Genomic DNA, 72089 nt, shown 5'->3' with positions numbered 1-72089 from the left:
CCTTGATCCTAGGGGAGCACAACTCATTATTTGTTTAAGTAATGTGCTCATTATTCATCTAGCTTTATTATCAGATGATATTGTGTTGCCTAGATTTGGTATTGAATAATATTATGTCAGGAAAACATTTACTATTAAAATTTGAACGAGAAGATTTGATACTCTAATTAGATGTAATATAGGTTTTAAGTAAAACTTTATATAGTACATTGATTGGGCACATATCATAAGGTATCCATGGCTACAAAATGGATCTCATCTTATTAGATGCTTTATCATATTGAGATGTCAAGCTCAACACATTCAAATATTGATAATGGACCGCTTGGTTAGATGGGTCTGCATGTCTATAGTAGCACATCAGTGGCCATTATGATCCTCACATGGCCACTGACTAACTATCATCCCTCTCACATGCCACCCATCCCAAACTTAATGGAATGCCTATTATTTCAAGTGTTTTGAGTAATGCAACTATGGCTACCTCTCACATAATCCCTCTCACATAATCATTGCAAATTTTTTAGGAATCCTCCTATTGCATTATCCTAGACTAACCTTCTCTCACCATTCACACACCATTCACATTTTTTCAATTATTTATTGACTTGCTTGGTTGAGATCTTTGAGTTTAAATCTCACATTAAAATTTGCTTGGTTGAGATCTTTGAGTTTAAATCTCACTTTGAGTTCCAAGTAATTCTTTGGTTCAAAAATTGCATGTACTCAGTCGTTGCTTTGTTTTTTCTTCTCTTGTTCTATATTTTTTTGAACTTTTGTTGCATTCTTTTCCATACTCCATATTTGCACCTTTCTAAAGGGGTTAAAATTACCCCCACCTAGAGTTGTACCTCTTTCATGGCACTATGTAGTCTAGTGGGATTTATGTGTATCTGGTGTTGGTTGGAGGTGTTGAGAGTAACCATTTGTATCATTGTGCTTTAGCCCATGTTAGGCTTTGAGATTTGACTTACTATCGAGGTAAGGGAGATAGAGATTAGGATGATGTCAGGCATTGATGTTGTAGGTGTAGTCAAGCTACTCTTCAAGCTAAGTTCTCACATAGAAGAATGTGCATAGTTCCTAAGGGGATGTCTATCATAGCATGCTATAACCATTGTGCATGTGCAAATGCACTTGGGAGATGGGTCAAACCTAAGTAAGCCTGGAGTGTTGTCCTACACCTTAGAACCTAGTTGGTACTACGGGAGGTGCACTGTAAAGCTTAGGGTGATCGGTTTATCAAATATTTCTTGCCCTTGAGGTGCCTTGAGTTTGTGAAATGGGGAAAGGGCTAGGGGCTAAGGCTCCTTAGGTGCTATGATTGTTCATGGACTCTCTTCCTTTTTCTTTTTCATTATTTCTTTTTTTTCTCTCTTAAAATAGTTACAAATAAATGATGAGGACTTCATTGTGGTTCTCTCAAATTTCTTGGTGGTGGTTGATTGACTAGCTGCAATGATCTTTCTAAGCATGCTCTGCTCATCATGTAGATTTTCAGCATGGACCTTATTGCTAAGGGTATTGATGGAAGGAAGGGATGGATACAATGGGTAAATGGATTGATATTTTTGTCCTCTAGTAGTTCAAAGTAGTACACCTATAGCAAAGATTAACCCTACCATGGAATATCTATCTATTCCCACATTCACATCGAGGAATAATGGGTGTAGACCTTCCACTTCTGTCACCTTTTGAACAAGGGAATCTCACCTACATGCCTTTCCTAGAAGGCACGGAGTTGACTATGACTTCGCAAAGCATGGCATGTATGATTTTCCTTTAATATTCAATATCAATGTAGAAAAGCTAGATGATAGCCTTAGGTCCCAAGAGAAGGACTTGATTTTTTCTTTCAAATGGTTTGTGCAGGGTTTCTCAGCTTGCTGTCCGAATCCCACTTTCATTACCAAAAGTAATTATTTAAGGTTGCTTCTCAAACTACTTGACCAAATGGACCCAAGACTGGCTTTGAGGCTCTAATCGGGTGGGCTCCTATACACCTCAAACAATCCCCATGGCCTCATGGTATTGAGTTGTAGAAGGCTATCCATGCTTCCATGTTGTCATCTAAAGACGTTCCTTCTTTAGGATGGCTAAGATTCATAACCCTTTACAACTGTCGGTATCTAAAATACTTTATCTCACCAATAATTTGTAGATTTTCTCTACCACAATCTAGGGTTTTGAATCTTTTGATCCAATAATTTCTTCTCTGGTCTTAACAACATCTAAATCACTTTTTGCATACTGTTAATGGTAATGCCTTTTTGAGCCCATGGGGCAAGTTAGATGCAAATTGCATAGGAGAATCTTGAGCTTCCCATTGTTCCCAAGCGGTGATCTCTCTATCCCAATTGATTGACATGTACTTGTGTCTCTGTGGGAAGGCTACATTAAATACTAATTGAGACATGGCAATGAGTTTTCTTCTACTATTTTCCACCCAGTACCTTTTTCTTTGCATGAATTCCATGATATTTTCTAGAGGGGTGGATGTTCTTTCCATTTCTTTGGTGGTTTCTAGTTGTGGGCTAGTGGCTAGGCATCTTCTTCTCATTCCTAAAATTTCTTAGGTGTAAGGGGTTATTATGTTGATTCTTCTGTGGTTTGGGTAGGTTGTTTAGTGATGACCATCTAAGTAATCCTTAGTTCCTTTGTTGAGAGTCCTATTTCTCTAAGCCTTTTCCCTTGTTTTCCCCTTGTCATGTTGTACTCCCACTAGGAAACTATAAGCTCTAGACTATGCTTGAGTGCTTGCATGGTGAATTGTAGCTATTTCTTGAGATTGTCTATTGTGTCACCCTCACATGTCTTTCATACCTCAAGAAGTGTGCTAATAAAGCTTTGTTTTGCTAAGCTTGCATTACTACCTCTATTGCTTTAGCTATTTCCATTGCCAAACATTTTTTACACTTAGCTTGTGCTAAGCGCATGACTATATTTTGTAATGTGTCCATATTATTCTCCTTCCATTGATTCACCCTCTCCTTTGCTAGCTCACCAAGTTTAGGCTAATATGTTTCTTTGTTGCTCTCACCAAGTTTAGGCTAATATGTTTCACCACTTAGGAAGAACTTCAGTGTGGTTTGTTGTTCTCACCAAGTTTAGGCTAATATGTTTGTTGCACTTCATAATCTAGTTGCTTTTGGAGTTGAGTGTAGTTATGATGGATTTTTCAATCTCATTTTTAAACTCCATGAGATATGTAGTCTTCTTCCTAGCCTCCTCTATTAGTTACTTTGCTTCTTCCATCTCCCTTACTCATTGTCGATGGAGCTATGTCATCTCCTCTAGTTCTCCTTCTATCTTTGCTTTATTCTTTCATGGATTGGGTATATTGGCCTTTGATTGCACATGATTTTCCCTTTCCACTTCACACTATTTCCACAACTCTTCGTATCCCTTCTCTTTATCATTAATTTTCCTTGGTAAAACCAATTCTATCTTTAGACTAAAAATTTCTCTTGTTTTCTATTGTTGGTACACTACATAAACTTTATTTTCCTTCTCTAAGGCTACTGAGGTTGACTTCATCTCCTCATCAAGCTGGTCCCTTTGGTCTTCTAGCTCTTTTAATAGCTCTTCAAAGCCACATGTTGGGCTTCGGAACAGTCATAGGTAGAGAAGCTGATGACCCTTCTACCCTTACTCTCTTAGGTATTTTTTGACTAGACTTCGCATTTGCAATTGCTAATCATTTAGTACCAGTGGATATGGCTTCTTCTGATCTCACCTATGAGAGCACACCAACTTGTGTAGTGGGCTTGTAAACCATACTTTCTAGCATGCTTCTCACCAAGACTTTTGCTATGGGGGCTAGGATGGGTGATGCAATGGTTAGTAGTGAAGGGAGAGGTGTTTCTATTGGGGCCTTACTCTTTTCCATGAGTAGTGGCCTTGCCATAGGTCTTGCTACATTAGTGCCTTCTTGTGAAGAACCTCCTAGGTTAGGGCTCATTAATGTTAGCTCTTCTACTCTTGAGGATTGCGCTGCTGATCTTTTAATGGCTAGGGTTATGTCTTCCTTCTTTTGTTTCCTACTACACCTCCTCCTCCAGTTTCTTTAGCTTTCATTCCTCCTTTTCCTTCTTGGATGCTTCTTTGGATTTTTCTAGTTCTTTCTTCTCTTCAACTTTCCCTTCCCTTGTTTATTTGATACTTTGATGATAAGTTTCTCACCTTCTTCTCTTTTGAACGATACTAATTGTGGTTTTTTTTTTGCTATTGCTGGGTATGGATTGAGCCTAAATATAAGCTATTATGGGCTCTGATTGAGTTGCTTCCTATTCTCCAATTGAGCTTGTCACAAGGACTTCAATTGCAACTCTGCTACTAGGTGCTTGCTTGATTTAGAGCTATTGTGGTGGCTCCAAGCCTTCTAGAGATCTCCTCCACCTCCATTTATAATTTTTTAATTTCTTATTTTTCTTATTTTCAACCATGCTCTAGTGTTTTAGTGCACATAGATGAAAACTCTTTTATTTCAATGCCTAGGGGCTCTCATCCTATTTATTTTGCTCCTATCTAGCAATTTGTTGGTGACTTCTTGTATAAGGGTTGTTAGTAATCCCCCAAACCCTATTAAAATTTCTTTGGTCATTGCATTTTTCCTTTCTGCCTCTTTGTTATTACTGCTAACATATGTCCTAATTTCTTGGATTATTGTGCTATGAACCCAAGTGCCTTTACTGGATCGTGGATGGTTTTTATGATGAAGGAATTGAGATTCTTGCTATCCATCTCCCAAGCAATCACATTCTCCAACATTGCTACCTGGATTCTCCTCCTCATAGAGTTGTACCCATTTCTAGATGATAGAGCATGTATTAGTTTAGCTTGAACAAGATCTCCTCTAGCCTAATGCCATCAGATGAATACCTTTTCTATATCCATCCCTAGGATTGAATATCTCTCTCTCTTTGGTCGCTTCTTCCTCTTATTTGACAGGTCCAAGGCTTTGTGCACCACTTTTGGATTAAGAATGACTTTCACTATTTTTAACCATTGTTGTTCTTTACTATGACTGACTCATTATGCATGTTGCAATTATAGGTCTTGAGAAATTCCAAGAAGTTCTCATGATTTATTTCTCCCTCAAAATTTTCCACATATTCATTCAATCTGCACTAGTCCATTAGCTCCATGGGATCTAAATTTTTGGTTGCCTCTTTTCTTAGGTTGTGGATTTGTTTGTATTGCAAGTGGCCATATCCTTTGGCTTCCATGTGCAACTTGTAGTCTGCCTATTCTTTCTTGAAAAATGGTGTATAAGACTTGGTTTCCTTTTCTTGTGTAGATTTTTCTCCTAGTCCTTTCATATTCAAATCTAACTATATCTTGTGGTGAGATTTTGAGAAGAATTTATTAAGATATGTATATGAATGAAAAACATATGTACACCTTGCTAAGAAAACTTAACCTGATATACTCAAAAATTTATACCTAAAAAAGAAAAATTTGCATTGAGAAAACAATTAATTTGCAAAGTTTTTGTTGCAAGCTATAATTCTCTCCGAATGGATTGCAATACTTTTAAGATTTCACAAAGGAGTTATGGAAAAGATGGAGTAAATGTGTTTTCAAGTTGATCGTGAGGTGCATGCATACTTATTTATATGCAAGGAGATGCCCAACTACTTTTATAACCACCAATAATCGAAGTGTAAATTATAAATGCCGACATGGGTGATATATATCATAACATCGGTGAGAAGGTCACATGAACCTACTCATCTAGCAATGTGAAGCTCTTGCTAAGGATTTGATCCATTTACACATGTAGCATCGTGTGATCATATAATGGGCATTACGAGTTAAGATAAGTACCTGAAATGAAGTGGGAGAAACATGAGTAGGATAATATTCAAATGTCTTAATGACATGATGTTGCTAAATGTTGTTCATGATTTGACATCCACTCATCCCCACTGGGCTTGTGATGTAAATGAATGCTATAAAAACAAGCATTTAGATTGTGCGAGATAATCAAGCTTTAGAATGTTCATTGGGCGTAGTCTCAATAGAGCTAGGTTTGAGGGAGGTGTTCAATTGTCCTTTCAAGGCTTGCTCTTGTGAAACTTGATTTGTGATGAGCTTGCCAACGATTGAGGTAGCCTTACTAAATATGAATTCAAATTCCTCCCATGAGCATGGTAGAGAATTCACATCATTCACGATATTTTCATTGAGGAGGCCTAGGACATGTTGTTTGTAGCTGCATGAGAATAGAGTGATGGTATTATCCAACCATCAAATACATGTGACTATGCCATCATTAGTATCTGTAGCCATGCTAATAGCTAGTTCCAAGAGGGATTGCCTCTTGTAAGAAGGTTGTAAGTGTAGAGGTGGATTTGGCTTTAGGTGGCAAGTTTGATTAAGAGATATGGGTGTGTGATCCTAGCCTGTTGTAGATACCAAGATGAGGGCATCGTTAGATTTAGATGGGTGTCTTGTACCTACTGGGTGGGACTTGGGTTGTTGGAGGATGAGAATAGGGCACACTTTTAGTGGTTTCTAGCCTCTTTTCACAAATAGGAGTGGCTAGCATATGGACACTTAATAGTTATATGAGTTGCTGCTCTTTGCAAGTTGTTTGATGTCATTTGAAGCCTAGGATTTTTGTAAGATTGACTAGTAGTAGTGACTATGGTTTTCTTTTTGTAGGCCTATTGAGGCATAACACTTGGTGGTAGTGGTCATGGCGCTTGTCTTTAGGGTTGCAAAGATTAGTTGCTCATGAGTTTAATTGATGGGGATATTGCGACCACATTATATGCAAGTTTTGGCAACAAAATCCAATTGTTTCTAGCATCATAACCTTGAAGTCTAACCAAAGACTTGGGAACCTATCCAATTAGGTTGGGGTTGAACAGTTGGCATCACCATTGTGCTTGGGTAGGGTTTGATATTCATTGCAGGTGAACACATGAGTGGACATGTTCATTTTTACTTGATGACCTCAGAGTCCACTTTTGAGGGGGCATATTATCTTGAACTGCATGATTGACTAGTTTGCTATGGTTTGCCTAAGATTTAAGTAAACTATCAAGGAGAATAACACTATTCTCTTTAATATGTAAAGTGGGAGATTTTGAAGACATCAATGGCATTGGCTTTTTCATTTAAAGCACAATTTCCCTTGCTGAAAGTTGTGATAATATTGACATTGGGAAACTCCAACTAGATGCGTTGTAGTTAAAGGTCAACTACACACTTGGTTAATCATTTAAATGGGTATCCCAATAGTACTTCATTACCAACTCCTTTGGTGTTAGGAAACATGTAGAAGCTAGCAAGTAGACTTTTAGTCTTGAGGGTCAACATAATTTGACATTTTCCCAATAATGCATAAGGAATTCCCCATATGGATTCACCTTTGTAGTCATTGGAGTGAGTGGTGGTTGCCTAATGCTTATACAATCATTATATGTCATAATGTTACAATTAGCACCTTCATCGATTAGGGCAATGACTTTGTGCGATTTCCTTGCTATTAGCATGACACTTAGGTAAGCTATGGATATGGGATTTTCATCTTCGGAGTTGAGCTCAGTCATTCTAACCACCCATATGGCAACAAGCAATAGTGCCATTGGGGCTTGCACACACATAACGGATATACCAATGGATAATATTTTTTGATTCAAAGTACATTGAAGGAGCCTATACTTTTAGCATCCAATTTTTCAAGCTTTACGTTATTGGTTCTTCTAATTGTACACACTTAGAAAGAGCTAAGGACTCAAAATTGCATTTTTTGCTTATATCTTTGATGGAGTAGAGCAACATAAGGTCTCTCTTCTCAAAACCTTGTTGCTTGATATGTTTGTCAAACCAAGCCTTTTGTCGTGCTTTTTCATAGATAAGAGCATGTGTCACCAATAATTAGGTTTTAAAGAATCATTCTAATTTTGTTAAGTAGTTTGTCCAAGGTTCTTGGCCTTTCCACCATTCTTATACAGCCACTCTCAAGTTGGGGACAAAGAATACAACTAGCATAATCACATTAGTATCATAGGCTAATTTAAAGGGGGTTTGGCAAGTTGAAGTCTTGTAGATTATGTTGATAAGCCCATAATGCTACCATCAATTTGTTGTCCCAGTTGCTTTGAGAAGTGGAGATGGTTTTGGTTAGGATGTTTATTACAGTTTTGTTTGTTGCTTTATATTCATTGTTTGCTTATGGGTAGTATGGAGAGGATCTTTGGTATATAATTATGGATGTGGATAGCAAGTGTGCAATCACCTCATTAATGAAGTGTATGTCTTGGTCAATCACAATATCAATGGGACATCGAAACCATGCGATCACCTACTCCCATAGTAGATTTATTATTGTTCATGCATTTTTCTTTCTCATGGCCCTAGCATCAGCCCATTTGGTTAGGTAATCAGTAGGAGCAAGGATAATATACCTATCCTAAGAATATTGAGTTGCCGAACTTATAGGCCCTTAAAATCTATCACCCACTTTTCAAATATTTGCCATAAAATTATTGGTGTGAGATCCATCTTGTGTTTTTTGACTGACACATTTGCATTGGCATTCAATCGCATTGTGTGATGAACCTTGTAACATCAAGAATAGGATTGGCCACCACAATTGAGATTGCAAGAAATTTTGAGCCATGGGGTCTCCATCAAAGTGACCCCTCTACAATTCTTTGTGTGTGATTTAGCCAAAATTTTATGCATTTTATGTTCACAAATGTAATGTCTTAGGAGACCACCTTAGCCTAATTGATATAACTATCTAGCGATCAGCTAATAGGATTTATGAATCGGAAAAGTCAAGTATTTTCTATTGGTCAATCAAGTATTCCATCTTCAAAAGACCTCAATAATATCATCAGCCCAATAGGGTGTGAGGTCAGCTTTAAAGAGATCCTCTACTCTAGATATTATGAACAAATGTGCATGTGGCATGTTATTTGCAATGCCCTCTTCTACCGGCTCTCCATTGGGTATTTGAGAGAAATGATTAACCATATAATGTTGCTTTCCTTTTCATACTATGACTGAAAAGTCAAATTTGAAAAGAAGTACAACTGTTGGGCTATGCAATTAGTAGTACATGGTTTATTAACAAGATACATCAGAGCTTGGTAGTTCACAAAGAAAGTGAAAGACATTACTAGTAAATAATGTCAAAAATTCTTCATGAAAAATACATCATCAATCCTTCCCTTTCAATGGTAGAATAGTTCATCTTGGTCTATGTGAGCTAGCAACTAGCGAAGCTATTTGGATAGTCTAGTTATGCTCTCTAAGTTGGCACAACACGAATCCCATGGTAAACTTTGAGACATCAATATGCACGTGGAAGGTTATGTTCTAATCTAGGGCTTGAAAAATTAGTGTTGTGGTTAGAGCCCTTTTCAATGACTCATAGGCATTTGGCATTCTTTGGTCCATTAAAAAATGATCAACAACTTATATAGAGGTTGAGCGATTAGCGTGTAGTTTAGTACAAATCATCATTAATATCTAGTGTGGCCGAGGAAGCATTGAACTCCCTTATAGTTCATTGATGGTGGAAATTTGACAATGATTCTAGTTTTCAAAGAAGTCTATTGCAATGCCAATCTTCGATACTATGTACCCTAGAATGCATCCATGTTTTACCTAGAATTGACACTTTACGGGGTTCAAAAAGAGATTGTATTGCCTATACTATTCAAAGATTTCTTGGAGCTTCTTGAGATGGTTTTCCTAGTTGGTATGCATGCAAAGGTAATCTATAAACACTTCCAACAATTTGCAAATCATGTCCTTGAAAGTCATGCACATGAGTAATTGAAAAGTGGCAAGTGTATTGGTTAGGCCAAAGGACATTACAATATATGCAAATATGCTCCATTTAGTGGTAAAAGCTATTTTGTGCCTATCATTTGGATGAACTTGAAATTGGTTATATCTTGAGAATCTATCAAGGAATTTGTAGGATTTTTTCCTTGTGACTCTTTTCAACATGTGCTTGGTATAAGATAACAAATAATTGTCTCTTTTTGTAATTTATGCATACTTTAGTTTTTTCTATTTTTCTTTAACACGAAAATAATGGGGGAAATCTAGTCCATGTGCTCGATCTTGTAGATAAGTCCAACATTTAGAAGCTTGTTGTTTTCCTCTTTGACCATGTTAATGTATTTTAGATTCATTGTGTAAGGCCATTGTTTGACTAGAAGTGCATCTGGCATCATGGAAATACAATGGGTGATGATGATGCGATCTATTCCCTTAAGTTCTTCAAGTGATTAGGCAAACACATCCTTAAAATCTTGTAAGAGATGCACAATATTAGTTTCCTTTCCTCAATAAGGTCATCATCAATGAAAATGAGTCTAGGATTGTCCCCCATAGTAACTAAATTGATTTCCTTGATCTTGTTGGACTATTATCCAATCAACTTTTTTGAATTTGATAAAGCATTTAGGGCTATCTTAAGGTGTCTTCTATTTCTTAGCATCAATACATTTTGCAATCTTTTTCCACTCCTCCTTTAACCTTTTGTACCATAGGTGGACTGGAATATCTCCCTTAGTGAGTTAAGTCTTAGACAATGAAAGGCTTTATGAGTGACTATTTGAGCTCACTTTTGACTCGGAGTTAAAGTCGTAGCCTTTGCTAGATATGGGTGCTTCCCTAATGGTCGTAGCTCAAAGATGGTCATGATTTCGTATATAATCAATGGATTTTATCGGCAGTGTCCTAGTTACTTATAACTTAGGACTTTCAAGTACTCTAGCCAAGCTCTATTGCAATTTTTCCTAACCACTCAATCGACAAACAACACATGCTTTTTCTTAAGTGTGGAGTTGACAATGATTTATTCAATAGTATATGCATAAGTATCATAGAAGATTGTTTTGAGTTTTGTGGTTGAGAATTTGTCTCCTAATTCACAACCAATAAATGCACTTTTTATGTCTTCTATGTCAGAAGATTCATCATCCATCATCACTTCTTCTACTAGCTCTACATTCTTATCAAGAAGTGCCTAGTTGTAGGGGAGGTTTAAATCTCATGCACTTCAGTCAACTTCCATCTTTGAGATTCTAAGATCTCTTCAAGTGGTTTTAGGTTCGTATTATGATTTTTATGTAGTCTCTATTTCAAAAAGTTGAGGATCTTAATCAACTCTAGCTTGTTTATAAATACTTGATAGTTCATGCTAAGAGCTATTTTGGCACTTTTTGCCATCATGCATATCAAAATTGATGGCAAATGTTGGTGTTATGGAATTATATTTATTGATTTTTATTATTGTAGATTCTCTCTATTTACTGCATAATCCATGGCTTATCATGCAAACATGTGTGTATGGTATTGGTTGCATTATGCCTAGTAGATAGATGGAAGGATACTACTATGTTTCGTGTTATGGTGAGTAGATAATTAGATGGAGTTAAGTAGAATTATTATTTTGGAGTGCGAATTTTAATACATGGAATTTATGTGTTACACGTAGAAAAATATTTTAAAAATATATTTTTGTATATGTGTATTTGTCCAAAGACTTTGCATGTGCACATATGCAATAGATTTATTTTGATGTATTTATTAGAGGAGACAATATATTATTTTTGTAAAGCTATTACAATAGAGTCTGTTTTGATTTATTTGCACAAAAGCAAGTTGTGCAAGGTGAGAAAAATCAAGAACTCAAAAAAGGATGCTTTTAATGTATTTTGAGCACACAAAAGCTTAATTTAATATTAAAAATGCATGCATGGGGAATGGACTCACCCATGCATGGGGGGAGATTACATCCAATCTTGTATTGTGCAAATTTTGGAGCTTACTCCTCTTGTGCTATTTGTTATCTTCATATTTTCTCTTAATTATTGTCTATTGAATGGTAAAGGCAACTGAAATTAAATATGAAAACAAGGTAATTGGTGTACACATCAACATCAAGATCCATTTTGAAGACTTCAACGTCATCCATATCAAGCATCACCCAAATAACCAATAGTTGAATGCTCTATACAAAGGTTCTTTTCTAAAGTTTGGAAGTGTGTTTTCTAAGGTACAAAGGCTGAAAAAGGCCTATCAAATGTTTCGTAAAAGGTTTATTTCTCTTCTATCCCTTTTATCAAAACCCACATTTGTGAGAACCCCACTCCCTTGGTGGTTTTGAAGGGTAAGAGTGGTTTTGATCAAGACAAAGAGAAAGCTTGATTTGAACATGTCGATAGTTTTATTCCACCTCTTGGGCTTCAAAACTATCCTCTCCTCCCACCAAATCCACTATGCTATCTCCATATGTCATCTTTAAGCTACCATCTCATGCCATATTCAAGCTATCAATAAAAAATGCTACAAGTTGTTTAGTCTGATTTATTTCATAAGTTTTATTATAAAGCTTAAAATCTTTATAACTAAACCTTAAATAAAAATTTTGTTAATTCAATAGTGGGGTAGCAATTTATTTCAAGAGTGGGGAGAGCCATCACTTAAAGGCCTTTCCCATTACCATTGGTCCTTTTGCTCCATTAGTCTTGTTCTTGCACGGAGAAATTTTAACCATCTCCTACCATTATTGCAAGACTCTATTCCTATGCATGAGAGCTCCTATATATTTGTTGTTTACATATGAGAGTAGTATCCCCATTATCTAGAAGCAAATTCCCATTCACACACAATGAATTTTATTTTGCAAGTTTTCTAGAAAATTATTTTCATGCATAGGATTCATTAAAGGTTCTCTCTTGACAAATATTTGTTGAGATATTTGCAATCACACCTACTTCAGTCCCTTTGTGACAAGCAGTGAGGGCTCAAGACCAGAATCCCATACACACAGTAGGAGAAAGTACCACCACTCATTTCCCATAAAGCATTGTACTTGCACTCTTTTTCTAATGAAATGATAGTACTCTTTTCTTTCTAGTAAAGTGTCAATGTCGTTGTCCACACACAAGATTGTGTTTATGATTCCAAGTCTCAATCTTGGAACCTAATTCACTTGTGTGACAATTTGTCTTTGTCAAGGTCATTGTATTCATGAGTTTCTTCTTTCTCTTTTAACCTCCATAGCTTCCACATCGGCCATGCTCTAGATCCAACATATTTTACATGGTATCAGAGCCCAGTTGGGCATGGCCTAGCCCATCTCAGCCTCCTTCTCTGCTCTTCCAGCTTTTATTCATCATTGCTCAGCTCAAGTCCCAACTGAAGGTCTCATTTTTCACCTCTATCTCCACTTGATCTTCTTGGCAACCATAGCCAGCCTATACCTACCTTGCTTGGAGCCTTCATATCTCTCAAACCAAGGCATATCTCACTGAGATTCCTTCTAGAGCTATCTTCCTCTGCTCAAGGCGCTTCTTCCTGGCACTTCAAACCAAGACATTGATGATCATCTAGCTTAGCATTGCGTGAATATCAGCTCACTGTCCTATTTGCACCTATTTCTAATCGTACAGTTCGTTCAGCCCATACACGCAACAATGTTGGTCATTATCATAGGGATTTTGAAGCTATACATCTAAACTCTCTCCCCCTTAGAGGGTTTCTCAAATAGCTACCTCTGTGAGCAGCAATAAGCAAAAGACCAGTCACATGTTCCTGAAAACCCTAATTTGCCATAGCTCACTTTCACTGAAGCTCTTTTTTACTTCATCCACTCACTGATTCCAACACACTGAAGGTCTTGTCACTCAAATTTGAAGGTCCCAACATCAAATCAATAAGGGGAAGATTTGGATTTGAAAGATCTTGAAGGATTTTGCAGATTTGGAAGATTTAAGGAAGAAACATAGTGTCTATTGACACTCATTTTAGTGCTCTAAGCACTTGTGTTTTTTGACACATCCCACCAACTCTTCTACTACTTAAATTTGATAACTCTGAAGCTACTTTGCTGCTATTCCCACTAGTTTAACATGGGCAAATATTTTCCAACTGCTCGTTTCAAAGGAGTCGAGTTTCATACCTGGCAGACCCACATCAAAATCATCTTGATGAAGAAGGGCCTCTGGGCCATTACCATTGGAAAAGAAAAGAAGCCTCGTGATGCGGATCTTGCTATCACTTGGCAAAAGAACGATGATAAGGCTCATACCATTATCAAACTGGAGCTAGACAGCTATATCCACCATGTGGATAACTGTGAGACCTCACAAGATACATGGAAGAGACTTGACACTTTGTTCAGTGCACAGTCTAAATCATCAAAGTATGGTCTCCTGGTAGAGTTTTTCAGGCTTGAAATGAAGTTCAGCACATCACTTGCCACACATCTAAATTACATGGAAGGACTTCTAACCCAACTTGCAGGAATCAACATTAAAATGGAAGAAGATGTTTGCATCAGTGTTCTACTTAAGAGTTTGCCTCCTGAATATAATAATGTATCAACAACTTTAATCAACATGCCAAACCCTGAACTTGTTGATATCCAGGTGTCACTGTTAGAGAAGGAAAAGAAGCTAAAAACTAAGGAAGAACCAAGTACCTCTAGAGATGAACATGCATTATATTTTGGCAACAGGTACAAAGGCAAGAAGGATCAACTCTTCTGTGACTTGTGCAAAAGGACCGGACACACCGAGAAGTTCTGCCACGCTAGAAAGAGGTCCCAAAAGGCCTATCTAGTTGCAATCAAAGAAGAAGAAGAAAACGAAGCAAAGTAAGAAGAAGAAGAAGAAGACCACCAAGAGAAGGACAAAACTCATCATTCCTTCTATTCATATAGACTTTTTTAGTTTTGTATTTCCTAGCCCTAATGCCTCAAACATAAACTTGTAAACTCCTTAGTTATCCTTGTACTACAGCCTCTGTACACTTTGTGAGGTCCCTGCTATAGCCTCTAGATGTCCATCATGTTTGTGGTACCCACACTTAGCCTTTTCTATGATAGCCTCTGGTGTTTTGCCATGTTTATGGTGTGCCCACACTTTACAGGTGTTGCTTTCACTAAAGCCTCTATACACTTTGTACTTCTGGTAGTGATTGAGGAGGGGTGTTGAGATATTTGCAATCACACCTACTTTAGTCCCTTTGTGAGAAGCAGTGAGGGCTCAGGACCAGAATCCCATACACACAGTAGGAGAAAGTACCACCACTCATTTCCTATAAAGTATTGTACTTTCACTCTTTTTCTAATGCAATGATAGTACTCTTTTCTTCCTAGTAAAGTGTCAATGTCAAGTCTCAATCTTGGAACCTAATTCACTTATGTGACAATTTGTCTTTGTCAAGGTCAATGTATTCATGAGTTTCTTCTTCCTCTTTCAGCCTCCATAGCTTCCACATCAGCCATGCTCTAGATCCAACATATTTTCCAATATTTATGTGCACATGATTTGTTAAAGGTTATTTCTTGTGCATTGGATTACTTCTACCATGTCAAGTCCATCTAAGACTAATGAAATTAATATGGAATCCCCTCCTCTAGAAATTTCTTTTTAATAACAAATCAACCTTCTTCAACATAATTTGAACGGTGTCGAAATACTGGCACATGCATTAGGGGAGTTTTGAGATAGTGAAAATGCCTTTTAAGAGATGGAGAGAGAGTGATCTAGACTAATAGGAGTAGAGAATTTGTAATAGAAGTTCTATTTTTAAAAATATAAAAATTATTTTACATGTATGTATGTATGTATGTATGTATGTATATATATATATATATATATTATTACAACTTTGTATTATCAATATCTATTTTTAGCCTCTTATATTCGTGATTATGACATTCTTTGCATTAATGATATACAATCTCATCCACTTTAATTTAATGATATGTTTGGATTAATGAGAATGACATGTTCAATCAAAATTCAAATTAGTAAAGAGCTTGTTACTTATTTTTTTCCCTCCTTTCTTTTATCCCTCTCGTGTTTTTCCCTCCTTTGTGTGGTAGCTTAGTCCTCTCTCTCTCTCTCTCTCTCTCTCTCTCTCTCTCTCTCTCTCTCTCTCTCTCTCTCTCTCTCTCTCTCTCTCTCTCATGGATACATAAATTCAACCTTTAACAAGGTGTTCAAGCTCCCAAATCACATCCATATTAGTGTTTAACTCATTCCAAAAAAGATAGAAGATGGATTCCTACAATCATTAAATGTGGGAAATGGTGAAGATATGAGAGCTCGTTCATCTTTTTTCTTGGAAGGGTAGAATCTGAGATTTCAAGCTTGGGAAAAAATAAGAATAGCATAAAAGAGGTACTAGTGCAACATGTGTTTATGCATAGAGAGATATATTTGGAATCTGGAACTTCAAATCTTTCAATGCATAGACCAAATTGTAAGGATTTGATTCTTAAAGTCATTCTTTTCTTCAACTTGGTTTAAGGTTTTCCATCATAACATTTGTTCATTTGTCTTGTAGAGTTCTATCCCTCTAATCTTGAGGAATGGCAACCGGTTGAGTCTATTGTTGATGTTATTGATGTGATGCATGGTTCTATTAGAGAAGAGATATATAGAGGTAGAAAGAAGATAGAACTTGCAGATAATAGAATATTCTTCTATGACCATTCTTATATTGTCCCCATGTAGCGTAGACAATGGGGATCAATATCCCCCCTTCCTTTGCCTGATTTTTTAAGATTTGAGTGATGCTACTAGTGAGGGCTATAGATGTAAAATATATTCTGAGATACAGAGAGCATTAAAACCTAATATCTCAAGTAGGCTAAGCAAAGTTACTTTGTTCATGCCTATTAATATATTTGTCGACTTCTTTTCTAATGCTAAGATAAGAAGATTAAAAGCCATGCTTTTAGTGAAGGGACTAACATGTGATCATGTCATACAATTTGTTGATGAGGGATGGGACACTAGGAGAGAAGGAAAAATTATATGTAAGATATATCAAGACTCTATAGCTTGTAAATATATGCTTGCACCATTACTAAGATAGTTGATGCACTCATTATTATTATCAACATTAGTGGAAGAATAATTATCCTTCTGTGTGATCTAGCTTTGTTGATCGACGCTTCTTTTTGAGAAAACTTGGATTCCTCCTAATGTATGAAACACGAGATGACTATTACCATGGGGACAACCATTACTAATCGTGTTTCATATGTCAAACTCTTTTGGGAAACATTTGGCAAGATTCCTTACATTTGTTGAGAAATAGACAAATGACGTATGCTGCAGGATGAGGTGCTGTATCCCATAAGCACAGTGAGGAGAGTGGAGAAGTTGGAAAGCTATAAAGACATGTACTTGGTTCACTTTTAATGCAATGCTATTGTCCTTTCAATCAAGTGTCAGTGTCATTGTCCTTACACACAAGAATGTCTTTATGAGTCCAAGTTTCAATCTTGGAACCTAATTCACTTATGTGACAATTGGTCTTGTCTAGTCTATGTCTTCATGAGTTTGTACTTTGAGTTTCAAACTCCATAGCTGCCATGCTCTAGATCCGTGTTTTTCAACATGGTATCAGAGCTCAGTTGAGCATGGTTTATCTCTCTCTCAATCTCTCTTCAACTCTAGTCAACTCAGTTCTAGTCCATGACTTCATCTCTCAACTCTACATTCACTTGAGCTTCCATGTCAGCCATAGCTAGCAACACCCTATCATCTTGAAGCTCATGTATCTCACTCTACATACTAAATCTCTCTGAGCTTCCTTGTGGAGAGGTATTCCCCACCTCACAAAGCTTCCTTGTATCACATCAATCCTTGAGATTTGGCTATCTGGACCTCAGCATTGTCACTATTGTCAGCTGCTGCCATAGCCCCAGTTTGTCGCCTATAGGACATACCTCACTTTGAGCTCTCATATCTCTCAAATCAGGCAATATTTCAGTGTGCTTTCTTCTGGAGGATTGTTCTTCTACTTAAGGAGCTTCTTCCTATCACATCTAAGCTTGAAATTGGGCACTCACAATCCTAGCATTGTTGAAATTCGACGTCACTGCCATAATTGCCCCTGTTTACGATTTGCTGATCTGCGTGTATACCGCTGTACCTGATCTTGACGATTTTCATGGGGCTCTTGCAGAGCATAGAGTAAGCTACATTTCCATAAAAGAAGTTTTCAAAATGATCAACTCTAGCTCTAGATATTTGGAAAAAACCAGGCTTGGGTCAAAACCCTAATCCAAGAAGCCATAGCCATCAAGGTCCAAGCTCATTTTTTCTTTAATTTCTCATTCCCTTCAACTTAGGGCACACATTGCCACTCTTATCTGAGTCTGAACTCAATTCCTAGCAAGATTAAAACTTCAAATCAACAAGCAAGAAGAAGATCAAGCCACCAATATTCAATACTAAGCTCAAGAATAGTATCTATTGATAATCAACTAGTGTCAGTTGACACTAACCTCCTTGTGACACTTCACAAATCCCCCTTGTTGGTCTTTTCTCAGTTAATTGGAGCTACTCAACATGGTAGAGCTTGAGCAAATAGCAAAGTTCAATGGAGAAGGCTTCCATGCCTGGAAGGAGAAGACCATGTACCACCTCATGCGGAAGGATTTGTGGGACCTATTTGAAGATGAGGAAGAAGATACAGATGACAAGGAGGAAGATGTAGAAATCGGAATACTTGCAGTAGCTCCACCAAGAACCAAAGAATGGAAGAAGATGAACAACAAAGCTCTAGGCATCATTGCATGGGGACTATCTGATGATGTCTTGCATCATATCTCTGGCATTAGAGATGCCACAAAGGCTTGGGAAGAGCTTGACAAGATCTTTGGTACTCAAGCAAAGAATTCAAAGGTAAAATTGCTCATGCAATTTTATAAGCTGGATATAAAGGATAGTGCTTCCACGTCCATACACATTAATAAATTTAAGAGTTTAAAAACCTAGCTTGCAACTCTTAAAAAGAATATTGATGAAGATGAAGCAATAGTCGTACTACTTGCAAGTGTAAACAAGGTTCCATATGAGAACCTTGTGTCCACTCTAAGTAATGTTTCGAGTCTCTCACTCAAAGATATTGAGCACTCACTACTTGATGAAGAAAGAAAATTTAAAAGCAAAGATGTAAAAGAGACCAGCTCAAGGGAAAACCTCTTATACACTAGAGGAGCTACTAGACCCAAAGGAAGAGGTCGAGGATTCAACACCGACAACAAAAGTCAAATGACATGCCATTATTGTGGTAAGACTGGCCATGTAGCGAGTGAGTGTTTCCACAAGAAAAGAGCCCAACAAGTGCAAAGTGATCATCACCAGAACCAGTTCATGAATGAACAACAAGAAGAAGAAGATACTTCCGCTACCATCAACAACTCTGACATATTATTTTGAAGAATTTTTATTGTATCTTTCATATGTTTTTTCCTGTAGTGGATCTTTCTAGATTTGACTTTGTAAAAACCCTACCAAAAATGTACAATTTCAAGCCTTAACTTGACTAGGCTGCCATAGAGCTAGTCTCATGGTCCATCTTTGTATGCAAGGGGGGCAAAAGCCAGCAAGGGTAGAGATTCATCATTTGAGGGGGGGTGTTGAGAAATAGACAAATGATGTATGCTGCAAGATGAGGTGTTGTATCCCATAAGCACAGTGAGGAGAGTGGAGAAGTTGAAAAGCTATAAAGACATGTACTTGGTTCACTTTTAATGCAATGCTATTGTCCTTTCAATCAAGTGTCAATGTCATTGTCCTTACACACAAGAATGTCTTTATGAGTCCAAGTTTCAATCTTGGAACCTAATTCACTTGTGTGACAATTGGTCTTGTCTAGTCTATGTCTTCATGAGTTTGTACTTTGAGTTTCAACCTCCATAGCTGTCATGCTCTAGATCCGTGTTTTTCAACAACATTGATACAAAGCTAACTTAGATTTGTCAAAAAACTTACATTTTTGAGGCCTTGGCACATATGCTAGGTGATGAAATCTTCCTAAGTCGCCTTGTGCTACGGAATAATTTTGAGCTATGACCAAGTTAGCCTTGTGTCCGTGTTATCGAGCATATAAAGAGCTTTGACTTTAAAAAAACTCTTTTTTGGTTCAAAAATTGGGTTTAAAAGGCTGTTTGTTTACACGTGTGGCTGTTATAATGCATAGTTAACTTGACATGTGCGACGGGTAGATTGCTTTTGCCTTGGAAATTGTGCCACATGTCATTGACATTTTTGGCATGATGGTGTTTTTATGGCTTTGATTTTGAGTGTTAAAGAGAATTTTTAGCCTCTTCCTTTTTATTTTAAACACAGCTCTTTTGAATGAGTGCATAGTACTTCTTGAACAAACCCATGGTGACTATTGGCATATATATACAACAACTCAGGTTTGGGCTTATGTTAATTTTTCTTCCACGCATTTTTTTTTCTCTTTAATAAACCATTTATCTCATGTGCATCACAAGGTGAAACTATGCATATTCCTACAAAAACCCATTTCTTCTCAACAGGGAATACAAATCTCAAGTACCTGTCACTTTTTCTCTGCAATCCTTAAAAAATAAGTTGAATGAACTATTTTGAGGCATTAAAGATGATCAAATTTGTTAGTTTTTATGAAAAATGATTGACTAGCATACGAAATGTGATTTAATCATTTGCAAAGTGTAATATCTCCGCATAATAAAAGTTAGTTGGTTGGTTTGTAAGTTAGTTAGTCAATTAATAAGTTAGTAAGATTACTAACTAAAGACTAACTAAGGTAAAAACTAACTAACATTAATTATTGATAATTTTTATATAATTTAAAATATTTTATTTAGAAAAATCAAGAGTCGTAAATTCGATATTTTTCTCGAATTAGCAAAGATCGTAGCTACCCTTCACGTAAATTACAACGTGAACGAGTCTTATGAGTTATATTAATCACTAAGTTCATGTGTATAGTTTGGAAGGTCCAAAAACATTAGATTTTGGGCAAAGCTAGTATATTTTAGATATTTTAGATATTATCCTAAAAGAAAAAGATATGGAGATTTTTAGAACTGGATGTCATTTAAAAGAAAGAACAAGTGATATTTTAGTTAGTTTGAAGATTTTATAAAAAGAAAAATAAAGAAAAGTGACTGGCGAAATCGCGCGCGCCGCGATCGCAGTTTACAAGCAGTAGACAGCACTTCGAACAGAGAAAAGAAGAAGGAGTGAACTGAGAGCTTTCTAATCAAGTGTCTTGGAGTTTTACCCCCCTTTCGGAGCCAATGGAACCATCAGATTTATGATCTGAGCATCAGATCACTGATCTTTCCAAGATCCCCCTCCATAAAGAGCTCCACTTCTCAACCACAAGCCCTCTTCTCTAATTCACTATAAATATGAGGCATGGGAGAGGCATAAGGAAGCATAAGGAGACCCCGAGAGGCTGCGAGAGAGAAGAAGAGAGAAGGAAGAATACTCCTTCAAGAGACTGCGAGAAGCTAGAGAGAGAGAGAGAGAGAGAGAGAGAGAGAGAGAGAGAGAAGAGTCACCCCGAGAGGCTGCAAGGAAGAGAATTAGCTCAATTCCTTCTATCTCGATCCTCGACTTAACCATCTTCTCTTACGCTCTCCCATCTTGAATCTATTCTACCTTCTTAAATCTTTTGAGTCTACCCGCGGACGATGGCCTCTAAGAGAAGAATGTCGCGTGCGGATGACAATCCTGCAACCAGCAACAAGGCTTCGAGCAAAGGCATCACCATCAATCCAACTGCGGTTCCGGTTGTAAGTAATGTATTTTCAATTTGATAGATGCTTGCTTTGATTCTTGTATGAGATACGTTAGGCCTCATACTATTGCACGAGTATAGGTCATGGGAAAAGATAAATTTCATCTCGCTTACTCGGAAGATGGAGTTTGTGAAGTGCATATATCAAGGGAAGATAATTGCACCTAGTTACATATGACTTATTTGCTAGTAGAGCCAAATTACAAGGAAGAATTAGTCAAGCGATATGAATGGCATAGTCGTCAAAAGAACGACATTAAAAGATTGGGCATACAAGTGCTAGATTAAAGTATAGTCAAGGGTTATAACTAGCATGATTGCTAAGAGAATATGACATTAAGAATCATGAATGGAGAAGTACTAGTTTAGAGTTTAGATACTTCAAAAGTACTTAGCCTAACAGGCCAAATACTAAGAAAAACTAGATTCTAGGTCAATGCGAGGCCTATTGGAGTCTAATTACTTGAGATCATCTCGCACTTATCTTATCAAGTATTTATATGTTATGCCTATAACATGTTTGATATATGAGGATAAATTTCTATTTGCCTCATGACTTGACTAAGAGCTAGTACAAGAAATTGATCATAAGGGTTAAAACTAGGATGTCTTGAGATCCGTTGGATAAGGATGACTTTTGCCAATCCAAATCCAGGGTTGGGTTATCAATCAAGGTAAGTGACCTATAGAACTTACATCATGAATAGTGTTTGGACCCTTAACATATACCCTAGCCGAAGGAAGGAAGTGTTAAGAACATTTTTGCATAATATTGCTCTTAGATCCCAAGGGGAAGAGCAATTATGCAATGGGAAATATTATTTCATCTACTCTTGCATTGTTTTGGAAAGAATGAAATTGGTTTTGTTGGTTGATCAAACAATATCCTAAATGCTTTTACATTCAACTGGTTGTTAGTTGTTGTTTGGATGATTATTCCAAGTGCTTATGATTTATGGTAAATGCATGGCAAGGGTCTGTGATGACAAGTCGCCATGGATTAAAGGAATGTTTTCTTGGAAAATGATATTAGGCTGACTGCCTTGTTTGTGCTTGATTCTTAAAGGATTTAATTAAGGAAGGATATATTGTACGGGTGGATCGCCTCCATGGTCGCACCGCGTATTAACCTGAAAGGGCACTGCTCGATTCACGGGCCGAAGGTCGAGTGGTGAAAAGGCCAACCACGGGAATGATGTTTCACTCCTAGACAGCTTGTGGGTCAGTTGGAGCTCTGGACACCCCTTGCTAGGTCTAGAATGGAGTTGAAGACCTCCGTGGCCCCCAACATCTGGGCATGTTGGGAGATCCTATTCTAGATAAAGGATTGAGTTTTGGTGCCATGTGAATTGGACCAGTTACTTCTGCAGGGCAGAAGGGATACTTCTGTTGGACAAAAGCGAAACATAATTTCTCATGTATGGGTGGGAGACAAAGATAAACTTGAAGATAAGTTAAGGAACTTCTTTGATCTTGTTTGTCAATAGATTTCTTTGCTCTGTTTTCGTGTCTGTGCTATAATTTACGCGAACGAACCTTGTTCCCTAAAAGGCTTAATTAATGAAGCTGATTTTAAGTGTCACACATAAATGTGGTAGGACCTAATTAGAAAACTCAAGCTATTAAGGGAAGCGGGTGGGTGGAACCCCCGACGGGTCCGTCCTATGGCAGGGTGGTCCCAGAGAACTGGGAGGCTTCTCACAAGTTTTCATCGTCATTCGACCTTTAGATATTGTTAGGTTAGAACCCGATTCATGCCGTTTTAGGGGACCGGAATGGGACTATGCCCTATGGGCAGAGAGGTTGAGCAACCCATCCCTCTCGTTTCCCATTCTCTTTGAACCAAGTGCGGCATAGATCTGCTTCGGGTTGGGTATCTCTGCGTAAAGTAGGATGTCCAATACCCGACGCTAGAATGCTAACAGGAGACCTTGACAACTAGGAACCCAAATTTCAGGTCGATCCTAGTGGGTTCGGTCGTGAAGGTTCCGTTGCGAGGCGGATTCGGGAAACCCTAGGCGACAAAACTCGGAACATTCCTTGGGAGTGCCGGGCAGTGACGCTTAGATTCGTTTCTCGATAGACCGCTAAAAGAGTGCCTGGAAAGCCGATGGGCGGGCACCTCACAGTTGGTATCAGAGCGAAATTTTGTAATGATACGTGATTGATTAATGAATGGTTTGTAGACATATCCTAAAAAATAATAATCTAAGTAGTATGGCTTGATTGTTAGGCACCTTTTGCACCCACGAATGTTGACATGCAAGAGAAGAAATTCATTCTCAAGCAAATTAAGGTACCCGAGTTTGATGGAGAAGGGATAGACATTGCAGCAGAGGCAGAGATATGGATTGAGTCGATGGATGACTATTTCTTTGCTTCGGAAACTGCCTCTACCAATCAAGCAATGATAGCCAAACTTAAGTTAGTTGGCCAGGCTCGATTATGTGGAAGCAATGGTGCAAAGATCAAGGTGTTTTTGAAGCCGATGTTACTTGGATTCAGCTGAAAGATGCTGTACGCGGACGATACCTTCCGCCAACCTACCAGACTTTGAAGACGAATGAATTCTTCAGGGTAAAGCAGCTAGAATTAACTTTGGAAGCTTACTACTCAAAGTTTGTAACCCTACTAAAATACGCACCACCTATGGATATTGCGCAGCAAGTATCCAAGTTTTGCCATGGCCTAAACACTCCTCTGAACCACCATCTTGAAGCAATGCGTCCAACAGACTTGCAAGACGCATTACTCCGAGCGAATCCAATCATCCAAGAATTTAAATCGGAAAATTTTAGTAAAGATGACTCCCGAGATCTGGGTAAGAGATGCCATACATGTGGAGAGATAGGGCACATCCGTAGGAGATGTCCCTACCGTCAATGTTTCCATTGCAATGAGCTAGGACATGTCCAAGTAGACTGTCCTGACTTAAGTCCAAAAGATACGGAGTCTCCAAGAAAACAAAGTTACACAAGTGCAGTCTTCGGATATATAGAGGAATCAGATGAAGACGAATACTTAGAACCTACTACACCACTTTAGGATTATTAGAAATCCTAGAAATTTTGTCGACATGAAATACAACTTGTATTGGAATAAACTTTACTCTTGTAACTACAAGTTAACTTGAGTAATATGAGTTGCATCTATTTTGAGCCTAGAACTTGCAAATGATTAGAGATACTCTGGCAAGGAGTGATAGTAATAATGTGCAATGAATTTCTCTTAGGTCATTTCTTCTCAACTAATATAGATTTGGTCTTACCAGAATGTCGAAGCTTGGAAGTATTCTTTAGTATTACAAGCAAAGCCAATTGTCCATGGAGCTCAGTCCCGAACTAAGGACAGGACAATCTGGAAATGTAGTTTCCAAGATAAAGGACCACTCCAATCTGCTAAAAGAATCCTAGGATACTTTGGTCTAAAGAAGAAAATCCTACCAAGGACAACAAAAAATCTTGCGACCACAAGTAATAAAGCTCCGCGTTGTTTCTATTGCAGGGAGTTAGGTCATTTCAAAAGGGAATGTCCAAAGCACCCTAAACACCGATGCTCTGAGTGCCACAACATTGGACATAACTATATCAATTGTCCCAATGCAACTCGAAGAGAACTTGAGCTTACAAGAAATAAGCCATACAAGCTCCAATGATCTAGAATATACCAAGTGCTTAGGAAAAACATAGAAGATATCCATGAAATGTAACTACAATAAATTTTCTATTGTAACCAAGACTCAAATATATCAAATACCATAGGTTGTTTTTTTCAAAAGACCGTATGTCTGTGAGAGATCAAAGTAGCGCAGTAGAAGCGTGGTGTTCCATAACCCACATATTCCAAGATGATACCCCCTGTTTCTCTCGAGATGAGGACATCTCGATTTCTCTAAGGGGAGGAGGATGTAATATCTCCGCATAATAAAAGTTAGTTGGTTGGTTTGTAAGTTAGTTAGTCAATTAATAAGTTAGTAAGATTACTAACTAAAGACTAACTAAGGTAAAAACTAACTAACATTAATTATTGATAATTTTTATTTAATTTAAAATATTTTATTTAGAAAAATCAAGAGTCGTAAATTCGATATTTTTCTCGAATTAGCAAAGACTATAGCTACCCTTCACGTAAATTACAACGTGAACGAGTCTTATGAGTTATATTAATCACTAAGTTCATGTGTATAGTTTGGAAGGTCCAAAAACATTAGATTTTGGGCAAAGCTAGTATATTTTAGATATTTTAGATATTATCCTAAAAGAAAAAGATATGGAGATTTTTAGAACTGGATGTCATTTAAAAGAAAGAACAAGTGATATTTTAGTTAGTTTGAAGATTTTATAAAAAGAAAAATAAAGAAAAGTGACTGGCAAAATCGCGCGCGCCGCGATCGCAGTTTACAGGCAGTAGACAGCACTTCGAACAGAGAAAAGAAGAAGGAGTGAACTGAGAGCTTTCTAATCAAGTGTCTTGGAGTTTTACCCCCCTTTCGGAGCCAATGGAACCATCAGATTTATGATCTGAGCATCAGATCACTGATCTTTCCAAGATCCCCCTCCATAAAGAGCTCCACTTCTCAACCACAAGCCCTCTTCTCTAATTCACTATAAATATGAGGCATGGGAGAGGCATAAGGAAGCATAAGGAGACCCCGAGAGGCTGCGAGAGAGAAGAAGAGAGAAGGAAGAATACTCCTTCAAGAGACTGCGAGAAGCTAGAGAGAGAGAGAGAGAGAGAGAGAGAGAGAGAGAGAGAGTCACCCCGAGAGGCTGCAAGGAAGAGAATTAGCTCAATTCCTTCTATCTCGATCCTCGACTTAACCATCTTCTCTTACGCTCTCCCATCTTGAATCTATTCTACCTTCTTAAATCTTTTGAGTCTACCCGCGGACGATGGCCTCCAAGAGAAGAATGTCGCGTGCGGATGACAATCCTGCAACCAGCAACAAGGCTTCGAGCAAAGGCATCACCATCAATCCAACTGTGGTTCCGGTTGTAAGTAATGTATTTTCAATTTGATAGATGCTTGCTTTGATTCTTGTATGAGATACGTTAGTCCTCATACTATTACACGAGTATAGGTCATGGGAAAAGATAAATTTCATCTCGCTTACTCGGAAGATGGAGTTTGTGAAGTGCATATATCAAGGGAAGATAATTGCACCTAGTTACATATGACTTATTTGCTAGTAGAGCCAAATTACAAGGAAGAATTAGTCAAGCGATATGAATGGCATAGTCGTCAAAAGAACGACATTAAAAGATTGGGCATACAAGTGCTAGATTAAAGTATAGTCAAGGGTTATAACTAGCATGATTGCTAAGAGAATATGACATTAAGAATCATGAATGGAGAAGTACTAGTTTAGAGTTTAGATACTTCAAAAGTACTTAGCCTAACAGGCCAAATACTAAGAAAAACTAGATTCTAGGTCAATGCGAGGCCTATTGGAGTCTAATTACTTGAGATCATCTCGCACTTATCTTATCAAGTATTTATATGTTATGCCTATAACATGTTTGATATATGAGGATAAATTTCTATTTGCCTCATGACTTGACTAAGAGCTAGTACAAGAAATTGATCATAAGGGTTAAAACTAGGATGTCTTGAGATCCGTTGGATAAGGATGACTTTTGCCAATCCAAATCCAGGGTTGGGTTATCAATCAAGGTAAGTGACCTATAGAACTTACATCATGAATAGTGTTTGGACCCTTAACATATACCCTAGCCGAAGGAAGGAAGTGTTAAGAACATTTTTGCATAATATTGCTCTTAGATCCCAAGGGGAAGAGCAATTATGCAATGGGAAATATTATTTCATCTACTCTTGCATTGTTTTGGAAAGAATGAAATTGGTTTTGTTGGTTGATCAAACAATATCCTAAATGCTTTTACATTCAACTGGTTGTTAGTTGTTGTTTGGATGATTATTCCAAGTGCTTATGATTTATGGTAAATGCATGGCAAGGGTCTGTGATGACAAGTCGCCATGGATTAAAGGAATGTTTTCTTGGAAAATGATATTAGGCTGACTGCCTTGTTTGTGCTTGATTCTTAAAGGATTTAATTAAGGAAGGATATATTGTACGGGTGGATCACCTCCATGGTCGCACCGCGTATTAACCCGAAAGGGCACTGCTCGATTCACGGGCCGAAGGTCGAGTGGTGAAAAGGCCAACCACGGGAATGATGTTTCACTCCTAGACAGCTTGTGGGTCAGTTGGAGCTCTGGACACCCCTTGCTAGGTCTAGAATGGAGTTGAAGACCTCCGTGGCCCCCAACATCTGGGCATGTTGGGAGATCCTATTCTAGATAAAGGATTGAGTTTTGGTGCCATGTGAATTGGACCAGTTACTTCTGCAGGGCAGAAGGGATACTTCTGTTGGACAGAAGCGAAACATTATTTCTCATGTATGGGCGGGAGACAAAGATAAACTTGAAGATAAGTTAAGGAACTTCTTTGATCTTGTTTGTCAATAGATTTCTTTGCTCTGTTTTCGTGTCTGTGCTATAATTTACGCGAACGAACCTTGTTCCCTAAAAGGCTTAATTAATGAAGCTGATTTTAAGTGTCACACATAAATGTGGTAGGACCTAATTAGAAAACTCAAGCTATTAAGGGAAGCGGGTGGGTGGAACCCCCGACGGGTCCGTCCTATGGCAGGGTGGTCCCAGAGAACTGGGAGGCTTCTCACAAGTTTTCATCGTCATTCGACCTTTAGATATTGTTAGGTTAGAACCCGATTCATGCCGTTTTAGGGGACCGGAATGGGACTATGCCCTATGGGCAGAGAGGTTGAGCAACCCATCCCTCTCGTTTCCCATTCTCTTTGAACCAAGTGCGGCATAGATCTGCTTCGGGTTGGGTATCTCTGCGTAAAGTAGGATGTCCAATACCCGACGCTAGAATGCTAACAGGAGACCTTGACAACTAGGAACCCAAATTTCAGGTCGATCCTAGTGGGTTCGGTCGTGAAGGTTCCGTTGCGAGGCGGATTCGGGAAACCCTAGGCGACAAAACTTGGAACATTCCTTGGGAGTGCCGGGCAGTGACGCTTAGATTCGTTTCTCGATAGACCGCTAAAAGAGTGCCTGGAAAGCCGATGGATGGGCACCTCACACAAAGGGTTTCGGAATATTATTGTCATATTTCATGAATCTTGAATGTAAAATAAAAACTAATCGATGAAACACGAAATTGCACATCTCCTTTACTACTCAAATAGTCAAGTTGTTTTTTATAAGGCACTACACTTGTATCTTGACCAATTTAACATATGTGATATCTTAGAGATTTGGACATTGTTCTATGTTTGTTGGTTTAAGAAGAGGAAGATACATCAAGAGCTTAGAAAGTCTATGAAGGGTTTGACTAGATTTTTCTATTAATATTTATTTTATCTTATACATATGTTTAATGATGTGGTTTTGATGTTCTAGATACATTATCTTAGATACATTTTTTGAATGTATAAAACATGACTTCATCAATTTTTTTGGATTGACTACATATGAAACACAATTTTATCAACTACGAACCATTTTGGATCATTGCTATCATGTTTCATGCGTCTTGAATGTAAAACAAAACTTGATTGATGAGATGCAAAATTGCATGCTTCCTTTGCTGCTCAAAGGTCCAATTTGTATTGATAACATGGGGTATGAAGAGAAACTGAAGTCTCCATTAGAGGAGAAACCAAAAAGTTCAATAAACCTTGATGATAATAGTCTTCTTGAAGAATATGAAAACCCTAAGGTATGAAAGATAATTCTAAGATATCCATTGTAGTTTATATTAGAGTATGGTATGCATTATAAACAAATATTATTGGATATTTATCTACTAACGTCTTACACTATTATGGTTTATTGTGTAGATAGAAATTGAAGATGCAGACAACTTTCTTGGAAGAGCTAAGGGCTCAAGGCCATTGAAGCTTGGAAAAAGTTAAGGCCTTGGTCATTATATTGGAAGCTTAAATAATCAAACAATTGCAATTTATCATAGCAGGTTGTCAAGCTCTCTAAGCTTACCAATGATGGCTTTGAAAGCTATCTCTAAGGTGATTGGATCCCAAGTTTTCAATAGACAATATAATTTCAGTGGAGATGGAAGAAGTTGTAAGAGTTTTTGGCTTCATGTAATATTTCTCCCCCCTGCTTGTAACCATAAGACCCCCCCCCCTTTTTAATTGACAAATTTTTTTAAAAAAAGGCCCTTACTCACGCTGCCAGCTGGCGAATGGAGAGGGGGGAGGATTGTGATGGCCAAAAAACTCCAGGTGCTGTGAGATGACAAGCTGCACGACTACCTCTTCTCTCCCCCTCCACCATACTCTGCATGGCAGCCATCCACCTGGTCACCTTAATGGGGGTAAAGGGGGGGGGGGGGGGGGGGGGGGGGGGGGGCGCTCCATGTCATACTATCCCCCCCCTCCCCCCCAATACCACTATAAAATCCCTCATTAGGCGAGAGGAGGGAAAAAATATCTATCATTACTTTCCCCTACTATCAGACTGGAGAGAGAGAGAGAGAGAGAGAGAGAGAGAGAGAGAGAGAGAGAGAGAGTGTGTGTGTGTGTGTGTGTGTGTGAAAAGAGGGAGAGAGAGAAATGGAAATTTCCCTTGGAAGCTTTCAAGCTTCCCCTCTTTTCTCCCCCCTCTTTGGGAGGGTTCTCACGACTGATTTCTTCCACGAGGAGTCAACTTCCTTGTAGCTCGGGTGCGTAGCCGTGAAGAAAAAACCGAATTGTACGATGCCTCCCAAGTGAACTAAGGTCCAATCGAGCATGAATCCCGTATCAACTGATGGAGCTGCAGGTCAAGGAACAGCAACACTTGGTAACCAAGTGCATTTTATAAACCTTACTCTAGTAGAAATCTTTGAAAAATGTAGATCGGCTACATTAGGAGGAGTATCCATGCGAAAATCTACGATAGCTAACCACCAACTAGGTTGTATTATGAAATCATGTTTGGTATTGTGTTTTATTGCACTCTGGCATGTTTTAGAACGAACAACTTGCACAAAAGATTATGCATTGGTGCACACTGAAATCAAGGACTTTATTGATTGTGTTCATAGAGCATTAGATTTATGCACTAGCATTGGCATGCTTACGAGGTAAAAGAAACTGAAAAATGGGTTTTCAGGATGACAAAACATAGTCATCATGAGGTAGAAATCATACTTTTGCATCGCGAAATTTGCAAATATGCAAGACCATGCAAGATGATGGCAACCTATAAACCCTTAAAAAGATGAGACTCGCATTTGCATTAGGCGTGATGCTTTCATGTTCCTCACACAAAGAAAAGAATAAAATCATTGTTTATGATTTGCATGAGCACAATGAAATGAAATCCCAAGAATAGAAGAGCCGCATTGCATCATTAACTTAGGAAGGACTTGCATCTCGTTTTGCATAGCATCCATGGACAATTTCAGTTACACTACATGCTAGGGATTCATCTTAAAGATAGATATAAGACACACATATAAATTGCCAAACTTAATTGTTTGAGGCAAATCGATAAATGAAACCCTATATGTTACGTAAGTCTAGGGTTCAATTCGACTTAATTAGGGTTTAGTTGTAAACAAGCCAAGCTATGGTTATAAACATGGGCTAACCTAGAGACAAATAAACCCCTGATTGGCTTCTATCTTGCATCTAGCTGCAATAAATCCAAAACAACCTTGGAGATATCACCTTTAACCATGATACATCTCGATGTTAATACAAGAAAACTTGAGTGTCATATTCCCAAGACAATAACCCTGGACAAAAGACTAGCAAGCTAGGGCAATTACCATCTGAGAACTATCAAATATGGATCCAATTGCATAATTACTCACCCTATCACTTAGGAGTGGGGTTGGAAAGGGGGTATTCTCTATCCCTCATAGAGTAATGGAAATTAACACCAAGGCAAGAAAGACCCAAGAAGGGCAAACACTAAGCGTCAAAGATAGGGACTCCACCTTAGCAGATGCCCTGAGCACTTGCCTTCACTATTATTTGTGCTTGTAAATTTAGGAACACTATCTGTGAAAGGATTGTATGAACCCAATCTCACAAGAAATTGAAATAATGAATTAGGTCGAATTCATGGTGGGTGTGCCAAGCCACCCCCAGCTGGCCGCCAACCCTAACCAAGGGGGTTCTAAATAATCGTGTTGGGAACATGGACCGAACCCACCACGAGAGGTCTCTCCATGGGATAGTTTGATCGTGGGAGGATGCTTGGATGCCAGGGGGGCATTGGCTGTAAATTCCCTACCTCACTCGGTCCTACTCAAACGATCTGCGTGACTCGAGAGAGTTTCTTGAGGGGCCTGTTACTAGTGCATGGGCCGAATCTTGAAAGAAACAAGGCGCATCTCAAGGTTTGCGAAAATCATCCCTTTTTGAACAAGACTTGTATCACACTTAAAATGTTAATATTAAGTTTACTTCCAAGGAACCTATCTGAAATTGTTTTTGTGACAGTGCCATAAGATTACGTGAACAAACCCCATTCCCTAAAAGGTCTTAATTAAAGAAGTTGATTCTAAATGTCGCACCTAAATGTGGTAGGATCGAATTAGCTAGCTAAAGAATGCCTATTGAGGGAAGTGGGTGGGCGGAACCCCCGATGGGTCCGTCCTATGGAAAGGTGGTTCCAGAGAACTAGGAGGCTTGTTGTGTCTTTGAGCTTGAATTTGTGTCAAATTTGTGTGTAGAACCATTGAAAGACATCTAATAAATTGTCTGCTTTGTATCTTCCACCTCCATGTCTTATGTATCTAAAATATTTTGTTCTTGCTTGATAATGTGTTTTTCCTATACCTTGGGTTAACCAGATAGATAGATATACATATTTTTTGATAAAATATGGAGCATGGTTGTATAAAATATGTTGCATAGTTAACAAATGAGGAAATTCACTTAAAAAATCTTATATGAGTCAGTCAATAAAGAGACATACAGGTGCAAACTTCTTACCATATAATGAGTGAAGTTTTGACTACCCCAAGCTTCTGTCATTGCCTTTTTAAATAGGTTCAATTGGTTTTTAAAGTCTTTGAAACACCATATTAGAGATTTTGGGAATTTCCCAAGTCTCACTTTAAATAAATGTCTTACTTTTGTGAATGAAAGAGAGCACTATGTTTATGTTTATCTTTAAAGGGCACTTTGTATGTCACAAATATGAGATCACACATCTTGAGAGCTTAAATGATGAATGTAAGCTATGTGGCTGTTACGAGATTTGGATTTCACCTCTATCTTTTCTAGCATACTAACAAAATATGATGTTGTATGGTGGTGGAAACATCAAGGAGGCTTAACTAGTATATACCTAGGAAATTTCCAAGTTTAATGTAAGAATACAAAGGTTTGATGGAGTGGAGAGAGAATTTATAATACAAGAGCCTTAAACATTATATGAAAAGATGTTATCATGAACAAAATTTATAATGTCATGGATTTGAAGATATTATAATACGAGTTTTTTCTTTTAGATATAGAATCATTTAAAGTGACATGTATAAGTTTCATGAACTAGGACCTTAAAAGAGTCACCACTAATAACTAGGTGTGGTTTAATAACTTGATCTAATACTATATCGTAATAAGTTTGGATAACCTATGATGTGATGGTTCTTTTTTTGTGTAAACCAATAGACACAAGTATATCAAATAATTGCTCACCCCATTTATATTTTTTGTATGTATATGCATGATATATAAATATCTTTTATTCAAAATTTCTATCTATCTTGACAATATATGGACAAGATGGATATTGGCTTTGGCCAAAATCAACTAGCTTCACACTTTGACTAGCTAAATGAATTTTCATATCATAAAATGAAGATTTATATTAGCTTCACACTTTGACTAGCTAAATGAATTTTCATATCATAAAATGAAGATTTATATACCAAGCTAGAAGTTTATGATTTTTCCAAGACTAAATATTTAACCTTTGACCAATGGTTTGTGTTTCCAAAGAAATAGACATAAATTTTATTATCAATTAAGACTTATTTGTTAGCTAAGACATAAAGTACAAAATTGGACTTAAACCACTTTATAAGAAATTTCAACACAATTAACTAATGTTATTGAAAGAATAAAAAAACATTAAGTAGATTCTCTCATTGATATTGGTGGCGTTTAAAAACACCAAGGTAACTACACAAAACACTTTAATTTTTTAACAAGCATATATTTCATAGCCATGCAAAAGCCCTTAATGTGAGAGATATATTTACTATGGAAGTCAAAATTAGTCCATATAGAGTCACTATCTTGTTGCATCATGTATATTGAAAAAATACAACTTTTGTAGATAGTTGCACTACCATTTATGAAATGTTTGTGATATCCTAACTCATGAGCAAGTTGCACTGTTTCCATATCTTTCAAAGTAGAGACTAAATGAGTCTACTTCAACATGGATAATTGTGAGTTGTTCAATGTAAGTGATAGACGATGTGAGGCATTTGTTGAATATGCTTGTATAGTAGATGGTTATAAAGTACAAAATATGATTTAAACCACTTTATAAGAAATTTCAACACAATTAACTAATGTTATTGAAAGAATAAAAAACATCAAGTAGATTCTCTCATTGATATTGGTGGTGTTTAGAAACACAAAGGTAAGTACATAAAACACTTTAAATTTCTAACAAGCATATATTTCATAGCCATAAAAAATCATTTAATGTAAGGGATATATTTATTATGAAAGTCAAAATTAGTCCATATAGAGTCATCGCCTTCTTGTTATATCATGTATATTGGAAAAATACAAATTTTGTAGATTTTGTATAAAACATTTAGCTGCACTACCATTTATGAAATATTTGTAATATCCTAACTCATGAGCAAGTTGTATTGCTTCCATATCTTTCAAAGTAGAGACTAAAGGAGTTTACTTCAATATGGATAATTGTGAGTTGTTCAATGTAAGTAATAGACGATGCGAGGTATTTGTTGAGTATGTTTGTATAGTAGATTGTCATAAAGTACAAAATAGGATTTAAACCACTTTATAAGAAATTTCAACACAATTAACTAATGTTATTAAAACAATAAAAAATATCAAGTAGATTCTCTCATTGATATTGGTGGTATTTAGAAACACCAAGGTAACTACATAAAACACTTTAAATTTCTAACAAGCATATATTTCATAGCCATGCAAAAGCCTTTAATGTAAGGAATATATCTATTATGAAAGTCAAAATTAGTCCATATAGAGTTAGTGCCTTCTTGTTACATCATGTATATTGAAAAAATACAAATTTTGTAAATTTTGTATAAAACATTTAGCTGCACTACCATTTATGAAATGTTTGTGATATCCTAACTCATGAGCAAGTTGCATTGCTTCCATATCTTTCAAAGTAGAGACTAAAGGAGTCTACCTCAACATGGATAATTGTGGGCTATTCAATGTAAGAGACGGATGACATGAGGCATTTGTTGAGGATGTTTGTATAATAGATGGTCTGTTGAAGCAATAAGTAATTGAAGGTTGAACATATATACCATCTTTATCAATCATGGTCTCTTGCGGTGCTGATGATGAAGATGAAATACCATCATTCTCTGCTCTAGTCCATTCATCAATGACAACCTTGAATTGAGCATACAATTCATGTCCATATTGAACTGGATCCTGTCCATATCGATCAAACTTGATGACTTCACGTGCAGCATGGTATTTGCTTAAGCGAGTCAAGTATGGTAGAAGTTCTTTGATCAAGATAGAGTCTTCATGATAAATATCAAATGTTTTTGGATAAATGCAATTCTCAACAGGATTTGGACATCCTTTGTAAGGACTATCATCTATGAGAATAGTCTTGGTATGCTGACAAACATCTCCATATTGATCCCATACATACTTCAGAGGCTTGAACATTGCTTCTACTTCCATCTTGTCTAGCCTATATATGATTTTGAGTCAATGTCTATGACATTGTTCTTGGCCCCAAATCATGAAGAAATAATACTTCCTTTTTGCATGGATCTCCAAGCACTTAATAACTGCCATGACATTCTTATGTAAAGCTGTTGACCAAACTCCCACTTGGAATCTTGCAAATGAGGCTTCAAGAAACTCCATACATCTTGGTCGAAGAACAAGCCATTACTTTCCCATTTGAAAGCTTTGAAACTTTTTAGACTTAGCAAAGCATTGTTGTAAAAGAAGACCACTGAGATCAAGTATTGCACATAATTGTGTTGTATTTCTTATCAAGGAAACATCAATCACATTATCGTGCTCTACTGTTGTTGAATCTGTTAGATATCCAACCATAGATGTCTTAGTTGAAGTTACAAAGAAGAAAAAGAAGCACATTAGATTCATTTACTTCCTCATCATTCTACCTAATGTTTGAGCTATAAACTGACATAGAACACTAAAGCAATTTAACTTCACATTGATAAATACATAAATAAGTACTACTTAATAAATAATGTCTTAAGAAAAGAGACATTTGACCATGTGGTTAAATCTAATCAAGAGTAATATCATGAGGTGAAAAAAATATATATGATGATTTTTTTGAAGTAAAATCTATTTTAATAAAGTAATTTTTCCATACCTACTTTTTATCGCTAATTATAAGTATACTTGAGATACTAACAATAGATTCTTGTAATTAGTTGCACAAATTATATTATCATTATAATATTTAAAATACTTAGTTTTTAAAAATGCCTTCAAAATGGCATGTACAAAGAAGGTGTTTATTAGTCCTAATTATTAAAAGAAAATTTAAACATGATATTTTTAACCATGTGACCAAAACTATATCACATATAAGTGACACATGACAATTTAATTAAGATAAGTTATACTTTATTTGATTAAGTTTTCATAGTTTCTTCTAAAGGGCTAACCATTCTATTTTTGAACTAGTTATATCCCATAGATATTTAAACTCACGAATTGTAACAAGGATTTTACCTTAATATTCCATATACACATCTCAAAAGATACATTAGAGAGAAATCTTTGTTGCAATATTTATTACTAAGGTAAAACTCCTTTGGGGAGGTGCAATGAATCTTTTTTGGGGTGTGCAATATATTGTTGACTTTCTTATCCTAAGGTACATGCATAGACATACACTAGTGATGCAGTAAAAGAGGCTATAAGAGATAAGAGATTTGACCATGTGGACAAATCTAACCAAAACTAACATGACAAGATCATAACACAACACATATAAGAGTTTAATTGAAATAAGATCTAAAATAGACTTAAGTAAATTTTGCATAGCTAGCTCAAAATTTTCATTATGATAAGTATTCTTACACACTAGATTAGAATTAAACAATTATCCTTACAAAGAATGATAAAATTTAATGAGCTCTTTAATACTGATTTGGAAAAATATTCACTTAAATAGATTTTTTAAACTAAACATGCTTGGTACCTTTTATAAAAAATTAAAAAACTAAAGACATAGTTTCTTTAATTAATATCATCAAAGAAAGAAAATATTACAAATGCTAATGGAAGTAATTCTCAAGAAAAAAATCAAAATTACATCAATGTGTCTTCCTTGATGAAAGGAGAAGGAACAGAGTTTAAACACCTGAAGTAGCCCTTAATTTCTCTTTCATAATTAGACTTGCTATATCTTGGCTTGATTCTTCTATGTCCTCGAGTGGTACTTCAAGAACTTGAACTTCAGTAGGAGGAACCTCTTGGGAGTTTGAATTTTGTTTAGCACTCTCATGGACCCTCCACAATTGTGCTTCAACCTCTCTTTGCACTTGAGTGTTACAAACCACTGCAATAGTCTTCATATGATTTACCAATGCCACCTTAGATGCAAGTCCACTTGCATATACATCAAATACAACCTCATGAGCATCATTGAATGCTTTGATTGTAGTTTCCATAACTTTCATTTTCTTTCTCAAAATGGCCTTTTCAATCCTTTGTTCTTCTTCAAGATCTTCATCATTGCACTCCTTGTCCAAGCCTTCAAAGTCCAAAATGAAAGGCTTGTTGACATTGTTTGTACATCGCTCAAAATTGATGAAGCTTTTCTCCATGGTCACTAATGTCAAAACCACAAAAGAATCTATAGATCCAAAAGCAAACATTCTATCCATTGGTAGGAAGTCAACACTACCAACTAGCATGCGATACTTGTAAGAAATGCTTTCAAGAGCATTTTCCAAAGCTGCCATTTGCTTTCGATCAAGAAATGATAACAACATGAATTGTTTAGGTTCATATGTCATTTGTAGTAGAGTGGATACAACCTTTCCAAACTTTATAAAGTCCCATTTCATTCCCTCAACCCCATGTGCTGCATCTAGAATAACAACCCCAATGGTAATTGGATCTCTATAAACATTATGTATAAGATCAAAGGTTTCTAGATTGTATCTGACAACATATACACGCCAAGGGGAAGTAGTGGAGGATTGAATATGATTTTGCTTTTTCCCAATTAGAAAGTTCACAATATCTTTTGCTCCATTTGGTAGGGACCCTGCATCAGCTCCACATGTGAGCTTCTTTGATACCCAATCATTGCAATTGCCTAAAATCTTTGTGTAGACTTCATCATTGATATCATAATCATCAACAAGCTCTTTCCAAGTCTTCATCACAACGCTACTTTCTGGAACTGAAGCATTGAAAAGAGTTACTAATTCCTCCTTTAGGACCCTATCTTGCTTGATTTGCTTAGCCCTTGTTTCCATGTCAATCATATCTTCCTTATCCCATTTGTTTCTAAGAAAAATGATATGACCTTCATTGATCTCCTCTTGCAGTGTAAGGATGTCTCCATCCTTTACACCCATAAGGCAACAAAATGCAGCAGGAGAAGGTTGCCTTCCCTTTTTTCTCGAACTCTCCTTTTGGGATATAAGTTCACCCCTAGAGTATCTCTTCATGATTTTGATCCAACTATTAAATATTTCTTGGGAGCTAACAATCATATGGCAATCTCTAGATGCACAATTTTCTCCAATGTATGCCACAAATCTCTGTAAAACAAAGATCAAAATAGTGAGCATAGAACAAAAAAAAGAGCATCACACTAATCTTCACAAAAAAAAAGGTAAGCTTATATGTGATTACCTGCCATGGTACTCTTTGAGAGCTTGTCTTAGAAAGCCCTTGTTGGGGTTTTGGTGGAGAACCAAATGCTAGCCACTGATCTCTTAATTGTTGAAGTTGCTCAACATAAGGGGCATTCTTCATAACATTATGTGATTCCATATTTGTCATTCGTGAAAGCTCAATGCACATTTCCACAGGACAATCAACTAATATTCTAGCATTTCTTGTGGTGTATAAATTCTTGGTTGCTAGACAACGTGTAGTATTACTCTGAATATATATATTTGCTACATGAATTGAGTAAAGCCCTGATATAATCCAATAACTATAAGTGTCCAACTTATTAGCATCCATCTCATCACGATGCATGGGTCTCTTCTCATTGTTGTCTTGTACAAAAGGCATAAGATATGCTGCTGTTGCTGGGTTCATGGGATTCTTTATGAAAGACGTGGTTAGCTTCTCTACATAATCCCAACATAGTGACCTATAAGAATACAAAGGAGGTGCCTCATAACACCTATCAACAAGAATAGGAAATTGTGTTGTTGGACCAAATGGAAAGAATTTTTCAAACATGTGAAATCCCGATTCTTCCTTCTTTCCCTTCTTCTTAACTATTTTAGGAAAATCGAATGTTATTTCTACTCCCTTGACTTCAAGAGAAATTATTGGCTTTGCAGGTGTAACTTCTAACATGGAAGGTAAAGTGGCATCATTCTTAGTAGTGTTAGCAGCCATACTAACAACAAGAGCTTGTGACAAGGAACTTTGTTGATGTGATTTTGACTTTGAGCCTGTGGGATTCCATGAATTATTTTCTTCTTGAGGAGAACGTGAAGATCTCAAGTCTATTTGTTTATCTTGGAGCTTCATTCTTTTGTTGGGGCGATCACCTTTTCTTGATAAGGAAAGTAGCTCACTATTTTGAACAGCTTGGAATGCTAATATAATGTCTTCTGTGCCCTTTACCTCCTCAAATAAGGTCCATCCCATTGTTTTCAAAGAGTATTCTTCATCCTCTTTAATATGGGCAAAGTGAAATGACAAAGGATCAAGTTTGTATACTACATTTTTTCCCTTGATCTTAACAAGATTACATGGTATTCCCTCTTTCCCAGCACATCCATCTGTTATCTTCTCTATGACACTATCTTGTTGAAAAAATGTAATATCACTCTTTAAAGTGAATAATAGAACATTGTCAGCCCTTTTTCCTTGACTATCATAAACATCCACATACCATGGATACACAAAATCACCACTAACTCCATCAATGGTTTGGGTCTCCTTTTTGTATGCGCTATCTTTCTTTGCCATTGAATAGTTCTACAAAGAGAAAAAGTTGTTAGACAAAAGTGGATTTAAAAATATTCAAAATTCACAAAACCCTAATAAATGTATAAGATTTCTAAGTTGAAAATTAAAAACACAACAACACAAGATTTTACGAAATACAAGACAAATATACTCCAAAGGAACTCTTCCATAAAATGAAATATTGAAATTTGAGATTAAGTGTAGTATGAGATCCAACCACAAATATGTGTGCTTATGTATCAAATCTCATGGATTATCTTGGCCCTAAGTTAGCATTAATTATGTTTCTCTTGCAAGAATCATATAGTAAAAACTTTGCCATGGACTTCGTTGAGAAGATCAAATTCTATTAATAGTGAGACTTGACCATGGGCTTAACCAAATGGTCAAGTGATAATGAAATATTGAGTGTGAGTGTGGTATGAGATATAGTGAAAAATCATTGTGGTTATGTAAAAAATTTCATGGATGATTTTGTCCCTAAGTTAATATTTGATTTCTTCTCCATGCAAGTTTCTCATACAAGAATCATACTCTAGGAACTTTGCTAAGATTTTTGGCCATGTGGTCAAATCCTATTTAATCAAAGAATGAGATTTAGTCCAATATGAGATCCACCCATATATCAATGTGGTTATGTAGCAATCTCACGATTCCATTTGGCCCAAAGTTAACATTTTAATTAGTGCACATGTAAGTTTCCCTTGAAAGGAGTTATATTGTAGAAACATTGTCATTGGTTTTAGCCATGTGGTCAAATCCTATTTAGTCATAAGACTTATCTATAAGATTAGAAACTTTGCCATGGTTTTTCACCATAGGGTTTTTAAAGGCTAGTTAAAGAGAGGATGTGGTTTATTGTGATATGAGATTCACATATAAACAAATATAGCTATGTAGCAAATCCCATAGATATCAATATAAGATAAAGTGAAAAACGTTTGAAAGGTGGAGATTTGACCTCATGGAGAGACCTAAAAGATAAGACAATTTCTATAAATTGGTTTTAACCATATGGCCAAATCTAGTTTCATAACCATATGAAGAAAGCGATTCATTTGTTGCAACATACTGTGAAATTGGATTTGACTATATAGCCAAATATTGTTTTATAGTGGAATGAAAAAGTGGTCTCATGGTTTGCAAGATTTATGAGATTAGATTTGATCATATGGCTGAACAAAACAAGAATGGGGGATTCTTGGATGCTAGCATTGATAACAAAATGAAAGATTTGACCATATGACCAATTTTTATTTTGTAGTGGAATGGCAAAAGTAGCTAATTTGTGGCAAAATGATATGATATTTATATATGAACATATAGATAGGAAGTTATGAAAAATTGAAATGAAAGAAATGGTTTATGGAAACAAAGTGATTTGTTTGTTGCACGATAAGTTTTGACATGGTGAAACTTCCTATAAATATAGTAGGTAATCAAGGAGTTCCAAGTAGAACATGGTCTTCCTTTTTGAAGATAATATAGAGGATGTTTTTCTTAGAACATTTTTCCATACAACGAAATCTAGCATACCCAAAATTTGTGTGATTGAACCCACCATAGATTTAGTCTTAATTTTTTAGGATCAAATTCCAAAAAAGTGGTTTGTTGGTTGCAAGACAAGATTTGACCACATGGCCAAATTTTAGAAAGTAAGGAATTCTAAGTAGAAACTAGCCTTTTCTTTTGGAAGTAAGCAAGGGTTGATAATATAAGAAAATATTTGACCAAATGGCAAAATGTCATTCTTGTAGTAAAATGAACAAAGTGCTTGATTGGTTGCAAGATATTGTGATACTACAAGAGTCCTTATTTTGGCCAAGAGATAGCTTAAGGAGAAGATTTGGCCACATGGCAAAATCTCACAGTATATTGGAAAAAATAACATAAATTACTTCTTATACTATAAGAAAAGATTTGACCTCATGGCCAAATCTCAGATTGTATTGAATAAAATAACAAAAAGTACTTCTTATATTGCAAGAAATTTTTTGACCTTATGATCTAATCTATAAATTGATGAAAGATCATGATATGTGTTATTAGAATATCAAATTACATCCTATGGCAAAATCATATTGAGTATTTGTAAGTATTGTATAGCCACATGCTTATTGCAAAATTATAAAGAGTGTAACCATAAAATCTGATGGTAATGCTTTTACTATGAAAATATAGTATAATGGAAAGTTCTATATAGTAAAGTATAATACGATGTATAAAAACTTGATAAAATGCTCTAATATTACGGAATGATACAAGAAATATAATGCTAGGTTTAGCCTTGAGGCAAAATCTTAAGGTATATAACATCACAGAATAGAAATAAAGGCTAGTATTTTGAATGCACTCATTGATAAAAGCATTGCACAAACCATTTATTCCATATTCACATCTAAGAGACTTTTTTCAACATTACACAAATCATATATTTTATATTCACAACAAAAAGAGTATTTTCAACAGTGCAAGAAGTCATGTTCTCAATATTCACGGAGTGAAGCTATCATTTGCAAGGTAGTGGTTGGACAACAAGAAAGATGTAATATTTCTGCAACGAAATATTGAAGATCCTAAATCTCGCGCAAAAGCGGTTCAAAGTAATCTCCCGCAATGAAGATACCTTGGGCTAAGTGCTCCACCCTCGCACAATAGCAAACTCCAGCTCCATGTCACGTATAGGAAGCCGTGGCTTGAAAACTGCGAGCCACCGTAGGCCTACGTGGGAACACCCCTTCAAAGGAGAAAAGGGATAATGGATAAATTTTGGCAAAATTTTTTTATGGATAAACTCCCCTCCCCTTCAGCTGTTGCATGGCGGGGGAGAGGGAGTGTGAGAGGAGCTTGAGTGTGGAGTAGGAGAGCATGGGGAGGAGGAGGCATGCAACTTGCCACGTGTGTGGCTATCCCCCCCTTTCAAACTATCTGACCCCCCCCCTCTCAAGCTTGGGGGAGGGAGGAAGGACTGATCGTGTGTCGTGTTGTTGCCACCTAAGGACTTGCCACCACCATCTGTCTGCTGCCGCCTTCAGGCTGCACTGCCGTCGTCATCACCACCACCATCATCATCATAATCATCATCATCCTTATCTTCACCTCCATCTTCATCCTCCCAATCATTTTCTCTCTCCACGTCTTCTGTGACAGAATCTTAGAAGCTTCTAATTAGAAGCTTCCATTAAGGCTTCCATAAGCCTTGTTCTCTCGTGCCTTCCTCGGTTTTTTTAAAAACCGGTCTTGCAAGGCCGAATTTCTACGCAGGGGAGGAAATATTGGCCTAGTAGTCAGTTTTGGAAACCGAAAAAAGGGCAAGGAGAGTTCGCGGAGTCCAAGTCCACTGCGCCAATGGCTCCTAAACAAAAGGTGAGAGGAGCACACGCGCGAGCTTCCACCCCGAGTACGTGAGTGGACAACACCCCGAATGTTAATGCCCAGGTTTCGATAAATTTCCTGCATGAAAAGGATGCACTAAGCATGTTAAATTCTCGTAGGCAAGTTTAAATACATTGGAAAATTTATTTTCTCGTCGATTTACAAAATTTAGTTGCATGTCGTGCATTTGCGATTGCTTGCACTTCCGTGGTCAAGATGCAATGATGAACGCATGATGCATAAGTAAAAAGATAGAATTGTGCAAATGCATCCTTGTTGCATCTCGCAAAGGATAGGATATATAACACGTAACGCATTTATGTAATAAATTCTTGGTTTTGTCTCACGATTAAGGTAATCATAGATGGACATTAAATGATGTCCAAATAGTTGCAATGCATGGAAATGATTTATGTACCTTGCAAATTGCATGCGATGATAGTTCATTTTGGGTCGGGTTAAGTGCTAAAGGAAGGATTAATTTAATGATGTAATCATGGTATTTGCTAATGCATGGAGTCCTTTTATCAAAGTTTGAATGCATCTTCATTAAAAATATTAAAGCTTTGACTTCGTTGCATCAACAAAGGGTTTATACGAGTTAACTTTGAATGTCAATCATTATAGTATAGGGCAAGGAAAAGAATGATCTCTAAGTTGCATAAAAGCAGAAGGTCTATGGTTGAATTTGCATACTCGCATGGAATGATGCATCTCAACTATCTTCTAGTTACTTACATCTTTTAGGGAAAAGTACTTGCAAATTTAGAAGAAAGTATTTGTATTTTTAAAAGGAAAGATCATCTTAAATCATGGGTTGATCAAACTAAGTAATGTGCGTATAATTGAATAGCTTACATGAGAATCATAAAGGTATGATTAGATTGCTTATGATGATCACCTCAAAGTACTAGGTAGGGTTAAGTTACGTTAAAATTTTGCCTAGTATCGCACTTGGGTCGCCGACTTAATATTTCCCATCTTAAAGGTCCTACCCACATTCACGAAATGTTAGGGTTAGCTAAACGCCCATGCAAGAATGATCTAGAGTTTCACCCTAAGGATCAATTGGCCAAATACTAGACTTCCGTATGAATTTAGGAACCCTAGGGCCAAATCGTTATTAGCCTAGTAGGGTTAAGGTTGGGTTGGGTCAAGAAGACTCCCAAGCCCTTATCTTGATCAAGGGTATTCTTGATCAAGGAAGACCCTATGAAGAAAGATATAATCCCACAAGTTAGGCGCTGACACCTATCTCATGCAACAAGTTGCAATGTCGCATGGTTTTGTGTCTAAATCACAAAATAGAATTGCCACTCCTTAGAACAAGGTTGGCCAGTTCTAAGTACAAGTCTAATTTTCTAGAGGATGAGTAGTGATCCTACTACCTCACCCTTCCTTGGGGCTGATTTGCCAAGTTAGGGTAATTAAGAATTGCCTAGCGAGCAATTGACCAATCAAGTGAGGACAATGGGGTTGTCCATGATTTATTGACCATAATATATGGAAGCCTAAAGTATTGACAATTTGGGTTAACACGGTATAAACCCTAACCCAAGGAAAGAGGGTAAACAAGCAACTCAGCTTACGAAACCCTCGGGATCTTGCCAAGTCGTGATTGATCCTGGATTGAATGCTGGATGTATTTGGAGAGAAGGATTCACGCATTAGCAGTTGGCCATATAAACGACCACTGGAGTGCTTGTGTTTGTATACTTAGGAGCACTGTTTGTTCTTCTTTGCTCAAGGAACTAATGCTGGAAAATAACTAATGCTTTAGGTTGAAAGCCTGAAGGGAGAGGCAACATCAGTTACCTCCGACTGTCTACCTTACTCTATCCAAGGGGATTGTTAGCCACGTCGCGTACGTGGACCGAACCTGCCGTGAGAGGTCCCTCCGTGGGTGCTACTTGGATCAGGAGGATGTCTGGGTGCCAGTGGGGGCTCTGGCCGTAAATCCCTTGCCTCAGAATCCTGCACAAGAGGGCAACGTGACTTGAGATGGGATCTCGAGGCCCGTATACTAGTCAACGGGTGGAACTTGGAATAGCGATCCATGAGGATTGCTGGAATAGCCTTCGGGCGGATTATATGATGTATTCCAAAGAGTGATAAATAAAGATCAAATGTTGAAAATGAACTTACTTGACATTGTTTTTCTATGTCAGTGCCTAAGTTACGTGAAGGAACCAGCGATTAATTCGTTAATTAAAGAAGCTGTTTTTACTTGTCAAACTAAATGTGGTAGGTAATTAAATAACTAAAGCAACCTGAGGAAAGTGCAGTGGATGCGACCCTAGGTCCATCCTATGGAAGGGTGGTCCCCGTTGGCTAGGAACTTTTCTCAAAGGATTTGACAGCGAGGCAATAATGACTTAGAATCAATAAAAGCTAGAGTCCCGATATATGTTGTTTTAGGGGAACGGAATGGGACTATGCCTTACGGGTAGAGAGGTCAAGCTTCACATCCCTCTCGTTTCCCATTCTCCTTGAACCAAGTGCAGCATGAATCCGCTTCGACCTTGATATTTCTGCGTAAAGTAATTTGTTTGGGGCTCAACGCTAGTTACCTTCTAGGAACCTGACCATTAGGAAAACCCTAATTCAGGTTAGTCCTAAGTGGGAATGGTCGGAATGCTTCCGCTTCGTGGTAGACTCAGGAAGACCTAGATCGCAAACCCCGTGACATTCCTTGGGAGTGCCGGGCGGCGCTTTCTAGACTCTCTTCTCGATGGGCTACTAAGACGTGACCTACAAGTGGACAGGGGGACACGTTACAATTGGGATCAGAGCGAACCAACGGAATCTAATATTTACTAGGAAACTTAATGAGGGGAAATAGAGAAATGTCGCCATTAAGAACATTTTCTTACTTATGTATCAATGTTGGCCTGCAGAGTCACGAAGCATGGAACAAATTCTTGGTGTTCCAAGTTATGTTTATGACTGCAATGCGTGCTTCGGATTATCGATGGAGGCTAGGTATGATGAATATCTTAGACCGCATCTACAATCCTTCACCCCTATATGTGGAACAGAGATGGATGGGAGATTTAGGAATTTATTACATAGCTGTCACCGACTTGCGTACCTTTGGACCAACTTGAAGAGAATCAAGTGGATGAAGGACTTAAAGATCGTGAAGCTGTTCATCTTTGTCGAGGCTCACGCAAACGCAACCCTACATGTTGACGGTCGAAAGTTCAAGCAGAACAAGTATGTGTACGAGGAAGTGACTCGAATAAACCCTGCCGACAGAATCAAGGTGTTGGGACGTTATGAGAAAAATGGGTATCAAAGGAAAGGATACCCTAAGCTTCCTATGACCTATCAATTCATAAAAATCCATAATTACTACTCAGTTCCCATAGCTGAATGTAATATAATCTTATTCTCCCCAAACTGATGTGCCAATCAGCTTATTCTACCTTCCCAAAAGAATAATTGTACTGAGAAGGGCTATGCCCACATAAATGAAATAGACTTTTTATCAATGATTGTCTTTGCTGTAAGTGTTGGTAAAGGAGTTAAGTGATTAGGCCACTTGGCTAAAAGCTGAACTGGGCATATTAATGTAATGAGAGAAACATTTAGCAAGTTTTTAACGTAAAGAATCTTATTGCCCAGGCACAACCTCAAGTGTAGATTCCTAGTCCGATCCCTGCACTAAATACGATTGTAATCCAAGAGAAGAAGTTTCTTCTCAAACAAATCAAGCCACCTGAATTCGATGGTAAGGAAAGGACCATCCAAACTGATACCAAGATTTGGATCGAATCCATGGAAGATTACTTCAAGGCAGCAGGTATTAAACCCGCTAACCAAGCGATGCTTCCCAAACTGAAGCTTACCAGCGAAGCAAGACTTTGGTGGAAGCAATGGTGCAGAGAATAAGGGATCTTGGAAGGGTCAGTTACTTGGGAGAAGCTTAAAAGAGCTGTGCGAGGGAGATATCTACCACCTACCTACCGCAAACAAAAGATGAATGAGTTCTATGAACAAAAGCAGATTGGTCTATCCCTTGATGCATACTATTCAAAATTCATCTCTCTTTTAAAGTATGCGCCACAAATGGATATGACACAATAGGTGTCAAAGTTTTGTGCCTGATTAAACCCACCCATAAACACCCGCTTGGAATCAATGTGCTCAACAAACCTTCAAGTCGCACTCATTCAAGCTGCACCCATAATACAGGAGGTGCAAACCAAGCCAAGGAATAACAGGACTTGGTCTTACAAGTATCAAAACAAGGGAATGTATAAGTCTCAGGCTAAGAGAGTGCAGGGCCAAAATGAGCCACAAAGGAAGAAAGCTAGGGCCAACACTATCAACAATTTCGTTCCTACCCAAGGTAACGGCCGCAATCTCCGTTGCTTCCATTGCAACAAGCCTGTTCACTTTAAAAGGAAGTGTCCCAAGCTTAACGGAGGACAACTTCAAGGGCCATTCTAAGGAGTTGTCCGTGGCCAAGGAGCCACCGTCTTTGCCAGAGGAAGAACCTCTAGTATTGCCAACAAGGAGTTGTGTGATAAAAAAGATCCATCCATGGAAGCTAACATTGAGAGGGCAATGGTTCATGCCACTCTTCACAAAAAAGGCCCGAATCGCCAATTCTCGATGATTCAAACACCATCATATTATCAAGGTAAAAGCTTCAAAACCCTGATTAATTGTGGTAGTATACATTCCTTCATTTCACCAGTCTGTGCAAAAAGATTAAAAATAGCCACAAAAGATGCACCTACCTTACTTGTGGAATTAGCAAATGGTCGTGAGGTCTCTTCTACCAAGCAAACTGCTAAGGTGAAATTCCTACTGGGTGGAAAGTCGACTTTGGTCATATTCAAGGTAATGAACCTAGGTGTCCACAAATGTTTGCTCGGTATGGATTGGCTAATACCCAATGATGCCCACATTCATTGTGGAAAGGGCCAAGTATCCTTTCAAAATTTTGAAGGGGAACTAGTCACAACTCAAGGAGAGGCTGGTAAGTCAAAAATTCAACTAGCCAAAGAAACATGGATAATAAAAGGAGCTAGAAAGGGGCTACTTGTCTATTTGATTAAACTAAATAAGCTAGATCAAAATCAAGAATCTAGGGAAGAACCTTCATGGTTAAAGAAATATGCATACGTATTTCCTGAAGTGCTGACAGATTTTCCTCCCCAAAGGGAAGTCAATCACGAAATCAAGCTAGCGCCAGGAACTGCACCAATTGCAAAGAGACCATATAGGATGTCCATCCCGGAAGCGATTGAGCTGAAGGAGCAACTCAAGAAACTGTTAGACCAAGGCTACATCCGTCCTAGCAGTTCACCATGGGGAGCTCTAGTGCTGTTCCAGAAGAAGAAAGATAGAACACTTCGGCTATGCATTGACTACAAAGGGTTGAATCAATCAACCATTAAAAACAAATACCCCATCCCAAGAATAGATGAACTTCTTGACCATATTCAAGGTGCGAAGATATTCTCTAAGATAGATATCAGGTTTGGATATTATTAGATAAGGATCAAGGAAGAGGATATCCCAAAGACGGCATTCAGCACAAGATATGGGCACTTTGAATTCCTAGTCATGTCATTCAGGGTGACAAATGCTCCTGCTACCTTCAACAGGCTAATGCAGGATATCTTTAGGCCCTATCTTGATGACTTCATACTCATCTTCTTTGACGATACCCTAGGCTATTCCAAGCAGGAAGAAGATCATGAACCCCAGCTTTGCATTGTTCTTGAAACAATGAGAGCACACCAGTTTTATACCAAGAAGAAGAAGTGTGCATTTTTCAAGCGACAAATTGAATATCCGGGATTCATTGTATCAGTGGAAGGAATTTCAGTAGATCCGGCCAAGGTCAGAGACGTTCTAGAATGGTCAACACCAAATTCTGTCAAAGAAATACGTAGTTTTCTTGGATTGACAGGATGGTACAGGGTCTTTATCAAAAACTATGCTTTGATTGCAGCGCCTCTAACTAATCTACTAAAGAAGCAAGCATCAATTTTATGGTCACCTGCTAAACAATCTAGCTTTGACAAACTAAAGCAAAGCTTAGTATCAACACCCATCTTGAAACTTCCAGATCTTAGTAAGAAGTTTGAAGTAATAATTGATGCTAGCACACTTTCCTTAGGATGTGTGCTTATGCAAGAAGGTCATCATGTAGCATACTCTTCAAGGAAACTGAAGAGCCATGAAAGGAATTATGCTACCCACGATCTGGAGCTGCTGGCTGTCATCCATGCTCTCAAACTTTGGAGGCACAACTTGATGGGTAATAAATTTACCTTAGTGACGGACCACAAGAGTCTTAAATGGATTTTCACCCAGAAATGAGCTCAATATGAGGCAACGTCGATGGATTGAAGTGCTGAAAGAATATAATTTTGAAATCAAATACTGGCCGGGAAAGGAGAATGTAGTTGCCGATGCACTCAGCCGCAAGGCATTTCTAAATTCTCTGATTTTGCAAGATCCATCAAGAGCAAGATCTCTAGGCATAAAGGTATCCATGCCAAACAACCCAATTCTTGAGCTAGCTAGAGAAGAGGCAAGCCATGACCCAACCTATCAGAAATTGCTAAGGGAGATCCCCATCAAGGATCAAGACCCAAAGCTACAAACAAAGTATCAAGAATTCTTTATCAATAGTGGACTTGTCTACCATAGAACGAGATTATGTATACCGACAAGCCAATCACTGAAGCAAAAGATACTTTGGGAAGCCCATGACTCCCCTTTCTCAGGAAATCCTGGATATGCCAAGACCCTTAATGCGGTCAGGAAGAGCTATTATTGGGAGAGGCTCAAAGGTGACGTTCTTAAATATGTCACGGAATGTTTGTCTTGTCAACGCATTAAGGTCGAACATGTCAAAATGCCAGGGAAATTGCAACCACTTGACATTACCCAAATGAAATGGGAATTCATTAGTATGGACTTTGTTGTTGGCATGCCCCAAGTTAGGGAGGATACAACTCCATTATGGTTGTGGTTGATATGCTCACCAAGGTTGCACATCTTATCCCTGTTAAGACAAACTATAAAGCCTCAGACATCGCAAGGTTATTCATCAAGGAGATTTTCAAACTGCATGTGTTACCCAGAAGAATCATTAGTGATCGTGACTTTCTCTTCACCTCACACTTCTGGAGGGCTATCTTCGAGGCCATTGGGACTCAACTCTGTTTTAGTACATCTTAACATTCCCAAATTGATGGTCAAACAGAATGAGTCAACCAAGTCATTGAAGATATGCTTAGGGCATACTATTGCTACGAACCCAAAAAGTGGATTTAATATTTGCCACTGGTTGAGTTTGCCTACAATGCTTCTTACCAACAAAGCATTCAGATAACCCCTTTTCAAGCATTGTATGGGCACGATTGTCGTAGTCCTTTAAGCTTTTCAGATCCAACCTTGAGGGTTGAAGCTTCAAGGCAGATGCTAGAAGACATGGATGATCAAATCAAGTCAATAAGACAAGACATCCAAGCCACCAAGGACAGACAGAAGGCTTACGCGGACCTGAAACGTAAAGATAGATCCTTCGTTGAAGGTGATATGGTCTTCATTCGCGTACGTCCAAAGAAGAGTTCCCTATCCTTGGGTGAATGTAAAAAGCTAAGTCCAAGGTACTGTGGACCCTACAAGATTCTCAAGTGCCTAGGGCCTAATTCTTACAGACTCCAACTCCCTTAGAACCTAAAAGTTCATAATGTATTCCATATCAGTCTATTGAAAAAGTATGTGCCTAACCCTAGTCACGTGCTTGATGATCAACAAGTTGTAATGCCTAGCCAAGGAGTCCTTGAGCTACGGCCTGACAGGATCTTAGATGTTAGGGAGAGGAATTTGAGATCTAGGATCTTGAGAGAATACCTTGTCCAGTGGAAAGATTATCCCGAATAGGATGTCACTTGGATGGATGAAAATACTCTCAACCAACAATACCCCCAGTTCTTCTCGAGATGAGGACATCTCGATTCCTCTAAGGGAGAGAGAATGTAATATTTCCGCAACAAAATATTCTAAATCTCATGCAAAAGTATTTCAAAGTAATCTCCTGCAATGAAGATACCTTGGGCTAAGTGCTCCACCCTTGCGCAATAGCAAACTCCAGCTCCATGTCGCGTATAGGAAGCCGTAGCTTGAAAACTGCGAGCCACCGTAGGCCTACGTGGGAACACTCCTTCAAAGGGGAAAAGGGATAATGGATAAATTTTGGCAAATTGTTTTTATGGATGAACTCCCCTCCCCTTCAGTCGTTGCATGGCGGGGAAGAGGGAGTGTGAGAGGAGCTTGAGAGTGGAGTAGGAGAGCATGGGGAGGAGGAGGCATGCAACTTGCCACGTGTGTGGCTATCCCCCCCTTCAAACTATATGACCCTACCCCCCCTCTCTCAAGCTTGGGGGAGGGAGGAAGGACTCATCGTGTGCCGTGCTATTGCCGCCTAAGGACCTACCGCCATCGTCCGTCTGCCGCCGCCGCTAGGCTGCGCTGCCGTTGTCATCACCACCACCATCATCATCATAATCATCATCGTCATCATCTTCACCTCCATCTTCATCCTCCCAATCATTTTCTCTCTCCGTGTCATCTGTGATAGAAGCTTAGAAGCTTCTAATTAGAAGCTTCCATTAAGGCTTCCATAAGCCTTGTTCTCTCCTGCCTTCCCTAATTTTTTTTAAAACTGGTCTTGCAAGGCCCAATTTTTCTCGGGAGAGGAAATATCGGCCTAGTAGTTAGTTTTGGAAACCGGAAAAAGGGCAAAGAGAGTTCGTGGAGTCCAAGTCCACTGTGCCAATGGCTCCTAAGCAAAAGGCAAGAGGAGCAAACGCGGGAGCTTCCACCCCGAGTACGCGAGTGGACAACACCCTGAATCTTAATGCCCAGGTTCCGATAAATTTCCTGCATGAAAAGGATGCACTAAGCATGTTTAATTCTCGTAGGTAAGTCTAAATACATTTGGAAAATTTATTTTCTCATCGATTTACAAAATTTAGTTGCATGTCATGTATTTGCGATTGCTTGCACTTCCATGGTCAAGATGTAATCCTGAACGCATGATGCATAAGTAAAAAGATGGAAATGTGCAAAGGCATCCTTGTTACATCTCGCAAAGGATAGGACATATAACACGTAATGCATTTATGTAATAAATTCTTGGTTGTGTCTTGCAATCAAGGTAATCATAGACGGACATTAAATGATGTCCGAATAGCTGCAATGCATAGAAAGGATTTATGTACCTTGCAAATTGCATGCGATGATAGTTCATTTTGGGTCGGGTTAAGTGCTAAAAGGAAGGATTAATTTAATGATGTACTCATGGTATTCGCTCATGCATGGAGTCCTTTTATCAAAGTTTGAATGCATCTTCATTAAAAATATTAAAGCTTTGACTTCGTTGCATCAACGAAGGGTTTATACGAGTTAGCTCTGAATGTCAATCATTATAGTATAGGGCAACGAAAAGAATGATCTCTAAGTTGCATAAAAGTAGGTCTATGGTTGAAGTTGCATACTCACATGGAATGATGCATCTCACCTATCTTCCAGTTACTTACATCTTTTAGGGGAAAGTACGTGCAAATTTAGAAGAAAGTATTTGTATCTTTAAAAGGAAAGATCATCTTAAATCGTGGGTTGATCAAACTAAGTAATTCGCGTATAATTGAATAGCTTACATGAGAATCATAAAGGTACAATTAGATTGCTTATGACGATCACCTCAAAGTACTAGGTAGGGTTAAGTTACGTTAAAATTTTGCCTAGTATCGCACTTGGGTTGCCGACCTAATATTTCCCATCTTAAAGGTCCTACCCACATTCACGGAATGTTAGGGTAAGCTAAACGTCCATACACGAATGATCTAGGGTTCTCACCCTAAGGATCAATTGGCCAAATACTAGACTTCCATATGAATTTAGGAAACCTAGGGCTAGAGCGTTATTGGCCTAATAGGGTTAAGGTTGGGTTGGTTCAAGAAGACTCCCAAGCCCTTATCTTGATCAAGGGTATTCTTGATCAAGGAAGACCGTACGAAGAAAGATATAATCCCACAAGTTAGGCACTAACACCTATCTCGTGCAACAAGTTGCAACGTTGCATGGTTTTGTGTCTAAATCACAAAATAGAATTGCAACTCCTTAGAACAAGGTTGGCAAGTTCTAAGTACAAGTCTAATTTTCTAGAGGATGAGTAGTCATCCTGCTACCTCACCCTTCCTTGGGCCTGATTTGCCAAGTTAGGGTAATTATGAATTGCCTAGCAACCAATCAAGTGAGGACAACGGGGTTGTCCAGGATTTATTGACCATAATATATGGAAGCCTAAAGTATTAACAATTTGGGTTAATAGGGTATAAACCCTAACCCAAGGAAAGAGGGTAAACAAGCAACTCAGCTTACGAAACCCTTAGGATCTTGCCAATTCGCGATTGATCCCAGATCGAATGCTGGATGTATTCGGAGAGAAGGATTCACACCTTATCAGTTGGCCGTATAAACGACCACTGGAGTGCTTGTGTTTGTACACTTAGGAGCATTTTTTGTTCTTCGTTGCTCAAGGAACTAATGCTAGAAAATAACTAATGCTTCAGGTTGAAAGCCTGGAGGGAAAGGCAACATCAATTATCTCCAACTGTTTGCCTGACCCTATCCAAGGGGGTTGTTAGCCGTGCCGGGTACGTGGACTAAACCTACCGCAAGAGGTCTCTCAGTGGGTGCTACTTAGAGCAGGAGGACACCTGGGTGCCAGTGGGGGCTCTGGCCGTAAATCCCTTGCCTGGGTGCGGGGTGCCAATGGGGGCTCTGGCCATAAATCCCTTGCCTTCGGATCCTACACAAGAGGCCGATGTGACTCAAGATGGGATCTCGAGGCCCGCATACTAGTCAACGGGCGGAACTTGGAATAGCGATCCCTGAGGATTGCTAGAATAGCCTTCGGGCAGATTATGTGATGTATTCCAAAGATTGATAAATAAAGATCAAATGTTGAAAAGGAACTTGCTTGACATTGTTTTTCTATGTCAGTGCCTAAGTTATGTGAAGGAACCAGTGATTAATTCGTTAATTAAGAAAGTTGTTTTTGCTTGTCAAACTAAATGTGGTAGGTAATTAGATAACTAAAGCAACCTGAGGAAAGTGCAGTGGATGTGACCCTAGGTCCATCCTATGAAAGGGTGATCCCAGTTGGCCGGGAAATTTTCTCAAAGGATTTGACAGCGAAGCAACAATGACTTAGAATCAATAAAAGCTAGAGTCCCGATTTATATTGTTTTAGGGGAATGGAATGGGACTATGCCTTACGGGCAGAGAGGTCGAGCTTCGCATCCCTCTCATTTCCCATTCTCCTTGAACCAAGTGCAGTATGAATTGGCTTCAACCCTGATGTTTCTGTGTAAAGTAGTTCATCTGGGACTCGACGCTAGTTACCTTCTAGGAACCTAACCATTAGGAAAACCCTGCTCCAGGTCGGTCCTAAGTGGGAACGGCCGAAATGCTTTCGCTTCGGGAAGACCTAGATTGCAAACCCCGTGACATTCCTTGGGAGTGCCGGGCAGTGCTTTCCAGACTCTCTTCACGATGGGCTACTAAGAAGTGTCCTATAAGTGAATAGGGGGACATGTTACAGTTGGTATCAGAGCGAACCAACAGAATCTAATATTTACAAGGAAACTTAATGAGGGAAAATAGAGCAATGTGCCCCCAGACCCCCACAAGGGGGCGCTACCCCCCGAACCCCCTGTTGAGGGCATTGCCTCTAAACCCCCACTGGGGGTGCTGCCCTCCAACCCCCATGGGGGCATCGCCCCCAAACCCCCACCACCCCCATCAGGGACACTACCCCCAACCCCCTACTAAGGGTGTTGCCCGCATACCCCCACCAAGGGGCCCCACTGCTTAAACCCCCCATTGGGAGCTTTGCCCCCAAATCCCTACAATGGGTACTATCCCGAAACCCCGACTGGGGGCGTTGCTCCCAAACCTCCACCGAGGAAGACATTACCCTTAAACTCTCACCAAGGGCATTTCTCCTAGACCAGCTCCTTTCCCCTCGCCCCTCCTTAAGAACCCACTATTGGGATATTGCCCCTATTTTCATAGCTAGAGATTTTGCCTACATACTCTCTATCCTACCCTTTTAGAGATTCTACTCTCGAACTATCACTAAGGTGGGTTTAAAATCCACAATGATATTTCACATTACATATTAGATACGTTAAATATACATAATTTTACAAAATATGATTTAATATATTTAAATGTAACGTATCCACCTGTCTACTTGTAGGACACATCTTAGCAACCCATCAGGAAGAGAATCCAGAAAGCGCCGCCCAACACTCCCATGAAGTGTCATGGGGTTTGTGATCTAGGTCTTCCCGAGTCTGCCACGAAGCGGAAGCATTTTGGCCATTCCCACTTAGGATTGACCTGAATCAGGGTTTTCCTAATGGTCAAATTCGTAGAACGGTAGCTAGAGTTGAACCCTAGGCAAACTACTTTACGCAGAAATGTCAGGGTCGAAGTGGATTCATGCTGCACTTGCTTCAAGGAGAATGGGAAATGAGAGGGATGCAAAGCTCGACCTCTCTGCCCGTAAGGCATAGTCCCATTCCGTTCCCCTAAAACAGCATAAATCAGGACTGAGTACTCTAGATTCTAGGTCATCATTCCTTGCTGTCAATTTCCTTCAAGAAAAGTTCTCGGCCAACCGGGACCACCCTTCCGTAGGACGAACCCATGGTCACATCCACCACACTTTCCTCAGGGTTGCTTTAGTTATCTGATTACCTACCACATTTAGTTTGATACACAAAAACAGCTTCCTTAATTAGCCAATTAATCACCGATTCCTTCACGTAATCTTAGCACTAACATAGAAAAATAATGTTAAGCAAGTTACTTTTCAACAATTGATCTTATTTATCAGTCTTTGAATACATCATATAATCCAACCCGAAGGCTAATCCATAATCTGTCTGAAGGCAACTCCATAATCCGCCCAAAGGCAATTCCAGCAATCCTCAGGGATCACTATTCCAAGTTTCTTCCCGTAGACTAGTATGCGGACCTCAAGATCCAATCCCGAGTTACATCGGCCTCTTGTGCAGGACCCGGAGGCAAGGGATTTACGGCCAGAGCCTCCTGGCACCCAAGCGTCCTCTTGCTCCAAGTAGCACCCACGGAGAGACTAGTATGCAGACCTCAAGATCCAATCCTGAGTTACATCCGCCTCTTGTGCAGGACCCGGAGGCAAGGGATTTACGGCCAGAGCCCCCTGGCACCCAAGCGTCCTCTTGCTCCAAGTAGCACCCACGGAGAGACCTCTCGCGGTGGGTTCGGTCCACGTGGCCGACGCGGCTAACAACCCCCTTGGGATAGGGTCAGGCAAACAGTCGGGGGTAATTGATGCTGCCTCTCCCTCCAGGCCTTCAACCTGAAGCATTAATTATTTTTCCAACTTTAGTTCTTTGAGAAAAGAAGTACAAATAGTGCTCCTAACTGTACAAACACAATCAATCCAGTAGTCGTTTGTTTGGCCAACTGCTAAGGTGTGAATCCTCTTCTCCGAATGCATCCAACATTTGATCCGGGATCAATTGCGACTTGGCAAGATCTCCAAGGGTTTCATTGCTTGTTTACCCTTTTATCCTTGGGTTAGGGTTTATACCCTATTAACCCAAATTAACAAACACCTTAGATTCCTTTAAACTAAGACAGTAAATCCTGGGCAACCTTGTCGCCCTAACTTGATTGGTCAATTTCTTGCTAGGCAATTCATAGTTACCCTAACTTGGCAACTCAGCCTCACAGAAGGGTGATCTAACAAGATGACTACTCATCCTTTTGCAAATTAAACTTGTACTTAGAACCTGCCATCCTTAAACACAAAGCCATGTGACGTTGCAACTTGTTGCATGAGACAAGTGTCACATCTAACTTGTGGGATCATTTCTCCCATCAAACAATGATTCTTGGTCAAGAAATATGTTTGGTCAAGATGTAGGGTTTGGGATGTCCTCTTGACCCAACCCAACCCCTAACCTTACTAGGTTGATAACGCTTTGGCCCTTAGGGTTCCTAGTTTCCCTTCGGAGGTCTAACACCTGGTCATCCGGACACTAGGGTGAGAATCCTAGATTGTTCTTGCATGGGCGTTTAACTAACCCAACATTCCGTGAATGTGGGTAGGATCTTTAAGGTCGAAAATATTAAGTCGATTTTTCGAGTGCAATGCTAGGCAAAATTTACTGCGGCCTAGCTCTACCTAGCACATTGAGGTGATCATCATTTGAGTTACACTATTACAAGAGATTTACCTAATTGATCTAATTTTTTTGCAACAAGGGGTGATCTTTCCCTAGAGATGCAAATATTTTTCCTAAGAGATGTAAATAATTGCAAGACATAACATTCCATACAAATATGTGATTTATAGACTTTTCCTTCTATGCAGCTAAAAGATTTCAATGATCATTTCTTTTCCCTCGTGCTAAAGCTATAATGATGCAAGGGAACCAAAGCTTTAATGATTGACAATTTAGGGCTACTCGTATGAACCCTACATTGAATTTCATCAAGAACTATACTCATAACCCTTTGCTTAATGCAATGAATTCAAGCTTTAATATGAAAATGCATTCTTTCCTAAATACAATCTTTGATGGAAAGACTCCATGCATGAACGAATACCATGAGGCCATTATCGATTTAATTCATCCTTTGACACTCAGCCCAACCTAGGATGTAATTATCATCACATGCAACTTGCAAGGTACATAAATCCCTTTCATGCATGCAACTACTTGGACAACATCTAATGGATGCCAATGATTATCTCGTATGAATCACAACTAGGAGATTACTATCTAAATGCATTATGCACTGTTTCTTTTTCGCGAGGAAATCAAGGATGCATTTAGACAAATTCATCTTTTTAACGTATGCAATATGCATTTGGGATTGCAACTTGGAAGTGCAAGTATTTTTTCAAAGGCATGACATGCACTAACTTCATAAACAAATGAATAAATGCATTTAAGTTTTCCTAAAAACCATCGTGCTTAATGCATCCATTTCATGCGAGAAAACAATTAGAACCTGGACATGAAGACTCGTAGCATTGTCACGCGTGAACTTGGGTTGGAGGCTCCCGCGTGTGCGCCTCGCGTCTTTAGCTTTGGAGCCATCAATGATGTAGATCCTTGGCTCCGCAAACTTGTCCTTTCCTTTATTCGATCTCCGAACTTCCTCCCGGCTTTAGCAAATCAGCCCCAAAAGCTGCCTACTCCCCCCCTTGCACAGGAATTGCCTTTATAAGACGTGGTTTTTAAAAAACCTCGGGAAAGGCCGTGTAAACAAGGCTTATTGAAGCCTTGTTTAGGAGCTTCTAAAGAAGCTCTCAAGAAGCTTTTGTTCCACAATAGAATGACATGGAGGGGGAAAGAAATGATTGGTGGAGAGGATGATGAAGGCGGCATTCATGGCGATGGCAGCCAGCATGGCACGGGCGGTAGCTCCTCTGACTCCTCTCCCCAAGTCTAAGGGGGAGGTTATATAAGGGGGGGGATCCACACATGTGGAGGGAGGCATGATCCCCTCCCCAACTCCTCTCTACTCCACTTAGCTCTAGCCCTTCCCACACACCCTCTCCCCGCCATGCATCGGCTGAGGGGAGGGGGTTATTATTTTAAAAAAATTACACTAAATTATCCATTAACCCCTTTTGCCCGTGAAGGGTGTTCTCATGTAGCCTACGGGTTTCAAGCCTCGGCTCTTGTGCTCCATGCGACTAGAGTTTATTGATGCGTGCGCGGGGTAAGTACTTAACCACCAACATTTACTGATGCGGGAGATTATTTTAGTTTGCTTTTTGCACGGATTACGAGTCTTCAATATTTTGAGGTAGAAATATTACATTCTCTCCCCCTTAGAGGAATCGAGATGTCCTCATCTCGAGAAGAGCTGGGGGTATTGTTGGTTGAGAGTACTTTCATCCATCTAAGTGGCATCCTCATTGGGATAATCTTTTCACTGGACGAGGTATTCTCTCAAGGTTCTGGATCTCAAATGCCTCTCCCTAACATCTAAGATCCTGTCAGGCTATAGCTCAAGGACTCCTTGGCTAGGGATTACAACTTGTTGATCATCAAGCACGTGACTAGGGTTAGGTACATACTTTTTCAGTAGACTGATATGGAATACATTATGAACTTTTAGGTTCTCAGGGAGTTGCAGTCTGTAGGCATTAGGCCCTAGGCACTTGAGAATCTTATAGGCTCCACAATACCTTGGACTTAGCTTTTTGCATTCAGCCAAGGATAGGGAACTCTTCTTTGGACGTACGTGAATGAAGACCATATCTCCTTCAACGAAGGATCTATCTTGACATTTCAAATCCGCGTATGCCTTCTGTCTGTCCTTGGCGGCTTGGATGTCCTGTCTTATTGACTTGATTTAGTCATCCATATCTTCCAGCATTTGCTTTGAAGCTCCAACCCTTAAGGTTGGATCTGAAAAGTTTAAAGGACTACGACAGTCGTGCCCATACAATGCTTGACAATGGGTCATCTGAATGCTTTGTTGGTAGGAAGCATTGTAGGCAAACTCAACCAATGGCAAATATTGGATCCACTTTTTGGGTTCACGGCAATAGTGTGCCCTTAGCATATCCTCAATAACCTGGTTGACTTGCTCCATTTGACCATCGATTTGGAAATGGTAAGCTATACTGAAATAGAGTTGAGTCCCAACGGCCTCGAAGATAGCCCTCCAGAAGTGTGATGTGAAGAGAGAGTCATGATCAATGATGATTCTTCTGGGTCCCAACGGCCTCGAAGATAGCCCTCCAGAAGTGTGATGTGAAGAGAGAGTCACGATCACTAATGATTTTTATGGGTAACCCATGGAGTTTGAATATTTCCTTGATGAATAACCTTGCAATGTTTGAGGCTTTATAGTTTGTCTTAACAGGAATAAGATGTGAAACCTTGGTGAGCATATCAACCACAACAATAATGGAGTTGTATCCTCCCTGAACTTGGGGCAAGCCAATAACAAAATCCATACTAATGAATTCCCATTTCATTTGGGGAATGTCAAATGGTTGCAATTTCCTTGCCATTTTGACATGTTCAGTCTTAATTCGTTGATAAGACAAACATTCAGTGACATATTTGAGAACGTCACCTTTAAGTCTCTCCCAATAATAGCTCTTTCTGACTGCATTGAGGGTCTTGGTGTAGCTAGGATTTCCTGAAAAAGGGGAGTCATGGGCTTCTCAAAGTATCTTCTGTTTGAGTGACTGGCTTTCCGGTATACATAATCTCGTTCTATAGTAGACAAGTCCACTATTGATAGAGAATTCTTGATACTTTGTTTGTAGCTTCGGGTCTTGATCATTGATGGGGATCTCCCTTAGCAATTTCTGATAGATTGGGTCCTGGCATGCCTCTTCTCTAGCTAGCTCAAGTATTGGGTTGTTTGGCATGGATACCTTTGTGGCTAGAGATCTTGCAGTTGATGGATCTTGCAAAATCAGAGAATTTAGAAATGCCTTGCGAGTGAGTGCATCAGCAACTACATTCTCCTTTCCAGGCCGATATTTGATTTCAAAATCATATTCCTCCAACACTTCAATCCATCGACGTTGCCTCTAATTGAACTCATTCTAGGTAAAGATCCATTTAAGACTTTTATGATCCGTCACTAGGGTAAACTTGTTACCCAGCAAGTAGTGTCTCCAAAGCTTGAGAGCATGAATGACAGCTAACAACTCTAGATCGTGGGTAGCATAGTTCCTTTCATGGCTCTTTAGTTTGCGTGAAGAGTATGCTACAGGATGACCTTCTTGCATAATCACACATCCTAAGGCAAGTGTGCTAGCATCAGTTATCACTTCAAACTCCTTATTAAGGTCTAGAAGTTTCAGGATAGGTGCTGATACCAATCTTTGCTTTAGTTTATCAAAGCTGGACTGTTCAATAGGTGACCATACAATTGATGTTTGCTTCTTCAGTAGATCAATCAATGGTGCTGCAATCAAATCATAGTTTTTGATAAAGACCCTGTACCATCCTGTCAATCCAAGAAAACTATGTATTTCTTTGACAGTTGTTGGTATTGGCCACTCCAGAATGTCTCTGACCTTGGCTGCATCTACTAAAATTCCTTCTACTAATACAATGAATCCCAGATATTCAATCTGTCACTTGAAAAATGCACACTTCTTCTTTTTGGCATAAAGCTTGTGTGCCCTCATTGTTTCAAGAACAATGCGAAGCTGGGGTTCATGATCTTCTTCCTATTTGGAGTAGACTAGGGTATCGTCAAAGAAGACGAGTACGAAGTCATCAAGATATGGCCTAAAGATATCCTGCATTAACCTGTTGAAGGTAGCAGGTGCATTTGTCAGCCCAAATGACATGACTAGGAACTCAAAGTGTCCATACCTTGTGTTGAATGCCATCTTTGGGATATCCTCTTCATTGATCCTTATCTGATAATATCCAGACCTGAGATCAATCTTGGAGAAGATCTTTGCACCTTGAAGACGGTCAAGAAGTTCATCTATTCTTGGAATGGGATATTTGCTCTTAATGGTTGATTGATTCAATCCTCTATAGTCAATGCATAGCCGAAGCGTTCCATCCTTCTTCTTCTGGAACAGCACTGGAGCTCCCCATGGCAAACTGCTAGGATGGATGTAACCCTGGTCTAACAGTTTCTTGAGTTGCTCCTTCAGCTCAATCGCTTCCGAAATGGACATTCTAGATGGTCTCTTTGCAATTGGTGCAGCTCCTAGCGCTAGCTTGATTTCGTGATCGACTTCCCTTTGAGGAGGAAGTTCCGTCAACTCTTCAGGAAATACGTCTACGTACTCCTTTAGCCATGAAGGTTCTTCCCCTAGACTCCTGATTTTGATCTAGCTTATTTAGCTTAATCAAATAGACAGGTAGTCCCTTTCTAACTCCTTTTATTATCTGAGATGCTTTGGCCAGTTGAAATTTTGGCTTCCCAGCCTCTCCTTGAGTTGTGACCTATTTCCCTTCAAAATTTTGAAAGGAAACTTGGCCCTTTCCACAGTGGATGTGGGCATCATTAGGTTTAAGCCAATCCATTCTGAGCAAACACTCATGGATTCCTAGGTTCATTACCCTGAATCTGACCGAAGTCGACTTTCCACCCAGTAGGAATTTCACCTTAGCAGTTTGCCTGATACACGTGACCTCACAACCATTTGCTAATTCCCAAGTAAGGTAGTGCATCTATTGTGGCTATTCCTAATCTTTTTACACAAACTAGTGAAATGAAGGAATGTGTACTGCCACAATCAATCAAGGTTTTGAAGCTTTTACCTTGATAATCCGATGGAGTCTGAATTACCGAAAACTGGCAATTCGGGCCTTTCTTGTGAAGGGCGGCATGAACCGTTGCCCTCTCAATGTTTGCTTCTATGGATGGGTCTTCTTCATCACACAGCTCCTTGTTGGCAACACTAGAGGTTCTTCCTTTGGTCATGATGGTGGCTCCTTGGCCACGGACGGTTCCTTGGGATGGTCCTTGACGTTGTCCTCCGCTAAGCTTGGGACACTGCCTTTTAAAATGACCAGGCTCGTTGCAATTGAAGCAATGGAGATTGTGGCCATTACCTTGGGTAGGAACAAAATTATTGACAATGTTGGTCCTAGCTTTCTTCCTTTGTCCCGGATTTTGGCCCTGCACTCTCTTTGCCTAGGACCTATACACTCCTTTGTTTTGATCCTTGTAAGACCAAGTCTTGTTATTTCTTGGCCTGGTCTGCACCTCCTGTATTATGGGTGCAGCTCGAATGAGCGCATCCTGAAGGTCTATTAGGCACATTGATTCGAGACAGGTGTTTATTAGTGGGTTTAATCCAACACAAAACTTCGACACCTGTTGTGTCATATCCATTTGTGGCGCATACTTCAAAAGAGAGACGAATTTTGAATAGTATGCATCAAGGGATAGACCAAGCTGCTTCAGTTAGTAGAACTCCTTCATCTTCTACGTGCGATAGGTAGATGATAGATATCTCCCTCTCATAGCTCTTTGAAGCTTCTCCCAAGCAATTGATCCTTTCGAGATCCCTTGGTCTCTACACCATTGCTTCCACCAAAGTCTTGCTTCACCAGTAAGCTTCAACTTGGCGAGCATTGCTTGGTTGGCGGGTGCAGTACCTGCTGCTTTAAAATAATCCTCCATGGATTCGATCTAGATCTCGGCATCAGTTTGGACAGTCCTTCCCTTACCATCGAACTCTCGTGGCTTGATTTGCTTGAGGAGAAACTTCTTCTCCTGAATTATAGTCGTACTTGGTGTAGGGGTCGGACTAGGAATCTGCACTTGAGGTTGTGCCTGAGCAATAAGAATTTTTTTTCGTTAAAAACTTGCTAAGCAATTCTCACATTACATTACATGCTCAGTTCAGCTTTTAGCCAAGTGACCTAATCACTTACAGCCAAGACAGTCATTGATTTTAAAAAAAGTCTATTTCATTCATATCTGGATTACTTGAGTTACTTCCTTGTGCACATATTTGTTTTGCTTGACCTTTCGACTGCCAACATGTAGGGCTTCGTTTGCGTGAGCCTCAACAAAGATGAATAGCTTCACGATCTTTAAGTCCTCCATCCACTTGATTCTCTTTAAGTTGGTTCGAAGATACGCAAGTCAGTGGGTAGCTATGTAATAAATTCCTGAATCACCCATCCATCTCCATTCCATGTACAGGGGTGAAGGATTGTAGATGCAGTCTAGGATATTCATCATATCAATCCTCCATCGATAATCCGAAGCGAGCATCGCAGTCATAAACATAACGTGGGACACCAAGAATTTGTTCCATGCTTCACGACTCTGCAGGCCAGCATCAATAAGTAAGCAAGAAAATGTTCTTAACAGCAACATTTGCTCTACTTCACCTCATTAAGTTTCCTTGAAAATATTACATCTGTTGGTTCGCTCTAATACCAATTGTAACGTGTCCACCTGTCCACTTGTAGGACACATCTTAGTAGCCCATCGGGAAGAGAATCTAGAAAGCACCGCCCAGCACTCCCATGGAGTGTCACGGGGTTTACGATCTAGGTCTTCCTGAGTCTGCCACGAAGCGAAAGCATTCCGACCATTCCCACTTAGGACCGACCTGAATCAGGGTTTTCCTAATGGTCAAATTCATAGAATGGTAGCTAGCGTCGAACCCCAGGCAAACTACTTTACGCAAAAACGTTAGGGTCGAAGTGGATTCATGCTGCACTTGCTTCAAGGAGAATGGGAAACAAGAGGGATGCAAAGCTCGGCCTCTCTTCCCGTAAGGCATAGTCCCATTCCGTTCCCCTAAAATAGCATAAATCGAGACTCTAGTACTCTAGATTCTAGGCCATCGTTCCTTGCTGTCAATTTCCTTCGAGAAAAGTCCCCGGCCAACTAGGACCACCCTTCCGTAGGACGGACCCATGGTCACATCCACCGCACTTTCCTCAGGGTTGCTTTAGTTATCTAACTGCCTACCACATTTAGTTTGACATGCAAAAACAGCTTCCTTAATTAGCCAATTAATCACCGATTCCTTCACGTAATCTTAGCACTGACATAGAAAAACAATGTCAAGCAAGTTCCTTTTCAACAATTGATCTTATTTATCAATCTTTGAATACATCATATAATCCAGCCCGAAGGCTAATCCATAATCCGCCCAAAGGCAATTCCAGCAATCCTCAGGGATCACTATTCCAAGTTTTCGCCCATAGACTAGTATGCGGGCCTCGAGATCAAATCTCGAGTCATGTCAGCCTCTTGTGCAGGACTCGGAGGCAAGGGATTTATGGCCAGAGCTCCCCTGCACCCAAGCGTCCTCATGCTCCAAGTAGCACCTATGGAGAGACCTCTCGCGGCGGGTTCGGTCCACGTACCCGGTGCAGCTAACAACCCCCTTGGATAGGGTCAAGCAGATAGTCGGGGGTAACTGATGCTGCCTCTCCCTCCAGGCCTTCAACCTGAAGCATTAATTATTTTTCCAACTTTAGTTCTTTGAGCAAAGAAGTACAAATAGTGCTCCTAACTGTACAAACACAATCAATCCAATAGTCATTTGTTTGGCCAACTGCTAAGGTGTGAATCCTCTTCTCCGAATGCGTCCAGCATTCGATGCGGGATCAATTGCGACTTGGCAAGATCCCCAAGGGTTTCGTTGCTTGTTTACCCTTTTATCCTTGGGTTAGGGTTTATACCCTATTAACCCAAATTAACAAACACCTTAGATTCCTTAAACTAAGACAGTAAATCCTGGGCAACCTTGTCGCCCTAACTTGATTGGTCAATTGCTTGCTAGGCAATTCATAGTTACCCTAACTTGGCAACTCAGCCTCACAGAAGGGTGATGTAACAGGATGACTACTCATCCTTTTGCACATTAAACTTGTACTTAGAACCTACCATCCTTGTTCCAAGGAGTGGCAAATCTATCTTATGATTTAAACACAAAGCCATGCGACGTTGCAACTTGTTGCACGAGACAAGTGTTGCATCTAACTTGTGGGATCATTTCTCCCATCAAACGGCGATTCTTAGTCAAGAAATACATTTGGTCAAGATGTAGGTTTGGGATGTCCTCTTGACCCAACCCAACCCCTAACCTTACTAGGTCGATAACGCTTTGGCCCTTAGGGTTCCTAGTTTCCCTTCAGAGGTCTAACACTTAGTGACTAAAACTTAACATTTTCTCTGAGTTTATTCCATTTTCATCCCTTTTCTCCAACCCAAAATAAAAAACAACCACTAATTCCCATTAAAAATGATATTTTACGGGTTTTAACAAATTAATAACGGCTCTAAATCATTACGGGTTCTATATTTATGTAGTTACAACCCTCAACCATGATGTAAACAAGGTTCAAACAAAAATTCATGGCATATGAACAACATTTGGACCATGAAACAACAAAAACAATCAAATTTCTTTGTAAAATTAGAGCATACCGCATGTCTTGTGTGTTGCGGATTTTTTAATAATTATTCTGGGCAATCCACGACCAGTAACCATTCTTCAGTGCTGAACCTCTTTCCTCAGCCTCCTCTTCATCTTGAAGCAATCCGATCAGCATTATTCAACCCCTCTTCTTCTTGATTTCTTGCACAGGAATTGCCTCTATGCAGGAGAGAGAAATACTTGTTTTTTATCTCTTTGCTCAGTGCATCATTCCTTGATCCGTTTGTGGTGATGGAGGGCGAAGGATAGAAGCACCTCAGGCCCAGGAGCATTCCTCTCCATTCTCGTGATTAGAAAATGCATGATGAGGGGGAAAAAATGGGGCGCAAAAAACTGACCCCCCCCCCCCCCCCCCCCCCCAATGTTTCATATTGTGAGGTTTTTGGGCTCTTTAATTAGAGCTTTAAGCTAAACACCCCAAATATCTAGTTCATGCATTTTGGTTTCACACTTGCGGCAAGTGGCTTTTTCGCTTTTGGAGAGGCAAACGACATCGGATTCGAGATCTGTCTAGACAAGTGGTTCCTTGGCATGGAAATCTACAAAGTTGGGCCCCGTCACATTCTTCTCGGCTTCCAGATCCAGTAGCTGCTTCACAACCCCAAACCTTGCGAGGATTAAATGAGGAATCAAACAATCTCTGAATGGAGATCCGAGACTTGCATTGGATTCATGACGCCATTTTGCATCTAGGAAAACTCTAGCTTGATCATCCACCACTGTTTGATTTCCATGAAAATAAGCACTAGCGCTTTAGGGACTTGCCGCTTAAAATCATACTGATTGCCACTGCCGCCTTCTACAAAGTCTATTTTTTCCCTGATATTCATAATTTTTGGCTATTTTTAAGCACTTCTCGGCATCAAAAATCATTTGTCATTGGCGACCACTGGATAGGGCGACTCAGCTCGTTGAATCCCACGAATAGATCTACACATACACAACAAAAAGGAGCATCAAGCTAATACAAAAAATACATAACACACCACATCATACCTCATACCCTACCCCCTGACAAAACCAAGGCATGAAATCCACAAGGAGTAGGCCTAGCATAATGTGACAGAAAGTCTGAAGCCGGTCACTAACCAACTGCTGCAACACGACCAAACTAAAATAACTATCAAAGAGGTCATCCTAAGTGGTGGTTTGACCTACCTACCTAACTAAGGACAACTCAACCACATTAGGGCCGAAAACACTTCAAAAAAAGCACTTTTGTTAATCACGGGATTAAGAAAAGGGCCAAAGAGAGTTTGCCACGTGTGCAAGAATATGGTATTGTTATTTCCTCTTTTTTGGAGATAGTAGAGTCCACTTCGTGATTCTCTCCTCCTTTTTAGCCAAAATCTCCAATGTCTGACATGTTTTGGTAGTCCCAAAGTCCTTATTTACTCATAAAATCTGACAAATGACATAATAAAGTTGCTGTGAAGTTAATTATGATTTTTTTGAAAGTCAAAAACTTTTTGGCGCCCAATATATTTTCATTAGTCTTCTTAATATTCGTTTTTAGTTCATTCACCTTTCTCAGTGAGCTTCTTTCTCTACTTTTTAGTTCATTCATCTTTCTCGATGAGCTTCTTTCTCTGCGAATTTAATTTAAGTATGACATCCAGAAGGCACTCTTCTCGTTTAGTAAACTCTTGCATTGTCTATAGCCACAGAGTTGATGAAAATTGGGAGCCAAAGATCTTTAGTATAAATGATTAGGTTGCCATGCTACCCTCTTGCAAGGACTCTCACAAGGTGAAAAGAAAAAAAGAGAGGATATTAAACATCACTGGAAGGGACGTATCATTTCTTTCAAAATTATGCATGAAGGGTGGTTTATCAAACTGCAACATGTTTAGATGGCGAAGGATATCCACTTGCCTCCAAACGAGTATGTTTCGCAGCAAACAGATTGTAAGACTTGAGTTGATAACGTTTTTTTTTTTCATTTAAGCAAGTACTAATAACGAATTCTTGGTTGTAGATATATTTCTATCAACAAGTATGGAATGGCAACCTATGGAAAGCTTAAGTGGAACCTTCCATGCGATTCATAAGGTGTTCACAGACATTATCTATGCTGATCAAATTGTGGGTTCTTTTATTATGCATGTTTCGTGGCTTTGTGGAGGGGAATCGGAATCAACTAGTGTGATTACCCTATCCAAAATCAACTCAATACATTGCTCCCTTATCCATCGCATATATGAGTTAGGGTAATCTTAGCACTACGAGAAAAAATGTAGCAAGTTGGTAAAAAAGGGTCCCTAAAAAAACCAACAATATGAAAGAGACTTACATTCACTCCATCTATCTTGTGTATCTTTGAATCTATTGTCCTGCAGACATTTGAAAAGCACTCTTTTTCCACAAGTATATGTATGACTTTGTGACTTTGCAATGGTACTTCTTGTTAGAGAGAGTTATATGGTTTTCTAGGATCAACAATATCCTCATATGTGGTGTCCAAGAAGGTAGTTAGGAGCTTGCCAGCACTGGAAATGGAAACATGTAACTAAAATAGATAATAAAATAAAATAAATAATTAACCAAAAAGCAAGCAGTATTCCATTCAACCCACATTCTTCCTTGGCCATGGATACGACTTAGAGAGTTCATGAGGATAATTTCTTTGGTGAGTGTATCCGATGTAATTAAAAAAATTATGGTAGTTGTGATGGAATCAAAAGCTTTGAAAGACATTGTTATATTTGAACCAAATCTTTAAAAAATTTCCATTGATAACAGTGGATTAACAATACACATAATTTTAGAGATTTATTGGCTAAGAGATGCAATCAATGTCCTAAAGCTAATAGCAAAAATAAAGGAGTGTTATTTGCAATCAATAGCATAATTATTCTATATACTAAAATTTTTTAGAGTCAAAATGCCTTACCTTATGCAATAATAAACTACAGAATCTAACAATTAAATATCCTTTTTACAACTAGCATGGACTTGTCCTCATGAGAAATGCTAAGATAGTCCTCTTCCTCAGAAGTGCAAGAAACATTAATAACCATTTGCCCATACACCTCACCCATTCTCTTATAATTAACAGGTCCAAGTACATCGATTTTTCTCTTGCAAACATCATCCTCGGTACCTTATTCTGCTAATCATATTAAAATATTTATTCATTAGGGTGATCTTATGAGCACGAGCAGCAACAATGTAAGGATAATTCATAAATTCATAAAGTCAACCATGTGAGGATAAGTTGATATGACGCGAGAGCAGCAAAGCCGAATTTTCGCAGGGTCATATTCGCACCGTATCGTGGAGCAGTTCATACGGCGCGAGCATGGCAAAAAGCATAATGTTTGTTACTATACTTTTCGCTCCATATCATGGATGACTTGATATGGTGCAAGAGTGGCACAACAAAATCTCCGTAGGGGTCCTCCTCCCTCAGTATCGTGAAGGAGTAAACATGCGCATGCAAAGTACACCCCCCTTGAAATGACTTATTTTTTGTGAGATCTTAAACCTATCAATTTTTTTTCAAAAAAAATCCATAAGTTTATTAGGCTTTGAAAAATTTTTAGAAATTTTTATAAGATTTTTTTCAGCTCATTTGCTATTTTTAAAAATATTTTAAAGAAAAAATGGCCTTAAAAACACCCAAAAAATCACAAAGAAACCACCCAAAAATAGCATTGCCGATACAACGTGAAAATGGGTATCCAAGACGTTTTTAAAAATATTTTTAAGCAAAAAATGGCCTTAAAAAGACCCAAAAAATCACAAAAAAACCCAAAAATAGCATTGCCAATACAACGCGAAAATGGGTATCGGATACCCATTTTCGTGTGCTCCGATACCCATTTTCGCGTTGTATCGGCAATGCTATTTTTGGGTGGGTTTTTTGTGATTTTTTGGGTCTTTTTAAGGCCATTTTTTGCTTAAAAATATTTTTAAAAATAGCAAATGAGCTCAAAAAAATCTTTAAAAATTTCTCAAGAATTTTCAAACTCATGGAAATTGTTTTGAAATTTTTTGAGCTCGTTTGCTATTTTAAAAATATTTTAAAGCAAAAAATGGCCTAAAAAAGACCCAAAAAATCACAAAAAAACCACCCATTTGGTACATGTGAAGATATACAATACAACCAAATACTTTCAAGTGTGACACATTGGTCTTCTTGCATGTAAAGAATTCTTTGGGGATCAACCCATAAATTGTAGCTATGGGAGTTTTATTCATAATATAGATAGTATTATGAATAGTTTTACATAAAAAATATTTTGGTATATTCTTTTCATCCATCATCAATGACCATGTAACTTCTGCAATATGCTCACTTTTTCTCTTTGCAACCCCATTTTGCTAATTTTTGGGTGGTTTTTTTGTGATTTTTTGGGTCTTTTTTAAGCCTTTTTTTGCTCAAAAATATTTTTAAAATAGCATAGCCAATACGGCGAGAAAATGGGTATCCGAGCTTGGCGCAAAAATGGGTATCCGAGACAGCTTGGATACCCATTTTTGCACCGTATCGGCTATGCTATTTTTGGGTGGTTTTTTGGTAATTTTTTGGGTCTCTTTTAGGCCCTTTTTTGCTTAAAAATATTTTTAAAATAGCAAACGAGCTCAAAAAAATCTTAAAAAATTTCTAAAATTTTTTCAGAGCTTGATAAAGCTATGTTTTTTTTTTGAAATGCAGACTGATTATTTTGATGGTCTTTTTTTTTGTGAAATTGAGATATATTACATTTGAAAAAAGATATACAAGGATAAAGCATCAATAATGTAGTGATGCTTTCAATTATAAAATCAGTCTACATTAAAATTAGAGTTCTGAGAGAAAGAAATAGATTCAAGTCCTTTCTATTTCTTCTTACAAATCAAGGGAATAGATCTTAAGAGATTTGCTAGGATATGATATCATGAGTAGTATCATCCCATGACATTAAGCCACCATTTAGGTATTAAAATCTGATAGTGCTAATAAGAATCACAATTGAAGATATTGAAACTTGAAACCCCATACTGCTAATCATAGTTGAGGGTATGATGAGAAAAATACTCCCAAGAGCTAATATTAAGTAAGAAGTTGTATCCTTCATATTCTTCGAAGCATCCTGCACACATAAAATCATCTTAGTCCTAAAGTTGATATGATACACAATATCACTAATACTTCTATCTATTACTTGTTTAATTTTTTTATATTTTAAGAGACAAAATTGAATAATAAATATTTTTAATCTATTACTAGGTAAATATTTTTATCTCCCAGAAATCAAAGTACTTCCTTTCTTCTAATTATAATATATTATCCTTGTCTTATCAATTAGTCCTTGCTAAAAAGTTGATATTACAACACTGTATAATGAAGATATTCTATTTTCAAGTGTCAAGATCAAAGTGAAAAATTTCACTTTCTATTCTATTAGCTTAAGGATTATCCTTAGTATATCTATCCCTACCAATTTGCATCAACACCATGGGACTCTTTTACCCATTTTCTTATGAATCAAATTGAAGAGATTGAAGAAAAAGCTTGGATTTAGTTGAAACAAAATCTTACAGAATGGATATCTTAGGGGTTGAACTAAAGATGCGGCTTGGATGTCCCAACCTAGTTGGGTGTGCTGAAAACTAACAAGATGATCTCGTCTCAGGTCCATGGAGGACCATATCTCTATAGCTCAATCGGCAAGTAA

This window comes from Lygodium microphyllum, chromosome 18 (assembly GCF_053477565.2).
Source record: "Lygodium microphyllum isolate KBCC chromosome 18, Lygodium_microphyllum_v1.1.10, whole genome shotgun sequence".
Taxonomy (NCBI): Eukaryota; Viridiplantae; Streptophyta; class Polypodiopsida; order Schizaeales; family Lygodiaceae; genus Lygodium; species Lygodium microphyllum.
The sequence above is the reverse complement of the archived record's forward strand: the minus strand, read 5'-3'. Positions refer to the sequence as shown.